At 49.6% G+C, this 72,089-nt stretch overlaps 1 long non-coding RNA gene across 1 annotated transcript; it reads left to right on the forward strand.

Moving 5' to 3' along the window:
- Window positions 1–12,454: 12,454 nt before the first annotated feature.
- Window positions 12,455–24,742, forward strand: LOC311530038. The gene is made up of 3 exons (XR_014713901.1): window positions 12,455–12,534; window positions 21,611–21,713; window positions 24,328–24,742. It is a non-coding gene; the product is annotated as an uncharacterized lncRNA (long non-coding RNA).
- Window positions 24,743–72,089: the final 47,347 nt, after the last annotated feature.

A 72,089-nucleotide genomic window follows, 5' to 3' on the forward strand; every position in this document is an offset into this window, starting at 1 on the left:
TGGCTTACACTAGCCGTACCAAGTCCGAGGTGCTGTGGAAGCTATAGGAAAATAAAGCTAAGGGAGACAGATTCCTTCCAGCCCAGAGGCAGGCCCAAAGCTTCCTGCCTTTCAGAGGAAGCTCACTACTACACCTTGCCGGGCTGCAGGGACAAATACAGTTCCATGAGACTCGAGTCCCCCGGGCACAATCTCATTGTCTGTAACAGGAAATGCCACACATAGGGCTTTCCCACCCACACACTGGATCTTCTTAAAAACCCAAAACAGCAAAAGCTATTTTTAGACTTTGTGCAAACAGCAAAGTGAATAGAAAAAGCTCAGAGTGGCTCCCTCAGCACTGAGGAGAGATGTCTCAAATGGGCACATCAGTGTGTGGGAAGAAGGCCTTATTTTCAGGGGTTCAGTACCAGAGCCCTGGTGTGTGATCCTCAGGCAGACATTCTTCTCCAAAGCCCTCAATAATCTTTTAGCGACAGGCTGACCAGTCGTGGCAGATAGTGCAGGGCTGCAAGTGTGAGCACATCTGCCAATGTGCCTGAGATAACTAGGCATAGGCACCGATTCTGTGGGTGCTCCAGATCTGCGCCACCCGGGGTTGAAGTTGAAGCCTGAGCAACTTAGCTTTGTGGGGCCTGCTGTGGCATGGGGCCCCAGGCAATTGCCCTGCTTTCTACCCCCTAACTCTGGCCCTAGATTTTATATACAGAAAGCCAGTTGTGGCAGCACCGGCGGGCCGTGGAGTTTTTATATCATATCATGGGGGGGACTCAGAAAGAAAAAGGTTGAGAACCCCTGGCCTAGAGAATACTTAGTCCTGCCTTCCGTGCAGGGGACTGGACTAGATGTGACCTCTTGACGTCCTGTTCAGCCCTACGAGCCTATGAGGCGATGTACATACACACCCCTCCCTTGTGTAGGAGCTAGTTGGCCGCATGAGTGTCTCTGCAGAGAGAGCTCACAGGCCTGGAAGCAGCTTCTGGGCTATGTCTCAGTGGGAGCAGCACACGATCCCAGCTTTCAGTGCTGGTATCACAGTCCTGCCAAGAGAGAGCCAGCTCGGTAAGCCTAGCAGAGTCCTTCTTTACCAGGAACAATCCCAGGTCTCAATACTGCCTGTGCAGAGCCCCGCTGCCTTCAGGAGGGCTCCACACAGGCAGCTTTGCCTTTGCAGGGCTGGGGCCGGGTTTGTAGGATGGAGTAGTTTAGAAACTCAAGCTGCATTTTGTTTTTCAAGCACTAACAAAACTATCCTGCCTTCCTTAGCATGTTTAGCTAAACAAGAGCCCATGCTGATGCAAATAGAAGCCCTGATCCTGCAAATATTTACTAAGCTTAATTTTCTGCATATGCATATGATGCATTGAAGTCAATGACACTACATACCTGTGTCTGTTTGAGCTCATCCTTTAGTTTTTGTAGGACTGAGGCCAGAGTTTGGGCCTCCAGGGGAGCTAGCTGTGGACTATGTTTCAAATGATGCTACAACCAGCAGCCTGTGCAATGTTGTGCAGGGTCAGAGAAATGGCCTGTGAAAAGCTGTGAACCCTCAGTTACTGGAACAGGAAAGCTGGGAGCCTTTCCTCATCTGTGAGCTGGCTGTGTGTGTCCTCTCTCCACTGGCAGGCAGCAGTATGCACTGCCCAAAGCAATACACTCTTCCTAATTATTTTCTGAGTGCTTGACTTTGCAGACTTTATGCTCCTTTAGTTTTTGGTTTGTTTGGGGGGGGGTTTTTTGTATGTAATTTCATATTTTTTTAAAAAACGAAACAAACAGACGTTTTAGCATGTGAAACCATATTGAGTCCCATGTGCTTCATCAGTAGGTTTGGAAACCTTAGAGCCGCTGCACAGATCTCTGTCACATGAGCTCACAGTAACTGACAGCAGTAGTAGGTTGTCATCCTTTATGTGAGCCAGTCACTAAAATAAGATGAGGCACACACGTTGCTGGTGAGTTATTTGCTGGAAGCAGAGAAATGTGGAGACTCAGGACTCCTCGGTCCTATTCCCGGCTCTGAGGGGAGTGCATGGACCACTTCTCTAGCCCCCAAGAGTACCTCTTTTTGTCCTGGTGCCTCTAGCATGTACTTGTCAAGTCCCAGTCTCTTCTCCTTCCCCCTCAGCAGCTCATCCTTGTCCTGGTGCCCCCCCCAAGCTCTTCCCCCCCAGCCCCACTCCCGACCCCCTGAGCCCTTTGTCCCTGTCTCCTCCATCACCACCTCCCCAGGCCCAGCTCCCACTCTTTTGCATTCCACTCAGGCAGCTTCCTCCTTCTCCCCCATGCTGCCTGGGCCAGCAGGAGAGCATTGAGAACACAGGAGCCAGAGTCTCCCTGCTCTCAGTTCCAGTGGCTGGTGCTACAGTGGCTCATGGACGCCAGGAGTAGCAACTGCAAGAAAAGTCCTGCTCACCCCCATGCAGTGCAGGGATAGAGGATGCTCAGTACAGACAATCTTTGGAGCATTATCTGCCAATGTCTAACGTCTCTCTTGAGCATGTGCGACAGCAGGACCCCCCCCTACCAAATTTCCAGTCCCTGCTCCAAAGCAAGGAGACACTAGGACACCTCAGTGAGACCGTTTTAAAAAATTTAACATGGGCAAAACCAATATGTTTTTCCTTAGTCTTGTCCTAAAAAACAGCTGACCCATTTTTGCTGAAACCAAACCAACCAAACAAGGCGTCAGCAGCAGCCTGAAGCACAAATGCAACATGTAAGGTTTTAGCCCAAACAGCTATGAGCAACTGAAAACAAGGTCTTCTAATGGAAAATGTCTGGTAACCCTAACTACAGGCATCAATCCCTGTGCACACTATGGCAAATTGCCAGCACTACTATGATGGGTCTCACGCTTTCTATTCTTGGGTGGGGGTTCAGGGCACCATTTCTTGCCCCTGAACTGGGGTATTAACTGCCCCACTAGTGTCCTAGAGGAGGGGAGTGGAGAGGGAGGGACCCAGGCCCACCCTCTACTCTGGGTCCCAGCCCAAGGACCCTAGGGATAGCGGTAAACCACTAGAACTAGCAGTCCTTCCCCTGGGCTACTTCCCTCTCCTGCCCTTCAACTTGTGGGGCTTCCTGCCCTCCCTCTGCACAAACCAGATGTCCCTTTACCTAGGATCTTGGTCTTCTTAGCCCACCACAGCACTGCTCCAAACTCTTCTCTGCTTCCCTCCAAACTGCTCTCTGCTCCAACACCAATCCACTCTGCTTCAACTCCTCCTCTTGTCTGATTGAAGCAGGTGTTTTTTATCATGTGATTGGCTTTGGGTGCTTTAATTAATTTATAGCAAACTTTCTTCCCTCTCCAGGGAATAAGACTCCCTTCTTACACTCTCCTGTTGCCCTCTGGCCTGGGCTTTCCTTGCTTTTTGCCCCTGCTTTAGTTCCCCCCTCAACTGGGCCAGACACTTTTTCTTCATTTTTTTTTTTGCTGTTTTTTTTTCTTTGCTGCCGTTCGAGTGCTGGTCGGCTGCCAGCTTGCCTGCCAGGCCCCCCCCATGCCTGCCCTCGGATGCTGCTATTGCTTCAGCTGCAACCCCCAGAGAAGGGGGGGAGGACTGCCGACCTGCTTCCCCAGAGGAGGGGAATGGACGCCCCCAGACCCGACCGTTTCGCTGTTTGTTTGTGGACCCTCGATTAATTGTCTTCTTATCTTTGCTTGGCATTTTTGGATTGCTCCACAAAGACCGGGAGAGAAGACAGCTGACAGAGACATCGCCCGGGGAAGCTACAAATCATCGTGGAGGGGGCCGTAAGACTGAGTAACTTTTGAACTGTATTCTCGTGTTGGGGGAGTTTGACTGCGTCTTAATTGTGTTTGTAGGGACACAGGGGGTGTGGCACGAAGCTGCCCCCGATCCATCGGTGCCCCCCCAACACTACCACAACCGTCACGGCCCCCCCCCGCCATCCGTCCCTGCTGGCAACCTGCCATCTGCCTCTAGCCTCAACTGCTTGCTTTGAATTCCATCATCCGGACCAGACACAACAGCCGACCAAACGAGACTCTTTGGATAAACACGCACAGGTCCACGTTCCCCCCCACTGCCCCCGGACTGCCCACCCCACAGTTTGCCCCTACTACCTGACCCCAACTCCTGTTTCCTTCCCCTGTCCAGTCCGACCCATTTGCCCCTGTTGCAGCCCAACAGGGAGAAGTGGTTAATCTGCTTCCCCCTCCCCCCTCCTCCTTCTGGTGTCTCCCCGTCTCTCCCTGCTCACGATGGCAGGGAATGAGAGGGGTGAGGCCCCTCTAACAACCTCAGTTGTCCCTCCCCCACCTACACCCCTGCCCAACCCCCAAGCCCCCCTCCCCACCACTGCTGCCAAAACACCTGCCACCGCCACCGCTGGGGCATCGGCAGCCGGAGGCACTGGGGCGACTATTACCGCTGCTATGCCCACCGCCCCCCCAGATTCTAGGAAACCCCCCCCCGGTTAGCCAGAAAGGCCAGGGTGCGAAGAAGGGGAAGGGCCCCACCACAACCACCAAGCCCTCCATGGCAGAGGCTGCCCCCACCGCTGTGGCCTCATCATTGACCATGGCATCCCTCCCCGCTGTTCCCTCCACCAGCTCTGCAAATGTTCCTCCCATGGCCCCCAGGACATATGCCTGGGCGGTGGAAGCCCCCCCCGCACCTGCCGCCTCGTCATCTCGCCCACCCACCGCCTCCGCTACCATCAATAGCGGCCGAGGCCCCTTTCCCACCACGACCAGGAAGTATGGCGTCCATTGCCTCCTGGTGCCCGCCTCGCCCCACGTGGAAACATACGTGCAGGCGTTGGTGAGGGTGGTAGGACCCACGGCTATTGTGGCAGCCTCCAAAATGTACGGGAAGGTTGTCTTTTTCTTAGCATCGGAGGCTGCCACCCAGGAGGCGGTGGAGAAGGGCCTGGCGATGGGGGGGGGAGTGTTTGTCCCCCTGGAGCCACTAGAAGACCTGGGTGTCCGCTTAGTCCTGACCTCCGTCCCTCCTTTTCTACCCAATGCTGCCCTGTTACTCGCTCTCTCCACCCTGGGGAAACCCGTTTCTGTCGTCAACCCTCTCCCATTGGGCTGCAAGGACCCCACCCTCTGTCACATCCTTTTGTTCCGCCGGCAAGTGCAGCTTCTACCGCCGCCACCAGTGGGTGACGGAGAGGCATTCAAGGGGTCCTTCCGAGTCCCCTACCAGGGAGCCCGCTATCGGGTCTTTTACTCCACGGGAGAAGCCCGGTGCTACCTCTGCCGATCAGCGGGGCATGTCCGAAGAGACTGCCCCTTGGCTCGGCGGGGAGGGGCACCCGAGACCCCCGAGACCCGGCAGGACATCGGCTCTGTCATTGCCGGCGCCCCTGGCCACCCAACATCTGAAACCAGCTCTCCTCCTGCTCGATCCACCGCTGCTCCCGTCCTGGCCCAAGAGACACCTCCCCTACAACGCCCAGACGAGCAAGGGAGTCCCACCCTTGCTGTTAACAATCCAGCAGAGCCTATGGAGTAGGGTGCAGCAAAGATATTACCGGGCATAGGAGAGGGCCCGTCCCTCATGTTGCCTCACCGTTACCCCCCCAAGCCTCTGAACCATCGCCTCTGCCCCCCGACATGACCCCTGCTAACCAGCCCCCAGACGATGCTATGGAGGGCTGGACCCTAGTCCAGGGGAAGCGAGGCAAGCGGAAGGCTCGAGCTCCGCTGCACCCATCCGATGCGGAGGCCCCCCGGAAGACCAGGAAGGGAGGCACTGACACTGAGCCTTCCGCTACGGCCACGAGAGAGATCCAGCCGCCGGTGTCGGGAGGGGAAGACAGAATAGCACTGGAAGGTAGACTCTCCCCTCCACGGGAGACCCTCCCCTCCGAGACCCCTGAGGAAGCCCCTTCTGCCCGAATATCACCCAAACCCCCCGCGAACCCCAAAGTGACCGTCGTAGCGGGCACCAGAGGGGAGCCCCCCAGGGTGACAGAAGACGACCTCTCCTCCATGTATGAGGAGATCGAGGCCCTAGGTTTGACCCCGGTCACCCAGGGAGAGAATGACCTACTGCCGGCTGGCCTCGATCTGGGCAACCTTACCCCAGTCCCCCTTTCCCCATGCTCCCTCCCCCTAACCGCCTTCCCGGGCGAGCACCCTGCAGAAGGTGGTCCACCACCTGAGGCCATGGCTGCCAAATCCACCACAGAGCCTGCGCCTAGCATCACTGGGAGCCCCCTCCCCACCCCCTTAACCCTCGAATCTGTTCGGGAGGCACCACCTCTCAGCTGCTTGCCTCCCAAAGCCCAGAGCCTCGCCTCTGCCCCCACCCCCACCCCTGTCCCTGCCCAATCCACCTCCTCCTGCAATGCTATTGCCGCCCCTGGGGTTATTTCTTTCCTGTTTTTTGCGGATCCCCCCCAAGGAGCAGCCTTTGCATTTTCCTGCCATGACCCATTAGGAGCTGCAATTTTCGCTCCGCCATCCTCTTCTACCCCAAGGCTTGAGACGGACCTAATAACGTTAGCCTGTCAGATGCCCCATCGGTGGTCTGCACCCTGCCTGCCCGCCTCAGTGGACCACGACGCTGCACCAAGAGCCCCACCAGGGAATAACCCGGAAATCGCAATCCCACCCCCCCATGAGCTGTGAAAAGCGTTGCGACAGTTTTTAGAAGACATCCGTGGCTCCCGCAGCAGGGTACAGCTAGCTCTCCAGCTATGGGGGGACTTTGATCACATCCTCCAGGCCACAAGGGCCCTTATAAAAGAGGGTAAAGGGAAAGGAAAGCACGGTGCCGTGGCCTACGGGCGGGCCCGCAGCTTCCGTGACGATTTACTCACTTACAGGATGGGTCACGGATTGTTGCGCGACCCGCCGGGGGCTGCGAACACCCCCGCCAACAAGGAACCCCCACCCCTCCAGCCCTCCGCATAACGCCCCTCATTATTGCAACTTTGAACACCAGGGGCTGTAGGATGGCTCTCCGCAGGTCCCAGGTGCTCTGTTACCTTTCAGAAGGGGGGTACTCTGTGGTTTTCCTGCAGGAGACCCATATGGATCCGACCGCCGAGGACAGCTGGCGGCTGGAGTGGAGGGACGGGGTCTACTTCAGCCACTTCATGATTCGACAAGCTGGAGTGGCGACCCTGTTCTCTCCCAACCTATGGCCCGAGGTGCTAGGGGTCACTGAGGCCGTGCCGGGCCACCTGCTGCATTTCTGAGTCTGTATGGAGGGGCTCATGGTCAACCTCGTCAACATCTATGGCCCGGCAACGAGCCCGAAGCGGCCGCAATTCTATCAGCGGGTGTCCAACTTCCTCAGCACCCTAGATTCTCACGAGTGCTTAGTCCTGGGAGGTGACTTTAACACCACCCTCGAGGAACAGGACCGCTCAGGGGCCGAGCTGAGCCCGGCCGCTGCGAACATTCTCCGAGAAATAGTCGAACATCACTCCCTAGTAGACGTCTGGCGTGACCACCACCCAGATGACACTTCCACATTCACCCCTGTCCGGGTGGAGGCCCATTGGTCACACCGCTCTCGGTTGGACCGCATTTATTTATCCCGTTTCCATCTTTCACAGGCCCACTCCTCCAACATTCGGCCGGCCCCATTTTCCAACCATCATCTAGCCACCATAACGGCCTCTCTCCTTGCAGAGAGGCCGGGGCCGGCCTATTGGCACTTTAACAACAGCCTGCTGGAGGACGAGAGCTTCGTGACGTCCTTCCGGGAGTTTTGGCTGGCCTGGCGAGAGCAGCGGCGTGCCTTTCCCTCGGCACGACGATGGTGGGATCTCGGGAAGGTGCGCGCCAAGCTCTTCTGCCGTGACTACACCCGGGGCACCAGCCGACGGAGAACTGCGGTGATAGAGCAGTTGGAACGGGAGGTCTTAGGGATGGAGAGGCGCCTGGCCGCCAACCCCGAGGACCCGTTCCTCTGCGGAGCGTGCCGGGAGAAGCGGGAGGAGCTCCGGGCCCTCGAGGACCATCAGGCCCGAGGTGCCTTTGTTCGATCCTGCATCCGCCTCCTTCGGGAGATGGACCGCGGCTCCCGTTTCTTCTACGCCCTGGAGAAAACGAGGGGGGCCAAGAAACACGTCACCTGCCTTCTAGCAGAAGACGGCGCCCCCCTCACGGATCCGGAGGAGATGTGTGGGAGGGCCCGTGACTTCTACACAAGCCTTTTCTCCCCAGATCCGACCGATCCTGGCGCTTGCAGGGTGCTCTGGGAGGAACTCCCCACGATCAGCGTGGGCGACCGAGACCGACTAGAGCTGCCTCTCACCCTAGCCGAGTTCTTGGAAGCCCTCCGTTGCATGCCCACCAATAAATCTCCGGGCATGGACGGGCTGACCGTGGAGTTCTACTGCGCATTCTAGGATGTCCTTGGCCCAGACCTAGCCACTGTCTGGGCTGAGTCTTTGCAGGGCGGGGTCCTCCCTCTTTCGTGCAGGCGAGCAGTGCTCGCCTTGTTGCTGAAGAAGGGGGACCTCCGCGATTTACAAAACTGGCATCCCGTCTCGCTCCTTAGCACGGACTACAAAATCGTAGCAAAAGCAATCTCGCTGTGGCTAGGGTCCGTAATGGCGGACGTGATCCACCCAGACCAGATCTATACTGTCCCGGGTCGCAGCATTTTTGACAACCTATTTCTAGTCCGAGATCTTTTGGAACTCGGGCGTAGAGACGGTCTGTCGTTTGCCCTCCTGGCTCTTGATCAGGAGAAGGCATTCGATAGAGTGGACCATGGATACCTCCTAGGCACTCTGCAGGCATTTAGATTCGGACCTCAGTTTGTGAGTTTTCTCCACTTCCGCGGAGTGTCTGGTTAGGCTCCACTGGACCCTGACCGAACCGGTCAGCTTCAGGCGAGGAGTACGGCAGGGGTGCCGCCTCTCGGGCCAGCTGTACGCTCTGGTGATCGAGCCCTTCCTCTGTCTCCTCCGCAGGAGGTTGACGGGGTTGGTGCTGCAGGAGCCAGAGCTGCGGCTGGTCCTGTCGGCGTACGTCTGATGACATCTATTCGGCAGCCTCATCCGCCTGAGTCAACTGGGTCAAGAGCTCTGGCTTGGCGGTGGGGGACTGGCGGCAGGTGAGCTCCCTCCCATCCACGCTTCAGACCATCTGGTGGAGCGCGGGTCCACTGCTCTACCTAGGCGTTTACCTTTCTGCCACGCACCCTTCTCCGTCGGAGAACTGGCAAAATTTAGAAGACGGGGTGATAGAGCGGCTCCAGAAATGGACAAGGCTGCTCCGATGTCTCTCCCTCCGAGGGAGAGCACTGATGCTTAACCAACTAGTCCTGTCCATGCTCTGGTACCGGCTCAACACCCTGGTCCCGGCCCCGGGTTTCCTGACCAACCTCCAGACATCGATTCTAGAGTTCTTTTGGTCAGGAATGCACTGGGCCCCTGTTGGGGTTCTTCATCTGCCCCTGTTGGGGTTCTTCATCTACACCTGAAGGAAGGAGGGCAGGGCCTGAAGTGTCAGGCCCTGCAGAGGCTCCTTTATGGTGCAGGTAGTTCGGCGTGGAGCATATTGGCACACGCCTTCCTGCGCCGCTTCCAAGGGCTCCGATACGACCGGCAGCTCTTTTATCTTTGTCCGAGAGGTTTTCCGCGAGACCTCTCTGGGCTGCCGGTCTTCTACCAGGACCTCCTCCGGACCTGGAAACTGTTTTCAACGGCCAGGTCCGTGGCGGCCACCGTGGGAGCAGATCTCCTCGCGGAGCCCCTGCTACACAACCCCCAGCTCCGTGTGCAGGTGGCGGAGTCCCACTCGGTGCGCCAGAGTTTGGTCCTGGTGAAGTCACAAGAGTCGGAGACCTCCTGGACTACGACTGGGGAGACTGGCTGGATCCCCTGATGCTCACTCAGCGCATGGGGCTCTCCAGACCTCGTACCCCCGGCGCGTACTTCAGGAGGTGAAGGCTGCCTTGACGCCCGCTGCTCAGGCTTATCTCAACCGAGCCCTGTGCAAGGGCGCACCCCGCCCACCCTCTACCCCAGGCCTGCCGGACCTTTCAATTGGGCCCCTACCCCATAGATCCCAACAAACCCCTCACCCTTTCACTGCGAGCCGGGTGCATGAACTGCAGCCAGCCAGCTTCCAAATCGCGCCACAGAAATATCTATACACACTCACGCTTCATGCCCTTCACGCCCACACCCTAGTGTCCTGCCCCGATACAAAGTGGCGGGACCTCCTGCCGCCTTTGGAGGGTGAGCAGCCCCGGTGGGCCAGCCTGTATTCCACCTTTGTCCCGAGGCCCATCGGGGACACTAGTTGGTGGCTCCTTCACGGAGCTGTGAGCATGGGCGTGTTTTTGACACAGTTCACCCCCATCCCAGATACTTGCCCTTTTTGCAATATGAGGGAAACCCTGGCGCACGTATATTTAGAGTGTGCCAGGCTGCAGCCCCTTTTCCGGCTCCTCACGAATATTTTATTACGCTTTTGGCTACACTTTTCCCCTCACCTTTTTATCTACACACTCCCCATCCGTGGCCCCACAAAATCGCAAGATCCCCTGGTTAACCTCCTCCTAGCCCTAGCTAAAACAGCCATTTATAAAACCAGAGAGGGGAGGTTGGCTAATGAAGCGTCCTGCGATTGTAGGGCCGTTTTCCGAGCTTCAGTACATTCACGTATCCGGGCGGAATTCCTCTGGGCGGCGTCCACCCACTCCCTTGATGCCTTCGAGGAGCGGTGGGCGCTGTCCGAGGTTCTCTGCTCAGTGATCCCGTCCAGTTCCCTCCATCGGACCCTTTGATTGAGGGGAAGAGCGAGAGACCCCAGCCCCAGCCGTTGCTGCTGTGGATACCATCATCACTGTCACCTAGGAGGGGTCCTATCACACATGGTGTACATCCCCCCCACCCCCCAAACCGCCCACCCCGCAGCCATGCCCATCTTGTCGGGCACTCTCAGGAGAGGAATAATCAGTGACCCTGGGCATGGCACTAGGTAACTCAAGGGGGTGGAAGACCATGAGTGTTGAGGAAGTCCCCCCGCTCTAGGCCACCAGGTAACTCAGGAGGGTGGAAGACCACGAGTGTCGAGGAAGTCCCCCCGCTCTGGGCCCAGGCTAGCCTGAACACTTCTCCCTCCTGAAGGCTGCTGTGTTATACCTTGTGTTTGCTTTTGTTTTGTTACATAGTTTTGCTTTATCCTTTTTGGTGATTCCTTGTAAGTGTTACACAAATAAAATTCTTTTCTGCTTAAAAAAAAAACCACTCTCCTGCTGCCTTCTGGCCATGCTGTATCACAACACACATATCAGGCATATTCTTTACCTGATGTAGCAGTATTTGAAGATTGCTGTAGAGAAACCTTGTAATTTACTCTCGTGTGGCCTCTTCGTGAGATGCCTGTGACAAAATGGGAGCTATTGTCATGCACCCTGCTAAGTATTTTGCATCTGTCCAAAGACAGGCTCTGTAGACTGGATCTCAATGGTCACCAGGAGAGAAGCAGAAAGAGGCCAGTGTCCCTGTTCTCCCCAGTCCGCTCGGGGACAACTTGTCAGAACTTGAGGAACCGCAATGACTGCCCTGGCCACAGCAGCCTCCCCATTCCCCCAGGGGGCTCTGCAAAGATCAGGCACCTAGCTCTGCGCTCTTTAACTGGCTTTGTGGCAACTCCCGCGATAGGCAGGTGTCATTGGGGATCACATGGTGGGTACTGGGCCTTTTCTGATTGGCTAATTAGGTGGGCCGCTTGTTTCTCAGGTTGATGCTCTGGGTTTCCCTGTGACTGAGCTGGCCAGCGATCCAGCTGGGATGCCTGTGTCCCAGGCTGAATTGAGCTCTATCTTGGAATATGAATCATGATGGCTCCTTGGGCCAGCTCTCCTTTTGGCGTGCCAGGAATAAATGCCTGGGGAAGGCGAGTGCTGCTGGCTTAGTGAATGAGGTGAAATTTGCACAGATTTCCAGATGAACTGCAGTGCAGTGAAGCCCATCTGTTTGAGTGGATAGACTGTGGGGAGACTTTAAACTCTAGCATTTTGGCATCAACAGTCAGTAGCAAAATTCGCTCATGTGAGATGCAGTTTTGAATTTCTTCCACTGGTTTGGGGAAGAAAGAAATCCTAGTTCCTTTCAGCGACTTTAAGGGCCTTGGCCTTCACTGTATAGTAACTTTAGAGAGCGTCGTTCATAACTGAATTCTTTGTAAAGCCGAATGAAGTTTACCACCCTGGGCAGCTGGGGGCTGTCAGGCTGTAGCTTTAAACAAGGTGTATTTAGCCAAAAGTGCAGATATGAAATACATGCTAAACCTTGATGGTTTGCTGATGAGTCAGCAGCTCACTAACCTTTTAGCAGAACAAACAAGACACTTCCTATAAGTCATGACTGGCAGGATGTCTTGCTGGCCCTCAGCAAAGCCTCAAGTTGTGCAGCCCACAAGCCCACACAATTGGTCTCACTAGTGAAGGAAAGCCTGACCCCTGTGCCCTAGTCCTGCCCACGTGTTCCCAGAACACCCCCACTCAGCATGGAGGGACAGGTCTGCCAACTCCGTACCACTCAGGGATTTTCCTGTGGCAGGGGAAGGCCATGATGGTAAGTTATGTCAGCTCTTTAACCCCTTAGCACCACAGGAGAAGCATTGAGGATCTGGCCCCAATACTTTAAACAGGGCAATTGCTTTATGCCAGTGACTTACATTAACTCCATGCTCTCGGTGAAGAGCTAGGACAATGGTACTGCAAAGGCAGCCCTCTCTGAATGCAGCATTCTTATGCTGTGGCTGGGATGTCAAACCAACATCGCTGAATGTCTGGTCTCGGTTCAGCTGCTGTGCAACTCCCCAGGTTTTAAGGACTGGACATGCAGGAAATGTTAAGTAGTTTTCTTGCCAGAAAATTGCATATCAGCTACAGAAAACAGAAGGGCTGTTGTTCTGACAGGGGGATGCCTCTGAAGACCTTCAGAGGCTACGGGCTCCCTCAGATGTTGTCTTCCTAAGTCAAAACTGTTTCTTAATAATAAAAGCTTTTTTTTCAGGTGCATCTCTGTCTCCATGGCTGACTCTTTGCCTGGGTTTATGCACCATGAGCAGCTAAACTCTCTCTAGATTGTGTTTTAAATGTTTTGCAAGGAGGGGGGAAGTGTTTTGTCTTCTCTTGCTTCTTTGTGATGTGTAATGGAGGCCTGAAAGGTTTCAAAAAAGTCTCTGGTGCCTTTTGTTGCAGGAGACCTGAAGTAGGAACTTTCTTAGCCCTGAAGTGATAAATGGGGGGATGCTGACTCTTTAACAAAGAGAGATTTACTCCTAGCTCTTTGTTAACAAAAGCAAATACCCCCTGCACCAGAATTTTAAACCTGGTATAGTCCTGCCTGTTCTCCCATCTTCTACAATAGGCTCCAGATTCAGGCCCTGGTATACTTCAGGGGCCCAGAATGAAAGCGCCAGGGCTTGTAGAAAGCCCCACAAACAAGGGATGGAGCAAATATTTCCCTCCCAGCTACAGAATTCTCAGGAGGGAAAGTGAGAGAGCAGGAACTGTTGGGAAATATTTCGTACAAAAGTGACCAGGTGGCAGCACCATGTTTACTTGTGGTTTGTGTCTATACTTACACTGGTCACAGGAAAAGCTTGTTCCCTTAGCAACTGCCCCTACAGGCAGCGGGAAAGCCAGCTTTCCCCTTTGTGTTTGTCCCTAGCAGGAGCTGCCTTCTGCTCCTGAGCGAAGGTTGGGCAAGTAGCTGAACCTGTTTTCTCCTCCCCTCCAAGTTGGGAGAGATTGTGAAGGGTCAGATAGGCTCCTTTTGCTGCAACTGTATTTAAAGGATCATGTGAAGAGGGAATTGGCTTGGAGAAGCTGGAAAAATGGCAGTTTCTGCCCTGATCTCAGGTCTAAGGAGGCCCATTACAGTGCAGTGCAGGCCAGAGGGATGACAGTTCACTGGCCCATGGTTCAAACTGCCATTATAGCCATTCCAGGGGGCATGGGGGAGTGACCCCATCTACAGAAACATTTGCCAAGGGGACACCAACCCCTCTAAACTTCCCCTGACATGGAAAAAACAACCAGCCAAACCAGAGCAGAGCAGCAGGTCACCTTCAGGCCTCTTAGCGACTAGGGACAGAAAGCCCAGGATGAAGAGTGACTCCGATGGAAAAATACATTGCTTGCCCAGAGCCATGAACATGAAGTCAGGACACCAAGGCTGATGAAAGCCAACGGGGCACCCTGTAGGGACACCTGCTTGTTTCCTGTGGAGGCTTGGAAAACTCTACTGCAGTGGTCCCCAAACTCTGGGGTACACCTCCTAGGGGGGCGCGGAGGAACGTTTAGGGGCGTGCAGCAGGGCCCAGGCCAGCTCCCATGTGGGGCAGGGAGGGAGCGTCACCCAGGCCCACTCGGCCTCCAGCCCAGCTCAGACGCCAGTCCCAGCTCCACTCTGGCCCTGCTCCTAACCCAGATGCAGCTTCGCCCTCATTCCCTCTCTGCCCCCGGTCCCAGCTCCGCTCTGCCTCATTCCCTCTCCGCCCCCAGCCCAGCTCCGCCTCATTCCCTCTCCGCCCCCAGCCCAGCTCCACCCTCATTCCCTCTCTGCCCCCAGCCCAGCTCCACCCTCATTCCCTCTCCGCCCCCGGTCCCAGCTCCACCCTCATTCCCTCTCCGCCCCCGGTCCCAGCTCCGCCTCATTCCCTCTCCGCCCCCAGCCCAGCTCCGCCTCATTCCCTCTCTGCCCCCAGCCCAGCTCTGCCTCATTCCCTCTCCGCCCCCGGCCCAGCTCCACCCTCATTCCCTCTCCGCCCCCAGCCCAGCTCCACCCTCATTCCCTCTCTGCCCCCAGCCCAGCTCTGCCTCATTCCCTCTCTGCCCCCAGCCCAGCTCCACCCTCATTCCCTCTCCGCCCCCAGCCCAGCTCCACCCTCATTCCCTCTCTGCCCCCAGCCCAGCTCCACCCTCATTCCCTCTCTGCCCCCAGCCCAGCTCCACCCTCATTCCCTCTCCGCCCCCGGTCCCAGCTCTGCCTCATTCCCTCTCCGCCCCCAGCCCAGCTCTGCCTCATTCCCTCTCTGCCCCCGGCCCAGCTCCACCCTCATTCCCTCTCCGCCCCCAGCCCAGCTCCACCCTCATTCCCTCTCCGCCCCCAGCCCAGCTCCACCCTCATTCCCTCTCCGCCCCCAGCCCAGCTCCGCCTCATTCCCTCTCCGCCCCCAGCCCAGCTCCACCCTCATTCCCTCTCCGCCCCCAGCCCAGCTCCACCCTCATTCCCTCTCCGCCCCCAGCCCAGCTCCACCCTCATTCCCTCTCCGCCCCCAGCCCAGCTCCGCCTCATTCCCTCTCCGCCCCCAGCCCAGCTCCGCCTCATTCCCTCTCCGCCCCCAGCCCAGCTCCACCCTCATTCCCTCTCCGCCCCCAGCCCAGCTCCGCCTCATTCCCTCTCCGCCCCCAGCCCAGCTCCGCCTCATTCCCTCTCTGCCCCCAGCCCAGCTCCACCCTCATTCCCTCTCCGCCCCCGGCCCAGCTCCACCCTCATTCCCTCTCCGCCCCCAGCCCAGCTCTGCCTCATTCCCTCTCCGCCCCCAGCCCAGCTCCACCCTCATTCCCTCTCTGCCCCCAGCCCAGCTCCGCCTCATTCCCTCTCCGCCCCCAGCCCAGCTCCACCCTCATTCCCTCTCCGCCCCCGGTCCCAGCTCCACCCTCATTCCCTCTCCGCCCCCGGTCCCAGCTCCGCCTCATTCCCTCTCCGCCCCCAGCCCAGCTCCACCCTCATTCCCTCTCCGCCCCCGGTCCCAGCTCCACCCTCATTCCCTCTCCGCCCCCGGTCCCAGCTCCGCCTCATTCCCTCTCTGCCCCCAGCCCAGCTCTGCCTCATTCCCTCTCTGCCCCCGGTCCCAGCTCCACCCTCATTCCCTCTCTGCCCCCAGCCCAGCTCCACCCTCATTCCCTCTCCGCCCCCAGCCCAGCTCCACCCTCATTCCCTCTCTGCCCCCGGTCCCAGCTCCACCCTCATTCCCTCTCTGCCCCCAGCCCAGCTCCACCCTCATTCCCTCTCCGCCCCCAGCCCAGCTCCGCCTCATTCCCTCTCTGCCCCCAGCCCAGCTCCGCCTCATTCCCTCTCCGCCCCCAGCCCAGCTCCACCCTCATTCCCTCTCCGCCCCCAGCCCAGCTCTGCCTCATTCCCTCTCCGCCCCCAGCCCAGCTCCACCCTCATTCCCTCTCCGCCCCCAGCCCAGCTCCACCCTCATTCCCTCTCCGCCCCCAGCCCAGCTCCGCCTCATTCCCTCTCCGCCCCCGGCCCAGCTCCACCCTCATTCCCTCTCCGCCCCCAGCCCAGCTCTGCCTCATTCCCTCTCCGCCCCCAGCCCAGCTCTGCCTCATTCCCTCTCTGCCCCCGGTCCCAGCTCCACCCTCATTCCCTCTCCGCCCCCAGCCCAGCTCCACCCTCATTCCCTCTCCGCCCCCGGCCCAGCTCCACCCTCATTCCCTCTCTGCCCCCGGCCCAGCTCCACCCTCATTCCCTCTCTGCCCCCAGCCCAGCTCCACCCTCATTCCCTCTCCGCCCCCAGCCCAGCTCCACCCTCATTCCCTCTCCGCCCCCAGCCCAGCTCCGCCTCATTCCCTCTCCGCCCCCAGCCCAGCTCCACCCTCATTCCCTCTCCGCCCGCAGCCCAGCTCTGCCTCATTCCCTCTCTGCCCCCAGCCCAGCTCCACCCTCATTCCCTCTCCGCCCCCAGCCCAGCTCCGCCTCATTCCCTCTCTGCCCCCGGTCCCAGCTCCACCCTCATTCCCTCTCCGCCCCCAGCCCAGCTCCACCCTCATTCCCTCTCCGCCCCCAGCCCAGCTCTGCCTCATTCCCTCTCCGCCCCCAGCCCAGCTCCGCCTCATTCCCTCTCCGCCCCCAGCCCAGCTCCACCCTCATTCCCTCTCCGCCCCCAGCCCAGCTCCGCCTCATTCCCTCTCCGCCCCCAGCCCAGCTCCGCCTCATTCCCTCTCTGCCCCCAGCCCAGCTCCACCCTCATTCCCTCTCCGCCCCCGGCCCAGCTCCACCCTCATTCCCTCTCCGCCCCCAGCCCAGCTCTGCCTCATTCCCTCTCCGCCCCCAGCCCAGCTCCACCCTCATTCCCTCTCTGCCCCCAGCCCAGCTCCGCCTCATTCCCTCTCCGCCCCCAGCCCAGCTCCACCCTCATTCCCTCTCCGCCCCCGGTCCCAGCTCCACCCTCATTCCCTCTCCGCCCCCGGTCCCAGCTCCGCCTCATTCCCTCTCCGCCCCCAGCCCAGCTCCACCCTCATTCCCTCTCCGCCCCCGGTCCCAGCTCCACCCTCATTCCCTCTCCGCCCCCGGTCCCAGCTCCGCCTCATTCCCTCTCTGCCCCCAGCCCAGCTCTGCCTCATTCCCTCTCTGCCCCCGGTCCCAGCTCCACCCTCATTCCCTCTCTGCCCCCAGCCCAGCTCCACCCTCATTCCCTCTCCGCCCCCAGCCCAGCTCCACCCTCATTCCCTCTCTGCCCCCGGTCCCAGCTCCACCCTCATTCCCTCTCTGCCCCCAGCCCAGCTCCACCCTCATTCCCTCTCCGCCCCCAGCCCAGCTCCGCCTCATTCCCTCTCTGCCCCCAGCCCAGCTCCGCCTCATTCCCTCTCCGCCCCCAGCCCAGCTCCACCCTCATTCCCTCTCCGCCCCCAGCCCAGCTCTGCCTCATTCCCTCTCCGCCCCCAGCCCAGCTCCACCCTCATTCCCTCTCCGCCCCCAGCCCAGCTCCACCCTCATTCCCTCTCCGCCCCCAGCCCAGCTCCGCCTCATTCCCTCTCCGCCCCCGGCCCAGCTCCACCCTCATTCCCTCTCCGCCCCCAGCCCAGCTCTGCCTCATTCCCTCTCCGCCCCCAGCCCAGCTCTGCCTCATTCCCTCTCTGCCCCCGGTCCCAGCTCCACCCTCATTCCCTCTCCGCCCCCAGCCCAGCTCCACCCTCATTCCCTCTCCGCCCCCGGCCCAGCTCCACCCTCATTCCCTCTCTGCCCCCGGCCCAGCTCCACCCTCATTCCCTCTCTGCCCCCAGCCCAGCTCCACCCTCATTCCCTCTCCGCCCCCGGCCCAGCTCCACCCTCATTCCCTCTCTGCCCCCAGCCCAGCTCCGCCTCATTCCCTCTCCGCCCCCAGCCCAGCTCCACCCTCATTCCCTCTCCGCCCCCAGCCCAGCTCTGCCTCATTCCCTCTCCGCCCCCAGCCCAGCTCTGCCTCATTCCCTCTCCGCCCCCAGCCCAGCTCCGCCTCATTCCCTCTCCGCCCCCAGCCCAGCTCCGCCTCATTCCCTCTCCGCCCCCAGCCCAGCTCCGCCTCATTCCCTCTCCGCCCCCAGCCCAGCTCCGCCTCATTCCCTCTCCGCCCCCAGCCCAGCTCCACCCTCATTCCCTCTCCGCCCCCAGCCCAGCTCCGCCTCATTCCCTCTCCGCCCCCAGCCCAGCTCCACCCTCATTCCCTCTCCGCCCCCAGCCCAGCTCCGCCTCATTCCCTCTCCGCCCCCAGCCCAGCTCCACCCTCATTCCCTCTCCGCCCCCAGCCCAGCTCCGCCTCATTCCCTCTCCGCCCCCAGCCCAGCTCTGCCTCTAGCCCCAGCTCCTCTGCCACCCCCAGTCCTGCCCCCAGCTCCACCTGCAGCCCACACTCCTCTGCTGAGGCTGCCTTGGTGGTGCAGTCATGGAGGGGCAGTGCGGACAGATTCCATTACTGGTAAGGGGCGGGGGGCACAACAGGAAAAGTTTGGGCACCGCTGCGCTGCAGCTTCCTGGCTTAGGAAAACAATCCAACCCTGCAGATTTCAGCAACAGCCACCTGCCATTTTGGGAAGAAAACCAGCCCAGGGGAAGAACAATGCACCCTCAGGGTTTGGGCCAGTTCTAGCATTGAGCCACCAGGGCTAACACCCAATGGCCAGGGTTTGACCTTCTGTTATGGCCACCAATGAGACCATCCCCTTCCCTCAAATACCTCCAGCACATCACACGGCCACAGGAAGAGTACGGAAGAGGAAACATCAGCTTCCTTTCCACTTCTGAATGTGAACAAAACAGGCAGGACTGGATGCACAGGGCAGGGCTTCTGGTTTGTGTGTTCTGGGGGAACAGAGGAAATGGTGAGATTCTGGAGCAAGAAGGATCCTGGCCACACACCTGAATCCTACTCAGGCTGTGGGTGAGACGCTGCTAAGTGGATTGGTGCCATGTAGTAGTTATCACATTGGCCTTCTCAAACATGGTGCTTTTAGCTATTCCTCAGGGCATGGCCAGAACTTTATCTTTGGGCATTGCCATGTTGTGTTTTGCTGGCTCCTCACTTGAGCCATGGAAAATGTGGGACTTCTGTTCCCATTATTCCACTAGCACTGGCTTTGTAGCTCCATTCTCAGCCCTGGTTCCCAACCGCAGGTCCTTGGGGGAGGTGCAGACAGGTCCCACTACAGGTAAAGGGGACATAATGGAAAAAGTTTGGGGATCACTGGTTTAAGGCCAGAAGGGAGCACCAGATCCTCTTGTCAGACCTTCTGTATGTCACAGGCCACCATCACCATCCAACACCTGCACACTCAACACAACAACCAAAATTAGTCTTGAGCTGGTTTATCAATTATTTGTCAAGAGGGACCCTAAATATATTGATCCCGGATCTTTTTGCTGCTGTTAACTCTGTGACAGAAGCATTACATATATGTAAGCAGGGTCTGAATGAGCTCTTCCCTGCCATCTAGTGATGAACTGGGCAGAAGATCTCCAGAGCAGACTGAAAGACACGTATTTTCCCTAGGTGATCAGCACCTATACCTGCTTTACCAAAGTGATCAGTTTTGGTTGTTTGGGGTTAAAATTCGCTTTACTACTGAATACAGGTTAATGAAATGTTGTTATTCTTATTATATGAATAAAGGGTAGGAGAACTGTATTTGGCATGTCCTGATTGAGGTGGGTTTGACCCTAAGCACCCCTGCATTCACACCCACACACTTTGTGAGGTATCATTTGAAAACAAATAACTCACTGGTCATTGACATTCCTGCACAATGTATGTTTGTGATGTGTACTAGGAGTTTTGGGTGTGTATTAGAATTGTGACTAAAATGTGTTTAAATCATGATAAACGGGCCTGTCCTAGATAAAGGAATGTGTTTGCTTCGCTGACCAGCGGCCTGCTCGTCAGGCAGAGACAATGCAGGTCCAGTTGTATATCAAGTGAACAAAGCTATCAAGCTAACAAGTGGGGGAGACAGCATGGCGTCTACACCCAGCAGGAGAGAGAAGCTTGGTCTAGGTTTTACTTTTCAAAGGTTTACTGGTCTATACAGATGCGGTGCTGAACCTCAAGTGATAAGCAATTGAATCAACTGACTGTATACAGCATTTCTGTATTATAAAATTGGATAGAGTTAGGTCTTTTCTGAAAGCTAACAGCACACTACTGATTAATATTGTGAAGGGTCTGTAGTAACACTATAGAAGAAAACATGGATATTATGATATTAACGATATTATGATTTAAAGTCTGTGGCCAAACAGGGAGAAACAGGTTCCCTCCCAGAGAGGAGAGAAGGCAGCTATCTACCTGTCTCCAATCAGATTAATCAAAGTGTGACCAAAAATGATGGAAGCCCCATTTACATAAAATCAGCAAGAGGATGGGAAGGCCACAGGAAGGGAAGAACAGCATGAGGTCATCCTGCTTCTTGAAACAAAGTCATTGAACTCTGAAAAATATAAGCAAAGACAGCAGCCATCTTTGGCATCCATCACTAGACAGACACAAGGGAACAGAGCTCTTGCAAGCTGAGAAAGATGGGTCCTTCAACCAAAGTGGGGATAGGAGGATAGAAGTCTCTGGGAACTGACTATAGGTGAGAAAAAACATCTTGAACAAAGCCAGTACCTTGCTAGATTAAGTTTTAAACTTTTAGATGCTTGTTTTCACTTTCGTTTGGTTGTAACCATTTCTAACTTTATTCCTTTTACTTGGCATCCCGTAACCTACTGTCCTGTTGTTAATAAATTTGCTTTATTTTACTATAAACCAGCTCAGTGCTGTGTTTGCGGGGATAGGTGTATTCACCCCAGTTAAGTGAATAATCTGTAATGTGCTTTTGTGTTTTTAGAGGACCAAACAAGCCTCATTATTTCTCTGAACTGTCCAGGAGAGGGCTGGACATTGCAGAGCTCACAGTTCTGGGAAAATCCAGGACCAGGAGTGCGTTAGGGTCACCTTGCTGGTTGTAACCAAGGCTGGTGGAAGGCAGAGTGGGGCTGTAGACAGTCTGTGGGGGTCAGAGGTACTGAACCAGGGCTGTCTAGTACATAGGCACTCAGGCCTGGTCTACACTACGAGTTGAGGTCGAATTTAGCAGCGTTACCTCGATTTAACTGTGCACCTGTCCAAACGACGAAGCCCTTTTTTTTTACTTAAAGGGCTCTTAAAATCGATTTCTTTACTCCACCCCCAACAAGGGGATTAGCGCTGAAATCGGCCTTGCTGGGTCAAATTTGGGGTAATGTGGATGCAATTCAATGGTATTGGCCTCTGGGAGCTATCCCAGAGTGCTCAGTTGTGACCGCTCTGGACAGGACTCTCAACTCAGATGCACTGGCCAAGTAGACAGGAAAAGGCACGCGAATTTTTGAATCTCATTTCCTGTTTGGCCAGCATGGCGAGCTCACCTGCACAGGTCACCATGCAGAGCTCATCATCACAGGAGACCATGCAGTCCCAGAATCGCCGAAGAGCTCCAGCACGGACCGAACGGGAGGTACGGGATCTGATCGCTGTATAGGGTGATGAATCTGTGCTGGCAGAACTCCATTCGAAAAGATGTGTAACCCTTCTGCCAATCAGAGTTGGCAGCAACAAGGGTCGGGTTCAGTATCTAGGGGTTCCATTCCAATAACACAATGCAAAACCAGCTCGAGCCCCCACCCAGTGACCTGGGACAAATATATACCACCCCGCTGGGTGCCTCTAAGAGGCAATACTTCCCCTCTCACAAGCACAGAGTCTGAGTGTAGCAAAAAGCCTTTTAATAACAGAGAGAAACAATGTGGCATTATGTTGGGGAAACACCACCAACAGGATTCATAACACAACCCATGAGCAAAAACCCACCCCAAGCAAATTGGGGCGTGTCCTTTCCCTTGGGTTCTTGAGTCCAGCAACCCCAAATCACCCAAAGTCCCAAAAGTCCAATGGCCCAGAAGTCTCTGTCCCTGGTCAGGGCAGCCCCAGAGTTCGAAAGTTTATCTGCGGAGCTTTACCTCCCAACCTGGGTGGAGATGGGCGGGGGAGAAGAGGTAAGAGGCACCTTACATGATCTGAAGCTGACCGCCCCACAGCTCCATAGGGCTTCGCTTCGCTCTGCTCCACCAGCCGGTCTACAAACTGCTCCGATCAGCATCCCACAAGCAGCTCCCGCTGTCCCATGAACTGCTCCACTAGCCAGACCATGAACTGCTCCGCTCCGCGTCCCCCAGGCAGCTCCCGCCGTCCCATGAACTGCTCCACCAGCCGGTCCAGAAGCCGCTCCAGCCGTCCCGCAAACTGCTCCACCCTAGATCTCCAGGCTCCCCCACTACTTACCACAGCGCTCAGTGATTTCAGCTCTTAGTCAGTTTTTAGCTCTTTTGTGATTTCAGCTTGTAGTAAGGGAGCCTCAGCGCTGGTGCATCTTTAGCCCAAAGTGAATTCAGCTCAGCAGCCTGTAACTAGCCTCCTAATGGAATCAACATTAGCTCTGAGATTCCACAGTGGAGAGAGGAGGAAGTGCAATTAGCACGTAAGGCCCTCACCAGGCAGCCCGTGCCACCAAGTATAAATACCTGTCCCCAGCCTCTCTCACTTCACAGAGTTTTGGAACCCATGTCCCTTGCCTAGTGAGTGCTACTTAGTTGATGGCGAATCCCTCCATCATAACAAAAGGCCACGTACAGTTCCAAGCACAGTTCCCATAATCAGGGTAATAACAATTTATTCTTGACTCTGCTTACAGATGAAATGCCAAAATATTTGAAAAAAATCTCCAATGGCATGAAGGACAGAGGCTATAACAGGGACCCGCAGCAGTGCTGTGTGAAAATTAAGGAGTTCAGGCAGGCCTACCAAAAAACCAGAGAGGCAAACGGCCGCTCCAGTTCAGAGTCCCAGACATGCTGCTTCTATGATGAGCTGCATGCCATTCTAGGGGTGCAGCCACCACTACCCCAACCCTGTGCTTTGACTCCATCCGAGGAGTGGAAAACAACACAGAAGCGGGTTTTGTGAGTGAGGAAGATGATGAGGAGGAGGAGGTTGTAGATAGCTTACAGCAAGGAAGTGGAGAAACTGGTTTCCCCAACAGCCAGGATCTGTTTATCACCCTGGACCTGGACCCAGTACCCCCTGAACCCACCCAAGGCGGGTTCCCCGACCCTGAAGGCGGAGAAGGGACCTCTCATGAGTGTACCTTTGTAAATATTATACATGGTTTAAAAGCAAGTGTGTTTAATGATTAATTTGCCCTGGCATTTGTGGCCAGTACAGCTACTGGAAAGGTCTGTTAACGTGTCCGGGGATGGAGTGGAAATTCTCCAGGGAGGTCTCCGTAAAGCTCTCCTGGATGTACTCACAAAGCCTTTGCAAAAGGTTTCTGGGGAGGGAAGCCTTATTCTGTCCTCCATGGTAGGACACTTTACCACACCAGGCCAGTAGACCATAGTTGGGAATCGTTGCAGAACAAAGCATTGCAGCATATGGTCCCAGTGTTTGCTGGCATTCAAACAACATCGGTTCTTTATCTCTCTGTGTTACCCTCAGGAGAGTGATATCATTCATGGTCACCTGGTTGAAATAGGGTGGTTTTAGTAATCAGACATTCAGAGGTGCCCGTTCCTGCTGGGCTGTTTGCCTGTGGCTGAACAGAAATCTTCCCTGCTGTTAGCCACGCAGTGTGGGGAGGGGTGAAGCCATCATCCCAGAAATTGTGTGTGTGCGTGCGGGTGGCAGGGTGGGGGGTTAGTTGGGTTTCTGCTGCACGTTAACCTGGAAAGCACAGCCCCTCCTTTTAAATTGCCAGCCCATTTTAAATGGCCAACCCAACGGCTACTTCATAAGGGAAATGAGGGCACTGCTGTTTGAAACCATTCCCACATTATGAAGGTTAAAGAAGCCAAAAGACTGTGGCTGCCTGCAAGCCAAATTCTGCTGCCTGGCCCTGCGTGAGTGATCTCTCATGCCAAACCAGCATACCCTCAATAAGAGGGAAAATGCAATCTTGTAATGAAAGCATGTGTGCTATGTAATGTTAACAGCAAGGTTTACCCTGAAAGAGTGTACCAATTGTTCTATAAAATGTGTCTTTTTAACTACCACTCTCCCTTTTTTTCCTCCACCAGCTGCATATGTTTCTCCTTCCCAGAGGCTAGCAAACATTAGAAGGCAAAAAAAACGCACTCACGATGAAATGTTCTCTGACCTCATGACCAATGCTCAGGCTGCTGGAGGATCAAACTCATATGCTCCAGTGTATGGTTGAGCTGCAGGAAAGGCAGCAGGACCACAGACCACTGCTACAGCCCCTGTGTAACCAACCACCCTCCTCCCCAAGTTCCATAGCCTCCTCACCCAGACGCCCAAGAACGCGGTGCGGGGCGCATCCGGCCACTCCACCCCAGAGGATTGCCCAAGCAACAGAAGGCTGGCATTCAATAAGTTTTAAAGTTTTAAAGTGCTGTGTGGCCTTGTCCTTCCCTCCTCCACCACCCCACCCAGTGCTTCCCTCCTCCACCACCCCTCCCGGGTTACCTTGGCAGTTATTCCCCTATTTGTGTGATGAATAAATAAAGAATGTATGAATGAGAAGCAACAATGACTTTATTGCCTCTTCAAGCAGTGATCGAAGGGGGGAGGAGAGGGTGCTTAGCTTACAGGAAAGTAGAGTGAAACCGGGGGCGGGGTGGGATTTCCGTCAAGGAGAAACAAACAGAACTTTCACACCGTAGCCTGGCCATTCCTGAAACTGGTTTTCAAAGCTTCTCTGATGCGTACCCTGCCCTCCTGTACTCTTCTAATCGCCCTGGTGTCTGGCTGCATGTAATCAGCAGCCAGGCGATTTGCCTCAACCTCCCACCCCACCATAAACGTCTCCCCCTTACTCTCACAGATATTGTGGAGCGCACAGCAAGCAGTAATAACAATGGGAATATCGGTTTCGCTGAGGTCTAACTGAGTCAGTAAACTTTGCCAGTGCGCTTTTAAACGCCCAAATCCACATTCTACCACCTTTCTGCACTTGCTCAGCCTATAGTTGAACGGCTCCTGACTACTCTCCAGGCTGCCTGTGTATGGCTTCATGAGCCATGGCACTAAGGGGTGGGCTAGGTCCCCAAGGATAACTATAGGCATTTCAACTTCCCCAGTGGTTATATTCTGGTCTGGAAAGTAAGTCCCTTGCTGCAGCTGTTGAAACAGACCAGAGTTCCTGCAGATGCGAGCATCACTTACCTTTCCTAACCATCCCACGTTGATGTTGGTGAAACGTCCCTTGTGATCCACCAGTGCTGGCAGCACCATTGAAAAGTATCCCTTTCGGTTTATGTACTCGCTGCCTTGGTGCTCTGGTGCCAAGATAGGGATATGTGCTCCGTCTATCGCCCCACCACAGTTAGGGAATCCCATTGCAGCAAAGCCATCCACTATGACCTGCACGTTTCCCAGGGTCACTACCCTTGATATCAGCAGCTCAGTGACAGCGTTGGCTACTTGCATCACAGCAGCTCCCACAGTAGATTTGCCCACTCCAAATTGATTCCCGACTGACCGGTAGCTGTTTGGCATTGCAAGCTTCCTCAGGGCTATCGTCACTAGCTTCTCAACTGTGAGGGCTGCTCTCATCTTGGTATTCCTGCTCTTCAGGGCAGGGGAAAGCAAGTCACAAAGTTCCATGAAAGTGCCCTTACACATGCGAAAGTTTCCCGGGCCCAGAATTGGTGTTCCACGCCATGAACCTGCCCAGTTGACACCATGATGTGCACATTGCAGGGGCCCGTACTTTGTGAAAAGTCTATGTCCATGTTCTCATCACTCTCGTCACTGCGCTGCAGTTGCCTCCTCCTTGCCTGGTTTAGCTTTTCTTGCAGGTTATGGTTCTACGTATCCTGCTTGATAACGTGTGCAGTGTTTATAGTGCTCATAAATGCCACGGTGATCTGAGTGGGCTCCATGTTCCCAGTGCTATGGCGTCTGTGCTGAAAAAAGGTGCAAAACGATTGTCTGCCGTTGCTCTGATGGAGGAAGGGGTGACTGACAACATGGCTTACACGGTTGGCTTACAGGAATTAAAATCAACAAAGGGGGTGGCTTTGCATCAAGGAGAAACAGAATGGCCCCCTCAAGGATAGAACTCAAAACCCTGGGTTTAGCAGGCCGTTGATTTCGCGGAGGGAGGGAGGAGAAAATGAATACAAAACAAATCTGGTCTATTTCTTGTTTTGATCCACTTCATCTATCTTTATACATCTTGCTGACAGCAGACGGTGCAGTATGACTGCTGGCCATCGTCGTTTCCTGGCTGCTGGGCAGAAGACCGTGCAGTACGACTGCCGGCAGGACTGAATCGCCATGAGATGAAACTTAAAAGGGAAATGACCTGGCTGAGTCACTCCTATGTTTGCCCAGGCACCCCTGACCGACCTCACCGAGGTTAGCTAAAAGGGCACCCTGGAGTACAGCAACGATGGCTACCAATCATACTGCAATGTCTGCTGCCAAAAGGCAATGAGCTGCTGCTGTGTAGCAATGCAGTACCATGTCTGCCAGCACCCAGGAGACATACGGTGACAGTGAGCTGAGCAGGCTCCATGCTTGCCATGGTATGGCGTCTGCATGGGTAACCCAGGAAAAAAGGCATGAAACAATTGTCTGCCTTTGCTTTCACAGAGGGAGGGAGGGAAGGGATGCCTGACGATATTTACCCAGAACCACCCGCGACAATGTTTCTGCCTCATCAGGCATTGGGATTTCTACCCAGAATTCAAATGGGCAGCAGAGACTGCGGGAACTGTGGGATAGCTACCCACAGTGCAATGCTCCAGAAGTCGACTGTTGCCTCGGTACTGTGGATGCACTCTGCCAACTAAACGCACTTAGAGCATTTGTGTGGGGACATACACTGTATAAAAACGCTTTCTACAAAACCGACTTCTATAAATTCGACCTAATTTCATAGTGTAGACATAGCAGACTGTGACCTGCAGAATTGTGGGATGGTTGTGAACATCCCACAGGGGAGCTACAGCAACAAAGCACTGTGAAGCACCCAGGATTGCAGGGCAAGTGGTAGAAAAACCCCTCACTGGTCTGGACTGCACCCTGAACTCCATGACAGGGAGTCACCCAAAATTGAGACTCACTTGCAAAGCAGGGGGTAGTGATGTCAGATCCAAGTGAAAGTCAGAGGGGTTGAAAATAGGTTTTCCTAGGTGGTGGTACGGCTCTGTTTAAATGGCCCTACAAGCCATTTGATGTGATATAAGAATGGCCATACTGGTTCAGACCAATGATCCATCTAGCCCAACATCCTGTCTTTGCCACCAGCCAGTGCTAGATCCTTTAGAGGGAATGAATAGAATAGGGCAGTTATCAAGTGATCCATCCCCTGTTGTCCAGTCCTAGCTTCTGGCAGTTGGAGGCTTAGGAATGCTCAGAGCATGGGGTTGCATCCCTGACCAGCTTGGCTAATAGCCATTGAAGGATCTGTCCTCCGTGAATTTACCTAATTCTTTTTTAATCCAGTTATACTATGGCCTTTGCAGCATTCCCTGGTCACAAGTTCTGCAGGCTGACTGAGCACTGTGTAAAGAATTACTTCCTCTTGTTTGTTTTAAACCTGCTGCCTATTAATTTCATCCGGTGATCCCTGGTTCTGATGTTGTGTGAAGGGGTAAATAACACTCCCCTGTTCACTGTCTCCGCACCCATCACGATTTTCTAGACCTCTGTCGTATCCCCCCTTAGTCCTCTCTTTTCTAAGATGAACAGCCCCAGTCTTTTAAATCCCTCTTCATTTAGAAGCTGTTCCGTACCCTTCATCACTTTTCTTGCCCTTCTCTGGACCTTTTCCAACTCTGATATATCTTTTTTGAGATGGGGTGACCAGAACTGCACGCAGTGTACAAGGTGTGGGCGCACCATGGATTTATATAGTGGTATTATGATAGTTTCTGACCCTTCCTCTCTAGTGTTTAACAACATTGCTGACTTGATTCAAATGAGTGTCCTGGTTTTTTGTCAGTGATCACTGAGCTGAGCTAATTGATAAGCTGATTGAAGGGGGCTGAACCTTAGACATGGCCTAGTGGTGAAAAGACAATGCAGACAAGAGAGCAGCAGAGAGGTTCCCCACTCATAGGCGCCAACTTCTGGTGCCAGTGGGAGCTCAACACTCCCGCTGGCCCTGCCCCAACTCCACCCCTGCTCCTCCCCCTCCTCCCCCTGCCCCGCCCCCATTCCAACCCCTTCCCCGAAGTCCCTGACCCAACTCCGCCCCCTCCCTGCCCCATTGGACTCCTTCCCCAAATCCCCGCCCCAGCCCCGCCTCTTTCCCACCTCCTCCCCTGAGCGCACTGTGTTTCTGCTCCTCCCCCCTCCCTCCCACAGCTTGTTATGCCTCAAAACAGCTGTTTTGTGGCAGCAAGCTCTGGGAAGAGAAGTGGCGACACGGCGCGCTCAGGGGAGGAGGCAGAGCCAGAGGTGAGGTGGGACGGGGGGCAGGGAGGGGAGCATGGCTGCCTGTGGGTGCAGAGCACCCACCAATTTTTCCCCGGGGGTGCTCCAACCCTGGAGCACTCTTGTAGTCGGTGCCTATGTCCCCACTAACATGTGAAATCACTTGCGCCCTGAAATCGCTAGGAACTGGGCTACATCTTGGAACCTTGGAACACAGCATTGCAGGGAGAGGCAGCAGTGATGGTGGCAGCTTAGGCCAGCGATGACAGCAGCAGAGACGCAGCGACACTGATGAGCAAAGTCCAGAGGTCTCACCCAGCCACCCTCTTCCCATGGGAGCCGGAGGTGAACCCTCCCTGAAATGCACCTCTGGACTCTGGGGACATCGCTGACCTCAGCCAAGAAACCATGAGCAGGGTACAGTGGAGGGAAAGAGGAGCAAAGTGTTAAAGAGACATTTGCCTGTTGGACTTTCACACCCTAAGGTGGGAAACCGAGAAAAAGGATGCTGGCCAAGGTACCGAGGGGGGGTGTGTGTTTTACTGGTTGGTTGTGTTCGTGCGTGTCAGTGTTTCCCCAAATTTATGCTCGGTTTTCTTCTTGAATAAAAGTTTTCTTCTATTGTACACTGCAATGCTTGAGTGGAGACATATTGCCTCTTAGAGGCACCCAGGAGTGGTGTTTAATTTTCCCAGATTACTGGATGGAGGGCTCGAGTTGGTTCTGTATTGTATTGTTAAGAGAAACACCTATAGGAACCCAGCTCTTGTCTCTGCCGAAACCACCTGGTAGACGGGTTACATATGCAAAGTAATGCACTATAGGAGGAAAAAAATAAACTATAAATATACCTTATAAGGTTCTAAATTAACTGTTTCAACTCAGGAAAGGGGCCTAGGATGCGTAAGGAATGGTATAGAGAATACTACCAAGAATATTAGAATACCTTTATATAAATCAATGGTGCAGCTCATCCAGATACTGTGTACAGTCAATGTCTCCATATCTCAAAACAAATATTACAGAATTAGAAGGGATTCAGAGAAGGGCAATGAGAATTATCAGGGGGTTGGGAAAGCTCTCCTGTGAAGAGAGACTGAAAAGATTTGAGTTGTTTGCATTACAGACAAGAGAAAGAAGAAGAGACCATGAGAAAAGTCTGTAAAATGATGAATGGTACAGATCTGGCGCCTATCTCAGCTGCGGGGCCTGATCTGGTAGGCATTTCCAGAGGCCACCTGCTGGCTAAGACTTTGCGAACAGTGACAAATGCTGCTGACCCTTCTTTTAAACTTTTGTCCAGTGGTTAGGCACTCACCAGGATGCGGGAGACTGCCTGATGGGGATTAGAGACTTAGACCTTGGGTTTCCTATATTGCAGGGGACTAGCCTAACCGCTGTACTGTAGGGTATTCTGGGAGAGGAGGGAGGGGATCTCTTTCAGTTTCTCCTCTTGAAGCTGTTTCACAATGTGTGAATAATTAAATAATCATTGGGGGAGGGACTAGAACTTGGGTCTCCTCTGAAGTTTCACTACTCAGACATGGGTAACCAAGTAAGGTTAATGTGGTGGCAATAAAACCAAAGTCATTTCCCCGCCTTTTGAACAATTAACCAGCCTGCACTTTCCACAGGGCTTCCTGGACAGAAAGCACAGGCCTAGAGAGGACTCCATCTTGTTCTCTGACCCAGACAAGTTGCGGAATGAATGACACCGCATCAAGAGATTGGGGTTTGGATGAAGGCTAGCTGGCTCAGGCTTAATCCAGCTAGGATAGGTGTTAGTAGGCGTGGGGAAGCACCCAGAAGACAGGTGATGATTATTCCCACTCCCTGATGGCAGGAATGTGTCTGGCATTTGCAAATCAAGTCTGCACCCAGGGGGGAGTGGGGGTGTGTATTAGCTCCGGGATGGTCAGGGCGAGGCAGTGGCCCAGGAGGCAGTTCTGTGTCTGTGCTCTACAGAAGAGGGCAGCCTTTCTTTCCTGATGGACACAGACTTGCTGTCTTTATCCCAGGTGCTGTCCCTTGAGACTGGATGACTGGTACACATGCTCTTCAGGGCTGTACACTGGGGTCATTTGGAAACTGAAGCTAGTGCAGAACACAGGTGCCTGCAAGGTGTCCCACAGAGAGCACATCACAGAGGGGCTCTGCACAGGGTGCCAGTAAGCTCCCAAACAGAATTCAGGGTATTTCTTTTCATCTAGCAAAGCCCTAAATGTGGGGCCTTGAGAGTCTGCCTCTGTGTATGATGTTGCTCCGGTGAGACCAATGAGGCCTTGAGCTTGAGTGCGCACATTATAAATGGGAGGGGGCGGGGGACACATACCCTTTTTTGTTGAAAAACTTCAAAAGGTCTCAGCTTTATCCTGATGCAGAATGAGAAATGTTTCAAAATGGGAAAACTGTCACAAGCCACTTTCCAGCCAGCTCTAGCTCAGACTAGAGGAGCATCTTGGATCATATGTTTTCAGTGTTTTCGTGATGAACCAAGAGTCTGTAATTAAAGCACTGATGAATTAGAACCCTAGGCTGGGCCTTGAAAGGAGGAATTCACTAATAGTTGCCATCTCTTTTCTCCTAGAGCCCAAAAGTACACACACACACACACACACACACTGGGTGTTGGTGACTGTGCAATGCACTATGCTGCTACAGCAACAGAACCTGTTTCAGCACCCACTTAGTGGCACATAAGAAGAATTCAAATTCTAAGATTTCACTTAATCTAGAATAGCAAAATCAGAATGACACCTGTGCCAGCTGGAGAACTACAGACATATCAGCTTCCCTAGCCCAGAAACAAAAACACATTGCATCCTATCTTAGAGGTGACTTACTAGCAGCCACGTACCTCCAGGACTGGCTGGCTGGTGATATATAGCTTGACCATTAATGTAATTTTATACATGTCCAGGCAAGGTCTACGACAAGGACCAAAATATTTCACGACAATAGCCCTGCCTTAGAAGAAGCTGGAGTCTGGTGATATGCTGCTGGAGGTTGTCAGCTGTATTTATGGTAGTGCATTTTAAATCATAACATAAGAATGGCTATACTTGGCAGATCAAAGGTCCATCTAGCCCAATATCCTGTCTTCTGACAGTGGCCAATGCCAGGTGCCCCAGAGAGAATGAACAGAACATGTAATCATCTAGTGATCCATCCCCTGTTACCCATTCCCAGCTTCTGGCAAACAGAGGCTAAGGACACCATCCCTGTCCATCCTGGCCAATAGCCATTGATGGACCTATCCTCCATGAATTTATTCTGTTCTTTTTTGAACCCTGTTATAGTCTTGGCCGCCACAACATCCTCTGGCAAGGAATTCCACAGGTTGATTGTGCGTTGTGTGAAAAAATACTGCCTTTTGTTTGTTTTAAACCTGCTGCCTATTAATTTCATTTGGTGACCCCTAGTTCTTGTAGTATGAGAAGGAGTAAATAACACTTCCTTATTTACTTTCTCCACACCAGTCATCATTTTGTAGACTTCTATTATATCCCCCTTAGTTGTCTCGTTTCCTAGCTGAAAAGTCCCGAACTTATTAATCTCTCCTCATATGGCAGCTGTTCCATATCCATAATCATTTTTGTTGCCCTTTTCTGAACCTTTTACAATTCCAATATATCTTTTTTGAGATGGGGCGACCACATCTACACGCAGTATTCAAGATGTGGGCGTACCACGGATTTATATAGAGGCAGTATGATATTTTCTGTCTTATTATCTATTCCTTTCTTAACAATTCCCAACATTCTGTTCGCTTTTTTGACTGCCCCACTGCACATTGAGCAAACATTTTCAGAGAACTATCCACAATGACTCCAAGATCTCTTTCTTGAGTGGTAACAGCTAATTTAGACCCTATCATTTTATATGTGTAACCCTTTTGCCTGTCAGAGTTGGCAGCAGCAAGGGCAGGGTTCAGTATCTAGGGGTTCCATTCCAATAACACAATACAAAACTGGCTCGAGCCCCCACCCAGTGACCTGGGACAAATATATACCATCCCCGCTGGGCGCCTCCAAGAGGCAATACTTCCCCTCTCGCAAGCACAGAGTCTGAGTGTAGCAAAAAACCTTTTAATAACAGAGAGGAACAATGTGGCATTATGTGGGGGAAACACCATGAACAGGATTCATAACACAACCCATGAGCAAAAACCCACCCCAAGCAAATTGGGGCGTGTCCTTTCCCTTGGGTTCTTGAGTCCAGCAACCCCAAATCACCCAAAGTCTCAAAAGTCCAATGGCCCAGAAGTCTCTGTCCCTGGTCAGGGCAGCCCCAGAGTTCGAAAGTTTATCTGCAGAGTTTTACCTCCCAACCTGGGTGGAGATTGGGGGGGTGGTGATTAAGGGGCACCTTATGTGGTCCAAAGCTGATGGCCCCACCTCTCCATGGGGCTCCGCTCTGCCAGCCGCCCCATGATCTGCTCTAGGCATCTGACAAAGTGCTCTGCTCCACCAGCCGCCGTCCCGCAAACTGCAATGCTCTGCCAGCTGGCCCACAAACTGCTCCGCTCCACAAGCTGCTCTGCTCGCTGTCCCGCAAACTGCTCCACCATATATCTTCAGGCTCCCCCACTGCTTACCACAACGCTCAGTGATTTCAGCTCTTAGTCAGTTCAGCTCTTTGGTGATTTCAGCTTGTAGTAAGGGAGCCTCAGTGCTGGTGCACCATTAGCCAAAAGTGAATTCAGCTCAGCAGCCTGTAACTAGACTCCTAACGGAATCAAAATTAGCTCTGATATTCCACAGTGGAGAGAGGAGGAAGTGCAATTAGCATGTAAGACCCTCACCAGGGGGCCCATGCCACCAAACATTAATACCTGTCCCCAGCCTCTCTCAGTTCACAGAGTTTTGGAACCCATGTCCCTTGCCTAGCGAGTGCTACTTAGTTGACGGCGAGTCCCTCCATCATAACAAAAGGCCAAGTACTGTTCCACTGTCCTTGATTCCCATAATCAGGGTAATAACAATTTATTCTTCCTGCCCCAATAACAGTGACACTGGGGATCCCACAGTAGCCAAAGTGACCATTTGGGCAGCTATGGCCTCATTCTAGGCAGGGTGGGTGTGCCTATGCAAATGAGATCGGCCCCTGAAGTTCTTTTCCACAACTTGCCACACCTCACCACCAGATGTCAGGGTGGAGCTCATCCTGACTCTGCTTACATCTGTATAGTTGGGATTATGTTTTCCAATGTGCATTACTTTGCATTTATCAACATTGAATTTCATCTGTCATTTTGTTGCCCAGTCACCCAGTTTTGAGAGATCCTTTTGTAGCTCTTTGCAGTCTGCCTGGGACTTAACTATCTTGAGTAGTTTTGTATCATCTTCAAATTTTGCCACCTCACTGTTTACACCTTTTTCCAGATCATTTTTCCAATTGCTAAGCACCTTCCTCGTGTGCAGACTGTAGGAAAGTAGGTTTGTCACAGTGCTCACAGAACCGATCTACCATCTTTTTCCATCAGTTCCAGGAGGACTTTCCCCTTCTTTTACCCTGCAACATCTCCTTCTTCAAAGAACTCGTCCAGTACAGCCATGATTTTACAAGGTCAATGGGAAAGTGATGTAGAAAACACTCTGAAGTCCCATTTGGAGAAGAATCTGGTTGGATTTGCTAAAATCGGTAGAGAGCAGAATCCATCTAAAATGGGTAGTGTTGGCCCAGAAGAATCAGGATTATCATAGAATCATGGAATCATAGAAGATTAGGGTTGGAAGAGACCTCAGGAGGTCATCTAGTCCAGTGGTTCTCAAAGCCAGTCCGCCACTTGTTCAGAGAAAGCCCCTGGTGGCCCAGACTGGTTTGTTTACCTGCTGTGGCTGTAGGTTTGGCCGATCACGGCTCCCACTGGCCGCGGTTCACCGCTCCAGGCCAATGGGGGCTGCGGGAAGCGGTGCGGGCCAAGGGATGTGCTGGCCGCCCTTCCCGCAGACCCCATTGGCCTGGAGCAGCAAACCGTGGCCAGTGGGAACCTCGATCGGCCGAACCTGCGGATGCGGCAGGTAAAGAAACCAGTCCAGCCCGCCAGGGGCTTTCCCCAAACAAGTGGCGGACCAGCTTTGAGAACCTCTGATCTAGTCCAACCCCCTGCTCAAAGCAGGACCAATCCCAACTAAATCATCCCAACCAGGACTTTGTCAAGCTGGGCTTTAAAAACCTCTAAGGATGGAGATTCCACCACTTCCCTAGTTAACCCATTCCAGTGCTTCACCACCCTCCTAGTGAAAAAGTTTTTCCTAATATCCAACCTAAACCTCCCCCACTGCAACTTGAGACCATTACTCCTTGTTCTGTCATTTGCCACCACTGAGAACAGTCTAGCTCCACCCTCTTTGGTGGTGATGCAATTACTCAAATGGGGAACAAGCTTCTGGGGAAATTAGGGCATCCATAACTCAAGAAAACTGGCCACGTTTACAAGCATACAATAACTCATTTTGGAATTGGGCCAGTATGTGATATGAATACACTATCATATTTATCTAAAAAGCATCTAATATGGTATTAATATCAACAGGTTTAACTGCACTGTACCAATACCTGCATATATTTTATACAATCACAAAGCTGGTGATGCTACTCATGTGATATTTATGTCAAAATGCAGAGAAGCAATAAAATGCATTTATCTTTTAGCTTTGACCACCCACACTGCACTCTGTCCACAATCCATCTGCACTAGGACCGCATCTAAGAACCCAACCCTCTCAGCAGCTACAAACAGGGTGTCATTTTAAAAACTGCCAGAGAAATCTTTCCTTCTCCTCCCCAGTCATTTCCACCATTGAAGAATTTCCCCTGCAATGAGGTCTGAATCAGTGACAGGTTCATGATCCCATATTTCACAAAGCATCTAGGAGCTGTATCTGAATGGACAGCCAGAAACCTTCCTTTTCGGTGGAATAAGGCCCATATTTTCAAAGTATCCTCTAATTTTGCGCTTCACCTTTCGGTGTCTCCAGTTAGGCAGCCAGGCAGCGCAGATTAGAAACCACTTCTGAATTTTTTTGTTTCTAGTTCTGGTACCATGAGAGATTTTGGACTTTAAAACTGGGCCATTTCTATGCATGGAAGAACTATTTCAGGTGATTATTAGAAGCTTCTCTACCATATTGGTTATCATTTTCCTCTCCAGCCAAGACCCGTACAATTCTATCAGTTCTCTCTGTCTTCTTATTACAGATCACCTTGGTATCTAAGCAATTACATTGATTTCCAAGAGCAAATGGTATCTACATTTTCACTCAAGCTACTACACCTTGCTTTTCTGCTCGAGGGATATGAAACATAGACCCCATTAAATGTTTATAAACTCTCAACCAGAGGATATGTTGGTGTGCCAGGGTTTACATGGGTATTGATGTTTGTTTGTCAATACCTGTATAACTAATTCATAGCCATTTGTGAGTAATGCAGCCACTCCAAGCCCATGCCAATAACACCTTTATATCATCATGCAAACTGCACCAAGTACCTGAATATCCCACTGTACTCCTAGATAACTGCCTGTGTTCTTTGCATATGTGATTACTTGTAAATATCCCTAAAAAGCACAAATGACATGTTTCAAAGCTAATCAGAAATAGTTCCTTAAACCCTAAGTGAAAAGTTTTATAAATTGTATAGAAAATGGTCAATTAGACTTTTGGATCGTCATATACGATTAAATAGAGAATGATAACCTTGTTATAGAAACTACTACAGGGCAGTTCCGCAATCTATCAGCAGCAAGGGTCTCATTCGCGATTAAATTCTATAGGCTTTTAGACATTTCTGTACAACCCTGTTGGCTTCAGCCCTTTTTAATTCAACACAACAGATATGTGGTAGCTGACTTCTCTGCATTTAAAAGAAAAGAATTGTGTGAAAAGAATTTCCCATGAGAATTTTCTGAATAAAAATAAGCAACAACCACCATAAAAATACAAACAAAAGCAAGTGAGTGGACAGGAAGTTCAGACAGCTATTACATGATGATTGTTGCTAAGCGACAACTTTCTTGGGCTCCATGTGTTGCTCTCATATGGTTATTGTTGCTAAGGAAACTACTCCCTTGATATCCATGAGCTCAGCATGTCTATTCCACTTTGCTGCTGGCTGTTGGAAAGGGAAAGTCTGTGATGGAGCATGTGAGCGTCAGAGGAAATTGGAGGCTGTGGAAGAGCAATTAGTATATTACAAACCATGTACATTTATAGGGTTTATTTGGGTTCCCTTTGTTGTACTGTGGGGACTAGGATGGCCAGTGGATAGCCTGCCTAGGATATGGGACCATTACTCATGTGCTGTGTTTTGGCATTGAAAGCTGTGTGTGTGTGTGTCTCACTCTTCTCTGTGCAGCCAGAGCAGCAAATATAGGACAAGCACACCACAATCTATTTGAGTGTGGGAGGAGCTAGTGCTGCCCAGGCCCATGATGCTGAGTGGGTGGAGCCTTGGGGTTTGGAAGGCTCAGGGAGTTGCTTGGGAGACATGTGACCTTACACACTGCTCTCTCCTAATTGCTTCTAGCTGGTTTAGTCACCAGAATATCACAGCTGGTTCTGTCATTCTCTTGCTCTTTATTTCAGCAGCACATCAGTGAAACCACAAAGAAGGCAAAGTAGCCAGTGACCCTCCAGTAAGAGAGTTCAGTGCTTTATACTGGTACTAAATGGTAAGGACACAGCAGACAGTCTGCTAAGCAACAGAAACCACTCATTGCCCCCGTGCTCCTCTCTGTCCTGGCTGGTTTCTATTGAAGAAAGTCCATCTCAAGATCTCTGTCCTGATATGTGGAGTTCTCCATGTGCCTAGCCCCAGCTGCTGGAGAGACGGCCTCTCCCACAAGCCAGCACTTCTCCTGGCAGGTTCCTCTCACCAGAAAAATCAAACTGTTGGCCTGTGAATGCAGGAGCCAGAACCTTCACGGGAGCTGGACCATGGAACTCATTCCCACCAGCACTCTGGGCTGCATGACAACACTCCACTGGTTTCCTTCAGTGGGTTCTTCAGACAACATTCTCTCTCGCACTCGCACACAGAGGTGTAGCTCTGTCGTCCACAGCTCACAGAGGAATCATAGAATCATAGAATATCAGGGTTGGAAGGGACTCCTGAAGGTCATCTAGTCCAACCCCCTGCTCGAAGCAGGACCAATTCCCAGTTAAATCATCCCAGCCAGGGCTTTGTCAAGCCTGACCTTAAAAACCTCTAAGGAAGGAGATTCTACCACCTCCCTAGGTAACGCATTCCAGTGTTTCACCACCCTCTTAGTGAAAAAGTTTTTCCTAATATCCAATCTAAACCTCCCCCACTGCAACTTGAGACCATTACTCCTCGTTCTGTCATCTGCTACCATTGAGAACAGTCTAGAGCCATCCTCTTTGGAACCCCCTTTCAGGTAGTTGAAAGCAGCTATCAAATCCCCCCTCATTCTTCTCTTCTGCAGGCTAAACAATCCCAGCTCCCTCAGCCTCTCCTCATAAGTCATGTGTTCTAGACCCCTAATCATTTTTGTTGCCCTTCGCTGGACTCCCTCCAATTTATCCACATCCTTCTTGTAGTGTGGGGCCCAAAACTGGACACAGTACTCCAGATGAGGCCTCACCAATGTCGAATAGAGGGGAACGATCACGTCCCTCGATCTGCTCGCTATGCCCCTACTTATACATCCCAAAATGCCATTGGCCTTCTTGGCAACAAGGGCACACTGCTGACTCATATCCAGCTTCTCGTCCACTGTCACCCCTAGGTCCTTTTCCGCAGAACTGCTGCCTAGCCATTCGGTCCCTAGTCTGTAGCGGTGCATTGGATTCTTCCATCCTAAGTGCAGGACCCTGCACTTATCCTTATTGAACCTCATCAGATTTCTTTTGGCCCAATCCTCCAATTTGTCTAGGTCCTTCTGTATCCTATCCCTCCCCTCCAGCGTATCTACCACTCCTCCCAGTTTAGTATCATCCGCAAATTTGCTGAGAGTGCAATCCACACCATCCTCCAGATCATTTATGAAGATATTGAACAAAACCGGCCCAGGACCGACCCTTGGGGCACTCCACTTGATACCGGCTGCCAACTAGACATGGAGCCATTGATCACTACCCGTTGAGCCCGACAATCTAGCCAGCTTTCTACCCACCTTATAGTGCATTCATCCAGCCCATACTTCCTTAACTTGCTGACAAGAATACTGTGGGAGACCGTGTCAAAAGCTTTGCTAAAGTCAAGAAACAATACATCCACTGCTTTCCCTTCATCCACAGAACCAGTAATCTCATCATAAAAGGCAATTAGATTAGTCAGGCATGACCTTCCCTTGGTGAATCCATGCTGGCTGTTCCTGATCACTTTCCTCTCATGCAAGTGCTTCAGGATTGATTCTTTGAGGACCTGCTCCATGATTTTTCCAGGGACTGAGGTGAGGCTGACTGAAGGAGTTCTCGGCTGTCATCTATCTGAGAAATGGAGGAAGAGACAGAATGATCAGACCTTAATTGCATGGGAGACACCCACTGTGCCAATGCAAACATTATGGTTAAAATTCATTTACGTTTTGGGTGTAGAATGTTGTTATCCTTATTGTGTGACAAAGGGCAACAGAACTGTACTGGATGTGCCCTGAGTAAGGAGTCCCCATAATTAAAAACTCAGTCTTGAATGCCTGGGGGGTGGAGTTGCCTACTAATGGAGGGAGAAGTGAACCTCTTATGGCAGAGGTTCTGCTCCAGGGCCCATGTGTCATTGAGTCCCCTCCATATTATAGTAGTAGAGCTAGAATCTTGGTGCCTCTATTCTGTTGGGAGGCGAGGGCAGCAGTAGAGCTGAGTGAACTCTAGTGAGGGTTTTTTGTCCAGTGCCCAAAGAAATGAGCTCACTGGGTTAGGTGGTGATGCCTTTGGACTGCACCAGTGCAGAGATGGTATCATGGCCAGGTTTGATGGTGCAGGGACAGTATGGGGGTGGCATGGTGAAAGATGCTGACGCAGGGGTGGCATCATGGCTAGAAGTGGTAGTGCAGTGAGAGAGCGCTTCTTAGGAGCTGCAGATGGACCTGCCCAAGTGCTTCCTGGGATCTGGGACTTCTATAACCACTGACAACAAACTGTGAGTGGGGAGCCCAGAGAGGAAAGAGGGGCACCAAGTGAGGTGTCAAAGGGACATTTTTCTGCCAGGTATTCACACCAGTACCTGGGGACACCAAAGCAAGCAACTCACAACCTATGGGCTGGGAAAGAGAGTGTTATTTCCACATTTAATTCCTGGGGGTGTCTGCCTGCAAGGTGCTGGAAGGCAGAGAAGTAGATGACTAGGACAGATCTTGGAGTGCGTCTTTTCATAGAGTGAGACGCACAGGGCTGCTGGGGCTAAGATTGCTTTGGCTAGCGAGGTGACCCATCCCCAGGGTTCTCAGCCAGAGGCATTAATCAACAACCACTGTGACTGAGGGCAAGGGGTTTACCTGGAGGCAGGCCCTAGTTTCAGAGGCTGAGAGAAGTGACTGAGTACACCTGATTGCTCCCCAAGATTGCGACACTCTGCAGGTTCTTCTCCTTCCAGCTCCAGGCTATGTGATGCAGTATTTACTGGTAGGGTTGTCAGGTGCCTGTTTTTCAACCGGAAAGGCCAGTCACAAAGGGAACCTGGCAGATGTATTGACTGGACACTAGAAGTCCAGTTACGGTGGGCGTGGGTGGAGGAAGGGGTAGCCTGTCGCCTGGCCCTGAAGCGGTGGCTCCTGTGGCAGCAAGCATGTGCTGGCGTAGGCCGCAGGCAGCCCCTGTGAAGAGCATGGTTTGTAGGGCTGCAGTGTGTTGGGGGGGCTCATGGCGAGTGGGCTAAGGGGCTCCCAGCAGGCATGGAATGTTCCCCAGGAGGGAAGGAACACGAGTAATTCCACCAGCCGGCACTTCCGCTAGCCACACTCTCAGGCAGCTCCGGGGTGGGGAGGGCTCTAGTGGGCAGGGAGGGGGCTACTAGACAGGCAGCACAGAGGGAGGCGGGAAGCTGCCGTGCAGGAGGGCCGCATCCTAGCTCACCAGCAGAGCTGCCTGGCTGCTCCCATGCAGCCACAGTGCGGATGATACTAAACTGGGAGGAGCGGTAGATACGCTGGAGGGGAGGGATAGGATACAGAAGGACCTAGACAAATTGGAGGATTGGGCCAAAAGAAATCTGATGAGGTTCAATAAGGATAAGTGCAGGGTCCTGCACTTAGGACGGAAGAATTCAATGCACAGCTACAGACTAGGGATCGAATGGCTAGGCAGCAGTTCTGCGGAAAAGGACCTAGGGGTGACAGTGGACGAGAAGCTGGATATGAGTCAGCAGTGTGCCCTTGTTGCCAAGAAGGCCAATGGCATTTTGGGATGTATAAGTAGGGGCATAGCGAGTAGATCGAGGGACGTGATCGTTCCCCTCTATTCGACATTGGTGAGGCCTCATCTGGAGTACTGTGTCCAGTTTTGGGCCCCACACTTCAAGAAGGATGTGGATAAATTGGAGAGAGTCCAGCGAAGGGCAACAAAAATGATTAGGGGACTGGAACACATGAGTTATGAGGAGAGGCTGAGGGAGCTGGGATTGTTTAGCCTGCAGAAGAGAAGAATGAGGGGGGATTTGATAGCTGCTTTCAACTACCTGAAAGGGGGTTCCAAAGAGGATGGCTCTAGACTGTTCTCAATGGTAGCAGATGACAGAACGAGGAGTAATGGTCTCAAGTTGCAGTGGGGGAGGTTTAGATTGGATATTAGGAAAAACTTTTTCACTAAGAGGGTGGTGAAACACTGGAATGCGTTACCTAGGGAGGTGGTAGAATCTCCTTCCTTAGAGGTTTTTAAGGTCAGGCTTGACAAAGCCCTGGCTGGGATGATTTAACTGGGAATTGGTCCTGCTTCGAGCAGGGGGTTGGACTAGATGACCTTCTGGGGTCCCTTCCAACCCTGATATTCTATGATTCTATGCTCTTCTGACCTGCATTCGCAGGCAGCCTGCTGGAGCTGGGGTTGAGGGGGAGCAGTGAGCGACAAGAAGTTGTGGGGAGAGGAGCAAGTGGGGGGCAGGGCCGCAAGGGAAGAAGCAGAGCAGGAGTGGGGCCTGGGGAAAGAGGCGGACAGGGGGACGGGCCTCAGGGAGAAGAGGCAAGGTGGGGTGGGGCTTCAGGGGAAGAGACGGAGAAGGGGCGAGGCCTTGGGGGGAAGAGACAGGGCGCGGCGGGGAGGTGGTCCAATTTTCAGACCTGAGAAAGTTAGCTATCCTATTTACTGGTAGGGATGTGAAGGAGCCCCCTGGTGGTAGTGCAGGGAAATGAGATCCCATGCAGGTGCTTGACCAGGCAGCAGATGCTCCTCAAATGATTTAGCGCTCAGCTCCCAGGATCCCAAAGCAGGAAGAAGCACTCAAGAGAAATCCTATGTGAGCAAAGTGCAGCAATTCTCCCCGGAGAGACTGTGCTATAATGAGAGCCCAGCTTCCGCGCACTGTCGGTCACTGTGATTCAGTCTGCAGAGACTGCAGGCTGGCAGGGCTATTTCTTTAGCTGGGAGAGGGAACTGACCAGCTTTGTAGGAAATCTGCTCATTGTCTAATGCCAGGAGACCAGGTATGCTTAGGAGTGAAATGCAGGAGTCATTTGTCCCCCTTTCACATATACTGTAGCACCCATATTTGACAACGAATTAACAGTGCCGTCTGGAGCCAGCCTTTCTGAAACAGCAAAAGAGAAAATATCCTCCTGTGGGTGGTTGTTATAAAAAAGTGCTTATATGCTATTTTATATAAATGTTCAATAAGTTTGTTCTTATAACTTAGCATAAGTTACTAACTTAGCATAAGTGATTAAAGTAGTTGAAGCCTTAGGCCAAGGTCAAGCTGACCTGAGAGGAATGCTGAAGAAGCAGCTGCAAAACCAGTTGAGACTGCCAGTTATCACTGGAGATAAGGAAAAATGCAAGAAGAAGAATTAATTGTCTTCAGGAGTACATCTGGCACCCGGCAACGGACTGTCCACTCAGCAACAAAACTGTCCAATAGCGAAGGACAGAGACCCCTACTCAAATTAGGGGATTGGACTTTGGACATGGGCGAGGGCAATGTTACCAACTGTAGAAGGTATAATTGCTTGCAATTTCTGAGGGGTGGGGTCCCTCTCCTGAGGCACCCAGCTCGAGCTGTATTTCTGTTAACAAATAAAAGATGCTTGTGTAAATTGGACTCAGAGTTTAGAAGTTCATGGGATCCTAGAGTCGAATCTAGCACCTAGATTGGTGAGAGATGGGCTGATTAATTTTCTTTTACAGTGGTGTAGTAGGAAGAAGGCCTGAAACATAAACCCATGTATCAGAGACCTGGTATGAGGCATGAGGCCTGGGATAAAGTCGCCGAAACTTTGCTGATATAAAGCAAAGTTAAGTTGTGAGCAAGAGGCAGGCCCTGCTCACAGAATTTGGCAAACACAGGACTGATATTGCAAAACCACATATTTCCAAGAGGTGCTAGGCACAAAACACTCACACAAGCACATTCCAGAAGGGTGGTACCAGGACTCCCCGATAAACACATTCCCCAAAGATAACAGGAACATTTTGACCCATCTTAAGGATAAGGTCAGGATGAAAGCATGATCAATAGAGATGTTTTGATAGAAACTACAGGTACAAGGCAACGGGTGGCACCCTTCTACGTCAAGGATGATAAGTAACTTGTTTATATTGGTGTATAAAGATGTATCTGAGACAGAGTGTCTTTGTCCAGCCGAGGGAGCAGTGGAAATTCCCACAACTGACTGAGCTGTGGCCATTGTCACGGGCATCCATGTGCTAGTGTAACTGTAGACACTGATCCGGGGAACTAGGACTGTGCTTTGCTGACACTAAACCTGACCAAGTGCCTTCGCACCTTAACAGATTTTGTGGTCATTGGATGGTTCACTTGAGATTTGCAGTGCCTGCTATCTGTGCAGAGCTGGGACAGCACACAGGGAGAACACACATGCAGCCGAACATCTGACGATAGGTGTGGCCCCTTTAAGAGGCAGATGGAATGATGCAGCCCAAAGGTTCTGCGTCTTTTGGGGACTGTGGCAACTTGTCTGGAACTTGGAGAGAGGAACACAAGTTGCAGGGGGGAAGAGTCTGAAGAAGCAGCAGGAAGTCAGTCTGTGTGCACATGGCAAGAATGGTAACTGCAGTTGCAGCTCCTCCATAAAGAGCCAGTATAGTTTTAGAAACATGGCATCTTCTCATGGTATTACCCAGTACATGAAATATAGTGACAGTAGTGAGTCTGGTGAGAGGTACAGCAAGAGAGTCTAATTAAACAGGCCAGCAAAGCAACACTTAGAAACAGAGCAAACAGACAGAGCTGGATTTCCAGACAGAAGACCTTGCCCAAGCATGAAAGCCATGGAAATCAGAATTGAGACTGTGTACAGAGCTAACCATGGGGGATAACAATGAGAAAATGAAGCTAAAGAAGGCCAATGGCATTTCGGGATGTATACGTAGAGGCATTGCCAGCAGATTGAGGGACGTGATTGTTCCCCTCTATTCAACATTGGTGAGGCCTCATCTGGAGTACAGTGTCCAGTTTTGGGCCCCACACTACAAGAAGGATGTGAAAAAATTGGAAAGAGTCCAGCGGAGGGCAATAAAAATGATTAGGGGACTGGCACACATGACTTATGAGGACAGGCTGAGTGAACTGGGATTGCTTAGTTTGCGGAAGAGAAGAATGAGGGGGGATTTGATAGCTGCTTTCAACTACCTGAAAGGGGGTTCCAAAGAGGATGGATCTAGACTGTTCTCAGTGGTAGCTGATGACAGAACAAGGAGTAATGGTCTCAAGTTGCAGTGGGGGAGGTTTAGGTTGGATAGTAGGAAAAACTTTCTCACTAGGAGGGTGGTGAAACACTGGAATGCGTTACCTAGGGAGGTGGTGGAATCTCCTTCCTTAGATATTTTTAAGGTCAGGCTTGACAAAGCCCTGGCTGGGATGATTTAGTTGGGGTTGGTCCTGCTTTGAGCAGGGGGTTGGACTAGATGACCTCCTGAGGTCCCTTCCAACCCTGATATTCTATGATAAAGCTTTTTTACTATCTCATTGGGAGGGTTATGTTGGGGGGCGGGGAGGAAGGACAAGAAGTGAGTGAGACACTGCTGCCAAGAATAATGCCTGGAACAACTGAAAAAGGTGTTGATGAGTTCTGTGACCCCAGACAGAATGAGACTCTCGAGGGAGAATGGGTTTTTTACCTGAAACTAAGAAGCAGAAGAGGGAATAGATATTTACATTACAGAGCCGAGAGCTCTGTCCTCCTCATGTAATGTCAGAGATATTAAAGATTCCCTAACTAAACATAGGATCATTGGTGGAACACATGGTTCCAGCTTATAGGTTCCAGCTGGATTGCAGAGCCAGCTGCAAAGTAATCCCAGCAACACTGCTAAGCAGCAATATTAGACTAGAGAAATGTAACCAAACGCTAGTGATGAGCAAGAAAACCACGTTGAGGCCAGTGGGCAAATGTAGGCTGTCAATAAGAAACCCATGAAACAAGAGACATTATCGCCTGGAGTTTCTAGTAGTTGACACACAGGAGAGCACTGCTGGGCATCAGAGCAGTACACGTCATGGATTTGATCTTAGTAAAATACCAAAATATCCTTACGTGAGAGAGGCGGGAGAACAGTCACCATGGGCCCTACCCAGCATTCTAACAGGATATAAGGACATACTTCAAGGAGAGGGACACCTAGAAGGCACTCTGAAGTTAGAAGCAGACCCCATGTGGAGCCCATGACACCGCTGAAACTCAGAGTTCCTATAGCCCTGAGAAGGAACTGACAAGCCTGCAAAGAAGAGGCATCATTACACTTGTTAAAACAAGCACAGTGTGGATCAGCAGCCTATTACTGGTGAGAAAAACTTCAGATAAACTAAGGATCTGCATTGACCCCAAGCCTCTGAACAGATCATTGACAAGAAGTCACTACCCATTTACCAGCAATGGAGGACACTCTACCTGATCTATCCAGGACAAAAGTGTTCACTATCTATGATGTCATGAATGAGTTCTGGCACTTTGAGCTACATGAGCCTTCCAGGCACCTGAGAACCTTTTGGTAGGTACCACTGGGTACAAATGTCTACAGGCACCACCCCAGTCCCAGAGGTGTTCCAAAGTAAATTAAACTAAGCAATAGGGGGACTTCCAGGCATCAAGACTGTAGCAGATGACATTCTTACTATAGGAGGAGATGTCAAGGAAGAGGCCATGAAGGACCCTGATACCAAGCTGTGACAATTCCTAAACAGGTGCCAGGAGAAGAATATTGGGTGCAATGCTGACAAGCTGAAGCTGAGGAGAACTGAGGTCCCCTACACTGCACAGCTGTTGACTTCTGAGGGACTCTGGCTGGACCCTGAGAAAATGAGAGCCATTAAGGAAGTGCCCAGACCAAAGGCTATGAAGGAAGTCCAACGATCCAGTCAACTATCCAGATTCTGCACACACCTATCGGATGCCTGTAAGCCCTTACAACAGTGCACAATGATAACACTTTATTCCTCATGTTCACAATCCTGAGCACATCCTAGCCCTAGACCAGCCCAAAGGCCAAGGCAACAACATCAGATGAAGAGCTATTTTTGCTCCGCTGCTGCCCTGAACAGGAGCCAGAAACCCTGCATGTCTGGTGCGGAGATTGTTTTCCATGAGTCCTCCAGCTCAGCTCTGCTGTCCCTGTTTCCAGTCGTTTCTGGTAAAGATTGGAGTGGGCACAAAAATGACCAAGGGACAGTATCTGACAACTGCTGCTGAAGGAGGCATTACCCTTGGTGATTTGTAGGAGCACTAGGGGAGACCAGGTGCATTTGAGGATGTTGTCCTTTTATGACAGATATTGAGCTGCTGAAACTGAGAGTTATATTGCATGCAAGAAAGCTAGGGGCTCAATCCTGCTCCCACTGAAATTAATGGGAGTATTCAGATGGACTTCAATGGAAGCAGGATTGGGCCCAATGCTACTACAGTTATGTAGTTAAGTTGGATAATCACATACAAGTCCAGAGATTCAGAGTTGCAGGTTTGCACAGTAACCTTAGGTCTGTCCCACCTTGTGCTTATGCATCATGATAGTGTTGTCTGCCTGACTTTTGCCCAGTTGAATTCTCAGAATTACTTGCTCCATGACAGTACTTTGCCTCTCACACCATGACTACTTTGGTCTTTGGTAGCCCCTTGTGAGGGACATTGTGAAAGGCCTTTTGAAAGTCCAAATGACTGTCACATGCTTCTTCTTTGTCCACTGTTTTATTGACATGTGGAAAGAATTCTGATAGATTAGTGAGGTGCAATTTTCCTGTGCAGACATCAGGCTGGTTAGACCCAGTCATATAATCTTCTACGCCCTTGTCTACACTACAGCGTTTTTTCAACAAAAGTTATGCTGATGATCAAAAAGTGCTATAATATCATAGCTATTGTGTGTTCACACTATGCTCCTTCAGTTGGCAGTACACATCCACACTTGGCACTCTATCATCAACAGTGAGAGCAGTGCACTGTGGGTACCTATCCCAGGGTGCTACTTGCCATCTTCTGCAGCTAGGACTTGTGGGAAGGCGGAGTGGATTACAGCACATCATGTGTACTGGCTCAACATCCAATGATGCATTATTTTCTGTCCCAGCATTCCATGGGCTTCCAATCGCATTTCACGGCATTTTTCAAAAGCCTCTGTTTACTGTGTACCTGTCATCTCCGTCTGAAAGAATGGATTCTGCACTGCTGTCTAGTGTTGTGGTAACTGTTACTAAAAAATTACAAATGGTAATGCAGTTAATCATGACCTACTAATTCTGAACAGAAGTCAGAATTGCCTGACCTGCTGTGTGCCATGTAAAGAAGCAACCAACACTAGATTACCTTTGGCATTCACAGAGCAGCTGCACATTTTGGACCATCACTTTTGGGCTCAGGAAACAAGCTTTCCACATCCTAAAGTTCTGCAGCCAGTGCTCATCATCCCAGACCTGATGTGGTGGGATCTCATCGTTATGTAGGTCTGGGATGATGAGCACTGGCTGCAGAACTTTAGGATGTGGAAAGCCACCTTCCTGGAACTGATTGTGGAGCTCATCCCAGCCCTGTGGGGCAAGGACACCAAAATGAGAGCTGCCTTCTCGGTAGAGAAGCGTGTGGCTGTGAGGAAGCTGGCAACCCCAGACGGCTACCGGTAAGTTTTGAATCAGTTTGGCATTGGGAAGTTGACCATGGGGGCTGCGTTAACACAAGTGTGCAGGGCCATTAATCGCATCCTGCTATGAAGGACCGTGAATCTTGGGAATGTACCTGAAATAGTGGATAACTTTGCGGAAATGGGCTTTCCTAACTGCAGAGGGGAGATAGATGGCACTTATTCTAATTTTGGCATCGGACCATTTTGTGATGGAGTACATCAATAGAAAGGGCTACTTCTCCATGGTATTGCCGGCGCTTGTTGATCACCATAGGTATTTCACTGACATTAACATAGGGTGGTCCAGGCAGGTGCATGACACACACATCTTCAGGATTTCAGCAGTTGACAAGAACGTGTGAGGAACAGTACGGGGGGGGAAATAAGCATGGGGAAATGGTTTTACTTTGTGTAATGACACATCCATTCCCAGTCTTTATTCAAGCCTAATTTAATGGTGTCTAGTTTGCAAATTAATTCCAATTCAGCAGTCTCTCATTGGAGTCTGTTTCTGAAGGTTTTTGTTGTTGTAATATTGCGACTTTTAGGTCTGTAATCAAGTGACCAGAGAGATTGAAGTGTTCTCCGACTGGTTTTTGAATGTTATAATTCTTGACATCTGATTTGTGTCCATTTATTCTTTTATGTAGAGATTGTCCGGTTTTGTAGTTGTAAAAATGCTTGATAGAGATCTTGTAGGTGTTTGTCTCTGTCTGAGGGGTTGGAGCAAATGTGGTTTGTATCGTAGAGCTTGGCTGTAGACAATGGATCTTGTGGTGTGGTGTGTACGAAAGCTGGAGGCATGTAGGGAAGTATAGCGGTCAGTAGGTTTCCAGTATAGGGTGGTGTTTATGTGACCATTGCTAATTAGCACTGTAGTGTCTAGGAAGTTGATCTCTTGTGTGGATTGGTCCAGGCTGAGGTTGATGGTGGGATGGACATTGTTGAAATCATGGTGGAATTCCTCAAGAGCTTCTTTTCCATGGGTCCAGATGATGAAGATGTCATCAATGTAGCACAAGCAGAGTAGGGGCATTAGGGGACGAGAGCTGAGGAAGCGTTGTTCTAAGTCCGCCATAAAAATGTTGGCATACTGTGGGGCCATGCAGGTACCCATAGCAGTGTCGCTGACTTGAAGGTATACGTTGTCCCCAAATTTGAATTAGTTATGGGTGAGGACAAAGTCACAAAGTTCAGCCACCAGGTTTGCCATGACATTATCTGGGATACTGTTCCTGATGGCTTGTAGTTCATCTTTGTGCAGAATGTTGGTGTAGAGGGCTTCTACATCCATAGTGGCTAGGATGGTGTTTTCAGGAAGATCACCGATGGATTCTAGTGTCCTCAGGAAGTCAGTGGTGTCTCGAAGATAACTAGGAGTGCTGGTAGCGTAGGGCCTGAGGAGGGAGTCTACATAGCCAGACAATCCTGCTGTCAGGATGCCAATGCCTGAGATGATGGGGCGTCCAGGATTTCCAGGTTTATGGATCTTGGGTAGCAGATAGAATACCCTTGGTCGGTGTTCTAGGGGTGTGTCTGTTCGGATTTGTTCTTGTGCTTTTTCAGGAAGTTTCTTGAGCAGATGGTGTAGTTTCTTTTGGTAACCCTCAGTGGGATCAGAGGGTAATGGCTTGTAGAATGTGGTGTTGAAGAGCTGCCTAGCAGCCTTTTGTTCATATTCCGACCTATTCATGATGACGACAGCACCTCCTTTGACAGCCTTTTTTATTATGATGTCAGAGTTGTTTCTGAGGCTGTGGATGGCACTGTGTTCTGCATGGCTGAGGTTATGGGGCAAGTGATGCATCACTGTGTTCTGCACGGCTGAGGTTATGGGTCAAGTGATGCATCACTTGTCCCATAACCTCAGCCGTGCAGAACACAGTGCCATCCACAGGCCCATTGCTTCTTATCCTATCCTCAGAGGTTAAGAAAAACAATTTTTCTTCCTCCTCCTTGTAACAACCTTTTACATACTTGAAAACTGTTATCATGTCCCCTTTCAGCCTTCTTTTTCCCCGACTAAACAAACCCAATTTTTTCAATCTTCCCTCATAGATCATGTTTTCTAGACCTTTAATAATTTTTGTTGCTCTTCTCTGGGCTCTCTCCAATTTGTGCACAACCTTCCTGAAATGTGGCACCCAGAACTGGACACAACATTCCAGTTGAGGCCTAATCAGAGTGGAGTAGAGCGGAAGAATTACTTCTCGTGTCTTGCTTACAACAACACTCCTGCAAATACATCCCAGAATGATGTTCGCTTTTTTTGCAACAGCATTACACTGTTGACTCATATTTAGTTTGTGATCCACTGTGACCCCCAGATCCCTTTCCGCAGTACTCCTTCCTAGGCAGTCATTTCCCATTTTGTGTGTGTGCAACTGAATGTCCTTCCTAAATGGAGTACTTTGCATTTGTCCTTATTGAATTTCACCCTATTTACTTCAGACCATTTCTCCAGTTTGTCCAGATCATTTTGAATTTTAATTTTATCCTCCAAAGCACTTGCAACCCCTCCTGTCCGCAAAATTTATAAGTGATAATCAGTGGGACATGGTAATACCAGTGTACAAAATATATAGGAATGACAGATCAGGTCATGCTAGGGGGTGGGAGGGAGGACGGGGCATTATATGTGAAAGAAAGAGTAAAGTCAAATATAGTAAAATTCTTAAATGAATCAAACTGTGCCATAGAAAAATTCCGTGCTTCAACAATGAGAGTATAGCAGTAGCAATATACTACTGACCACCTTACCAGGATGGTGATAGTGATTGTGAAATACTAAGGGACATTACAGAGGCTACAACAATAGAAAACTGAACAATAATGAAGGATTTCAACTGTCTCCAAAGTGACTGGGTACATGTCAGCTCAAGATGGGATGCAAAGATAAAATTTCTAGACACCATTAATGACGGCTTCCTGGAGCAGCTAGTCCTGGAACCCACAAGGGGAGAACAATTCTTAATTTAGTTCTTAGTAGCAGACAGAAACAAATCCAAGAGTTAAATATAGCAGAACCACTTGGTAATAGCAACCTTAATGTAATTAAATTTAACATTGTAGGTGAAAAGGGGAGGAAATACCAAAGAATCCCACCACAGTAGCATTCAACTTGAAAATGGATAACTACACAAAAATTAGGAAGTTAGTTATATTGAAATTAAAATGAACAGTTAAGTTAAAATGAACTTTCACAAGAGTGAAATGCATGCAAGGTGCATGGAAACTTTTTAAAAAAATATAATGGAGGCTCAAACTAAATGTATGCCCCAAATAAAGAAAACAGTAAGAGGACAAAAAAGGTCATCATGGCTAAACAACACGGTAAAAGAGGCAGTGAGAAGCAAAAAGACATCCTTTAAAAATTGGAATCAAATCCTAGTGAGGAAACTAGGAAGGAACAATAACTCTGGCAAGTCAAATGTTAAAGTGTAATTAGGCAGGCCAAAAAAAGGATTTGAAGAGCAACCAGCAAAAAAGGTACAAAAACTAACAGCAAAAAAGTTTGTAAGTACACCAGAAGCAAGCAACCTGCCAAACAATCAACGGGGTCAAAGGAGTAAAAGGTGCTAAAGACACACTCAAGGAAGACAAGACTGTTGCAGAGAAGATAATGAATTCTTTGCATTGGTCTTTACTGAAGAGGGGTGACAGAGATTCCCACACCTGAGCCATTCTTTTTAGGTGACAAAACTAAGGAACTGTCCCAGACTGAGGTGTCGCTAGAGGAGGTTTTGGAACACATCAATAAATTAAACAGTAATAAGTCACCAGGACCAGATGGTATTCATCCAAGAGTTCTGAAGGAACTCAAATATGAAATGGCAGAACTATTAACTGTGGTACGTAACCTATCATTTAAATCAACCTCTGTACCAGATAACTGGAGGATAGCTAATGATACACCAATTTTTTAAAATGGCTCCAGAAGCAATCCTGGCAATTACAGGCCAATAAGCCTCACTTCAGTTGCAGGCAAACTGCTTGAAACTATAGTAAAGAACAGAATTATCAGGCACATAGATGAACACCATTTGTTTGGGAAGAGACAACATGGTTTTTGTAAAAGGAAATCATGCCTCACCAATCTATTAGAATTCTTTGAGGGGGTCAACAAAAATGTGGTCAAGGGGGATCCAGTGTATCTGGACTTTCAGAAAGCCTTTCACAAGATCTCTCACCAAAGGCTCTTAAGCAAAGTAAGCAGTCATGGGATAAGAGAGAAGGTCTTCTCACAGATCAGTAGCTGGTTAAAAGAATGGAAACAAAGGGTAGGAATAAATGGTCTGTTTGGTAAATAGTGGTGTCCTGCCGTGGTCTGTACTGGGACCAACACTGTTCAACATATTCATAAAGGATCTGGAAAAAGGGGTAAAAAGTGAGGTGGCAAAATTTGCAGATGATACAAAATTGCGCAGAGAGTTAAGTCCCAAGCAGACTGCGAAGAGTTACAAAGGGAACTCACAAAACTGGATAACTGGGCAAAAAAATGGCAGATGAAATTCAGTGTTGCTAAATGCAAACTAATGCACACTGGAAAACATAATCCCAACTATACATGCAAAATGATGGTTTCTAAATTAGCTGTTACCACTCAAGAAAGATCTTGGAGTCATTGTGGATAGTTCTCTTAAAATGTTTGCTCAATGTGCAGCGGCAGTCAAAAAAACTAACAGAATGTTAGAAACCACTAGGAAAGGGATAGATAATAAAACAGTAAATATAGTAATTCCAAAAAGAAAAGGAGGACTTGTGGCACCTTAGAGACTAACCAATTTATTTGAGCATAAGCTTTCGTGAGCTACAGCTCACTTCATCGGATGCATACTGTGGAAAGTACAGAAGATGTTTGTTTTTATACATGCAAATCATGAAAAAATGGGTGTTTATCACTACAAAAGGTTTTCTCTCCCCCCACCCCACTCTCCTACTGGTGATAGCTTATGTAAAGTGATCACTCTCCTTACAATGTGTATGATAATCAAGGTGGGCCATTTCCAGCACAAATCCAGGTTTTCTCCCCTCCCCCCACCCCCGCATCCCCCGCCAAACAAACCCACTCTCCTGTTGGTAATAGCTTATCTAAAGTGATCACTCTCCTTACAATGTGTATGATAATCAAGGTGGGCCATTTCCAGCACAAATCCAGGTTTTCTTCCCCCCCCCCGCCCCCACCCCCCACACACAAACCCACTCTCCTGTTGGTAATAGCTTATCTAAAGTGATCGCTCTGGTAATAGCTTATCTAAAGAGATCCTACTGACCGCTATTCCTACCTACATGCCTCCAGCTTTCACCCTGACCACACCACACGATCCATTGTCTACAGCCAAGCTCTGCGATACAACTGCATTTGCTCCAACCCCTCAGACAGAGACAAACACCTACAAGATCTCTATCAAGCATTCTTACAACTACAATACCCACCTGCGGAAGTGAAGAAACAGATTGACAGAGCCAGAAGAGTTCCCAGAAATCACCTACTACAGAACAGGCCTAACAAAGAAAATAACAGAACGCTGCTAGCCGTCACCTTCAGCCCCCAACTAAAACCTCTCCAACGCATTATCAAGGATCTACAACCTATCCTGAAGGATTACCCAACACTCTCACAAATCTTGGGAGACAGGCCAGTCCTTGCCTACAGACAGCCCCCCAACCTGAAGCGAATACTCACCAGCAACCACATACCACACAACAGAACCACTAACCCAGGAACCTATCCTTGCAACAAAGCCCGTTGCCAACTGTGCCCACATATCTATTCAGGGGACACCATCACAGGGCCTAATCACATCAGCCACACTATCAGAGGCTCGTTCATCTGCACATCCACCAATGTGATATATGCCATCATGTGCCAGCAATGCCCCTTTGCCATGTACATTGGGCAAACTGGACAGTCTCTACGTAAAAGAATAAATGGACACAAATCAGATGTCAAGAATTATAACATTCAAAAACCAGTCACAGAACACTTCAATCTCTCTGGTCACATGATTACAGACATGAAAGTTGCGATATTACAACAGAGAAACTTCAAATCCAGACTCCAGCAAGAGACTGCTGAATTGGAATTCATTTGCAAATTGGATACAATTAACTTAGGCTTGAATAGAGGACTGGGAGTGGCTAAGTCATTATGCAAGGTAACCTATTTCCCCTTGTTTTCCTAACCCCCCCCCCTTCAGATGTTCTTGTTAAACCCTGGATTTGTGCTGGAAATGGCCCACCTTGAGTATCATACACATTGTAAGGAGAGTGATCACTTTACATAAGCTATCACCAGCAGGAGAGTGGGGTGGGGGGAGAGAAAACCTTTTGTAGTGATAAACACCCATTTTTTCATGATTTGTGTGTATAAAAACAAACATCTTCTGTATTTTGCACAGTATGCATCTGATGAAGTGAGCTGTAGCTCACGAAAGCTTATGCTCAAATAAATTGGTTAGTCTCTAAGGTGCCACAAGTACTCCTTTTCTTTTTGCGAATACAGACTAACACGGCTGTTACTCTGAAATAGTAATTCCACTGTATAAATCCATGGTACACCGGCACCCACATCTTGAATACGGCATGCGGTTCCAGTCACCCCAACTCAAAAAAGATATATTAGAATTGGAAAAAGTACAGAGAAGGGCAACAAAAATGACTAGGGGTCAGCTTCCATGTGAGGTTCCATGAACAGCTTCCATGTGAGGAGAGATTAGAAAGACTGGGACTGTTCAGCATGGAAAAGAGATGACTAAGAGGAGATACGATAAGAATCTATAAAATCATGAACAGTGCGGAGAATGTGAACAGGGGAGTGTTATTTACCCTTTCACACAACACAAGAACCAGGGATCACCCAAGGAAATTAATAGGCAGCGGATTTAAAACAAACATAAGGAAGTATTTCTTCACATAATGCACAGTCACCCCTGTGGAACTAGTTGCCAAGGGATGTTGTGAAGCCCAAAAGTATAATGGGGTTCAAAAAACAATGAGATAAGTTCACGGAGGATGGGTCCATCAATGACTATTAGCCAAGATGATCAGCGATGCAACCCCTTGCTCTTGGTGTCCCTAAACCTGTGCGTGCCACAAGCCAGGACTGGATGACTGCAGATGGATCACCCAAAAAATGCCCTGCTCTATTCATTCCCTTTGTATCATCTGGCACCAACCACTGCTGGACGGCAGAATACTGGGTAGATGGAACATTGGTCTGACCCCGTACAGCCGTTCTTATGTTAACTTTATATATTTCTAGTTTTTTAAATCAAAATGGAATAGAAGTTTTAATCAAAAAGAAAGGAGTGCCACAGAAAAGTATCTGGGGTTTATAGTGGATCACAAGCTAAATATGAGTCAACTGTGTAATACTGATGCCAAAAGAGCAAACATCATTCTGGGATGTATTAGCAGGAGTGTTGTAAGCAAGACACGAGAAGTAATTCTTCCGCTCTACTCCGCCCTGATTAGGCCTCACTTGTTGTACTTTGTCCAGTTCTGGGCACCACACTTTTGGGAATGATGTGGACAAATAGAAGAAAGTCTAGAGGCCTTTTACATGATTAAAGATCTAGAAAACAGGACCTATATGGTCTTGACAAAATTGGGTAGTTTAGTTTAGAGAAGAAAAGACTGAGTGGGGACATAATAAGTCTTCAAGTATATACAAGTTTGGAGGAGGGAGATAACTTGTTCTCCTTATCCACTGAGGATAGGACAAAAAGCAGTGGGCTTAAATTGCAGCAGAGGTTTAGGTTGGACATTAGGAAAACCTTCCTAACAGTCAGGGTGGTTAAGCACTGGAACAAATTGCCTAGGTAGGTTGTAGAATCGCTGTCATTGGAGGGTTTTTTAGAGCAGGTTAGACAAACACCTGTCAGGGGTGGTCTAGATAATACTCAGTCCTTTCTCAGTGCAGAGGGCTGGTCTAGATGACCTATCAGGGTCTCTTCCTGTCCTACATTTCTGTGATTCTATGTCATTCAGTACCAAGTCAAATGCCTTACAGAAGTCTATTACATCAACACTATTACCTTTATTGACCAAATGTGTAATCTCATTAAAAAAAAATATCAAGTTAGTTTCACAGGATCTAATTTCCATAAACCCAATGTATTCTGGAAGGGTTTTTTTATCTCCTATTTCTGAAGCAGCAGGGATGGCCATGGCTGGAGCTGGGACATTGGACAGGGTGGGCCAGGGCTCTGAGGCAGCACTGAGCATTCTCTCTCTCTGGTGCTTGGCTGACTGGTTTTTGCTCACATGCTCAGGGTCTAAATGATTTCCATATATGGGGTCAGGAAGGAACTTTCCCCCAGATCAGATAGGCAGTGACCTTGGCTTTTTTGATGACATCTGCAGCGTGTGGGTGTCAGCTTTATTTGGGTAGATCTCCCTTAATCATTTCCCTGTCATAACGGGGACGCTGAGCACTGATTAACCTCGATTCCTACTATTCTCTCCCTGTGGCACATAATAGGCCAGTCTCCTGTGGGCTGTGACACTCTGGTCTCATTTGGGTTGTTGGGTTTAGCATGCGGGTACTGGGTAGTGCTGGTGGTCTGTGCTATACAGGGGGTCATACTAGATGTTCTAGTGGTTCATTCTGGACTTAAACTCTATGATTCTATATTAATTGGCATTAACCTTATTACCCCCCTTTAATTCTTTTTTAATCAAGTCCTGTATGAGCCACTCCATTACTTGGCTGAGATTGATGTCAGATTGGCAGGTGTATAATTACCCGGGTCATCCCTTTTATCCTTTTTAAATATTGGCACACTATTAACTTTTTTCCAGTCTTCTGGAACTTTCCCAGTTTTCCAAGACTTATTGAAAATCAGCATTAATGGTCCAGTTAGCACCTCAGCCAGCTCTTTTACCACTCTTGTATGGAAATTATCTGGACTTGCAGATTTTAAAATGTCTAACTTTAGTTTCTGCTGTTTAACATCCTCCAGAGACACTAGTGGAATGGAACAAGTGTTATCATATGCTATAAATACATCATCTGTTTTCCCCCTAGTACAGAACAGAAATATTTATTGAACACTTCTGCCTTTTTTGAGTTATTATTGATAATTTTACCATTTCCATCTAGTAATGGACCAATACAATTGTCAGGATTCTTGTTGTTCCTAATATACTTATAAAACTCCTTCTTATTGTCCTAAACTTTGCTGGACATAGAAGTCTCCTTGTGTCCCTTTTGCTTCCCTTATCAATTTTCTACAATTCCTAGCTTCTGAATTATATTGATTACTATCAATTTCCCCTGTCTTTCATTTCTTATAATATTGGTTTTTATATTGTTATAGCTGCCTTCAGTTCTCTAAACCAGGTCAGTTTTTAACCAATACAGCCTTCTTATTCAATTGTAGGATTGTGGCTTTGGGGGCATCTAGTAAGGTGTTTTTAAATTTTTCTCTATTATCATTCACATTTTTCTGATTAAATTCTTCCTCCCAGCTGATTTGGCTCATAATTGGACATTGACCCTATTGAAGCAACAAGTATATAAATTACTGGCCTGGACTTTATTCTCCTTGCATATTATAAATGTGACCAAATTGTGATCACTTGTACCTAATCTACCATTATTTTTTATTTGTGTGATCAGTTCCTCTTTATCTGTTAGGACAACATCTAATATAGAGTTCCCCCACGTTGGATGCAACACTTGGTGAGTTAGGAAACTATCATCTATAATATTCTGAAATTCCAGTGATGTTTTAGTACTGATGGCATGAAACCTCCAGTATATGTCATTAAAATTGAGCCCCCCATGATCACACAGCTTTTTCCCTACATATTATATATATGTACAAAAGGAGCTGGTCACCCTGTTCCCAGTGGGATTTGGGATCTGTAGCAGACACCAACTAAAACCCCATCTTGTGCTTTGTTTGTTAAGACATTCATCCATAAGCACTGAAGATCATTTTCTTATGAGTTATCAGTGACTCAGAAACAGTTAATGTCATTTTTGACTTAGAGTGCTACTCCACCTCCCCTTTTGCCCACTCAATCCTTCCTAAATAGGTTATAACCATTGATTTTAACATTCCTGTCATGGGAATCATCCCACCAGGTTTCAGTAATGCCAACGGTACATTGTACTCTAATGATTTTTCAGCAAAAAGAATCAAAGTAGTGATATTTTAAAATATAACATTCTATCCATTTGATTTGGCTTTGTAAAAATTATAGCTATTGTAACTTCCAAATAGTATTTTTCTTGGTCAGCTACTAATGAACATATTCTTTAAATTAGTAAATTACTTGTTAATATGCTCCTTAAAACCGAGACATGTTGTATTGAGGAAAAAAACATGTATCCTTGTATATTGTAAGCACCTAAAGAATCATAGCGTTATGGGGGAATAGCCAATATGGATTTGTCAAGAACAAATCAGGCCAAACCAACCTAATTTCCTTCTTTGACAAGGTTACTGGCCTAGTGGATAATGTGATAATGTGATATATGTTGATTTTAGTAGGGTTTTTGACACAGTCCTACATGACATTCTAGTAAGCAAACTAGGGAAATGTGGTCTAAATGAAAGTACTATAAGGTGGGTTCACAACTGGTTGAAAAAATGTACTGATAAATTATCAATGGTTTGCTGTCAAAGTGGGAGGACGTATGTAGTGGGGTCCTGCAGGGGTCTATCCTGGGTCCGGTACAATTCTGTGGAGGTTATTAAGAACAGGTCGGACAAACTTCTGTCAGGAATTGTCTAGGTATACATACATGGTTCTGCCTCAGAGAAGGGGGATGGACTATATGATCTCTCAAGATCTCTTTCAGCCTTATATTTATGATTCTGTTATTCTTTATGGTGGTCGTCTGATGGCAGTCTTGGCAGTTCTGTTTATCTGAATGTATAGGAGTTAGACCTTGAAGAAATGTGGGGCTGAGCATAGCGGTAACAAAGTCTATGCTCCCCAAGTCTCCCTCTGAACAAGATTCATTTGCTTAGATAGAGAGCCCTTTCCTGCAGTTTATAAATATATACAATATAAACAATACAGCACATGGTACCAAGGCCCAATAGCTAGATTACCCTGTGATATTTGTAATTATTAACTGATTTTTCATCTTTTCCTATCTTATTTTGCAGTGGTGTCTGATAACTGCACCGAAACCCAACCCTCCTAAAAAACGTTATTTTGCTGTGGTAAATTGTTGATCTGAGAACCGGCATGGCTCTGAAATGTATAGCAGATGCTGTGGAGCAAGCCATAATTTCCTGTGCTGTAGCAAAGCACCGCATTCCACCGGGAGCTGGGATTCTGCAAAGAAAGCTGCACAGTGAGTGACACCCTAGGAATTCTTCAGCCATGGGTGGTCTGCGAGTTTCCAACATCATAGCGGCGTGAGGCTTACTGCATTGCTTAGGCAGCACAATGGGCTCTTACCTCTGTCAGGACAGAGGAGTTTACTAGATCACAGGAAGTCTCTTTTCACGTGTTAGTTTCATAATGAGCCTTGACTTGCAAGGCTGGAAGTCTTGGATTAAAACCAGAGATCCTGCTAGTCACTGTATTTTCTCTTTAATGGAATCTAGACAACATTGCATAGGAAATTAGAACAGAAACCACGTGAGGAGGCATAATGTAGAACTGGGATCCTTCCACTTCCAGGGGAATGAGACGTTGCAGGAACAAGCCCTCCACTCATGGCTGGAATTCTCAATTTTTTAAAATAAGTTCAGTGATGTCGAAAGGCTTTGGATTGTCAGCTCTGGAGCCTGGAGTCCTCGATTTATCCAAGAGCAGCATGGCCAATGCTGAGCAAGGTTCGTCCACGTAGACCCTTTCTAACGTATCTCACGCCTGACTAAGAGGCGACTACCCAGGACTTCAGTCTTCATGGGCTATTCACTCCTGCTGAGGCTGCTAACCACCAGGCAGCGAGTGGCTACTGGGACTGTGGGATCTATGTTCAATTTTAGAAAATTGTTCACTAGGAAATGGGCTGATTCCCACCAGACTCACTGCATCAGGCCACTGGCCATCACCAGATAACAGTGCTACCTACCCAGCTCAGTTCAGGCCGGGGACCAAGAGGAGAAAGACCAATTTCCTATTCTAGTCCTCTGGAGCCAGTGATTCGCTCCAAAAGGTTGGCTTTATTGTCAGCCACTAGGTGTCTACCCTCTAAAAACTTCCAAGAAATGTGGGCAGCTAATTTCAGTGCCTGAGCTGGAAATATAATCTGGCCATTGCATTGTTCAGTGGCCTTGCTTGCACAATTCCTATGTACTCTTGTAACTCTATATAAATAATAAGGCATCAAATTATCTTGCATGTTTATACAAAGTAAAGGAGTAGAGACTAAAGGCTGGAGTTCCAGCTTCAGAGAGCAACTCTGCAGAATAATTAATCCTTTTAATCAAACCTCAATAGCTGTGACATTCCAAGAGACACACTTGTGATACCCACTTTCCTACCCAAAGGGCCTATCCAGATTACTGATTGCTATTAAAATTAGGCCCCAGGGGATTAGGAAGGATTACGTTGTTATTGTGGTGGGTTATTGAATTAACTAACAAGCAAAGCACTTACATTTATACACAGTCAGCTGGAGATGCAGCAATAGTCCCAGCTGTTCTGCCCTGCAGAGACTGCTCCGTGGTGGTGGGTCTGGCACAGGGTTTTGGGCACATTCCCATGGGGTTGGGCCATGAGAGGCTAGTGGCTGCATTGCTAAATCAATGTAACATTCAAAGTAAGTAACTGGCAAAGACGCGTTGGAGTGATCTCCTGTCTGCTTTTCCTGCTAGTAACTATGGGAATGGAAATATTCCCATGTGGAAGGATACTGGTCAGCTCTCTCCAGGACCATCCTTTGGGCCAATGTGTATAGTATTGACAATGCAAAATGCCATTTGTGTTTTGCCAGAACAGATAGCTATTCACACACATAACACTTAGCTGTGGAACAGTGATGGCTGCTAGACACATAACATATCTGACACAAAAGCAAGGAAATGCCACCTAATAGTACAAAGATCGGCAACCTTTGGCACGCGCCCCATCAGAGAAATCCGCTGGCAGGCCGGGACAGTTTATTTACCTGCAAGCGTCCGCAGGTTAGAGCAATCGCAGCTCCCACTGGCTGCAGTTTGCCGCTCCAGGCCAATGGGGGCTGCAGGAAGGATGGCCGGCACATCCCTCGGCCCACGCCACTTCCTGCAGCCCCCATTGGCCTGGAACGGGGGAAGGGATAGCTCAGTGGTTTGAGTATTGGCCTGCTAAACCCAGTTGTGAGTTCAATCCTTGAGGGGGCCATTTAGGGATCTGGGGCAAAAATTGGGGATTGGTCCTGCTTTGAGCAGGGGGTTGGACTAGATGACCTCCTGATATTCTGTGATTGGCCTAACCTGCAGACGCTGCAGGTAAACAAACCATCCCGGCCCACCAGCGGATTTCCCTGATGGGCCATGTGGCAAAGGTTGCTTATCCCTGTAATAGCATATACCCTCTCCTCCTCCCCCCGCAGACATGCACCTGATCACTGCCACAGCCACCCTACCCCCACAGAACACTCACCAGGACCTCCTTCTAGAGATGCCAGGCTTCCAGCAGCCCTGGTACCAAACTACCCCCAACACCACTACATATCCACAGCCAGTAGTATTGGGAGGGGGAGTTTGTTGGGAGAGGTGTGTAGGGTGGGGTTGGGGGGTTTCCTGGCATGTTTGGAGGGGATAGTTTGGGGAAGAGCATGTGTGTGGGACATTCTGAAATCTCAAAACATTTCATAGAATGGGAAAACATTTCCCATTGACCGCCACCATCTGCTGTGTCTCACTGTGCCTTGCCTGCAAGCACTCCCCTTCAAGACGCGATGGGGATGAACGGGCTTGCCCAGAAATGGCTCCTCTCAGGCCGAGCTCACTGTCCAGGGGGTCAGAATTGGCCCTCGCCTGTCTAGTTGCTTTGTTTTCATCAGTCCTGTCCCTCAACTTATTCAACTTCAGCCTGAAGCTATGGAGGGAGCCTGACACATCGCAGGCAGCACTGCTGGCCGAGGGCCATAGCAGCCTAGGTTCTCCCTAACATCACACCAACTGCCCTTCTTCTCCTCTCTCAAAGCCGCTGGGATCAGCACCCGGGCAGAGCCACTGGCCCCGGGCATGACCGAGATGATGAGGATGGGAAAAGCTGCATGTAGCACAAACACAGTGGCCTGCCCACCCGGGAGTGGGTACCTGTGAGCACGGCCGCCTACCCCTAGGTGCTGGAACTAGAGGCGCGGGGAGGGCTGCAGCACCCCCTGGCTTGACGGGGTTTCCATTATATACAGGGTTTACAGATTGGTTCAATGGCTCTCAGCACCCCCCCCCACCATACAAATTGTTCCAGCACCCTGTGCCTGCCCAATCAGGTGCAAGTGGGTACCTGCGAGTGCACTGCTGTGGCAGACTGTCTCCCTCCAGGTTTATTCAGAGCCTTGTCTGGATAGTCATGTCCCTCCACGTTCCGGCCCAGACTGCCTGAAGCACCACCTCTCCCCCTGCAACCCCTGTCTTTTGCCACAGCAACAATGCAGCTGCTGCTGCCACATCATCACAGTCATGGGGATCTCAGCCTGCCTGTGGGAACCCCTCTGATTGGCTGCCTTCCCCGCTGCCCTGCCTCCTGGGGAAAAGCAGCGAATCCCAGCTTCTGCAGGACATAGGCAGAGCTCTCCTCACTCCCCCACCATGATCGGAGTGGGGTTTGGTGTAGGGGATTCATATTAATAGATTCATAGATTCCAAGGACAGAGGGGACCATTGTGATCATCTAGTCTGACCCCTGTCTCACAGAGGCCAGAGATCTTCCCAAAATAATCCTGGAGTAGATCTGTTAGACAAACACCCAATCTTGAGTTAAAAATTGTCGGTGACAGAGAATCCACCAGGACCCTTGGTAATTTGTTCCAGTGGTTAGTTACTCTGACTGTTAAAAACGTACACCTTATTTCCAATCTGAATGTATCTAGCTTCAACTTCCAGCCACTGGATCGTGTTAGACCTTTCTCTGCTGGATTGAAGAGTCCAGTATAAAATATTTGTTCCCCATGTAGGTACTTGTAGATTGTAACCAAGTCATGCCTTAACCTTCTCTTTGTTAAACTAAATAGATATTGCTCCTTGAGTCTATCACTCTAAGGCAGGTTTTCTAAGCCTATAATAATTCTTATTGGTCTTCTCTGAACCCTCCCCAATGTATCAACATCCTTCTTGAATTGTAGACACAGTATTCCAGCAGTAGTCACCTCAGTTCCAAGTATATAGGTAAAATAATCTCTCTACTCATACTCGAGATTCTCCTGTTTGTGCATCCCAGAGTCACATTAGCTCTTTTGGCCACTGTGCCTCACTAGGAGCTCATTTTCAGTTGATTACCCCCCTACCCCAAATCTTTTCAGAGTCACTGCTTCCCAGGATAGAGTCCCCCATTCTGTAAGTATGGCCTACATTATTAATTCCTAGATATATGCATTTACATTTAGCTATATTAAAATGATTGTTTGCTTGCACCCAGTTTACCAAGCGAGCCAGATCTGAATCAGTGACCACTGATTTATCATCATTTACCATGCACCCAGTTTTTGTGTCATCTGCAATCCTTATCAATGGCGATTTTATGTTTTCTTCCAGGGCATCAATAAAAATGTTAACAAGTGTAGGGCCAAGAATTGATCCCTGCAGGCCCACACTGCAAACTCAGCTGTTAGATGATGATTCCCTGTTTACAATTCCATTCTGAGACCTATCAGTTAGCCCGCTTTTAATCCTGTTAATGTGTGTCGCAGGCTTTGCTGGAGTCCTAGGCATAACTAACAGTGTGAACCAAAGGCTGTGAACCAGACTAGGCCTGGATTTGGCAGAACAACACCACGCTAGGTAATGGCTAATACCAAGTAAGCACATTCCTGACTGGAGAGGATGGTACAAACACACACAGATCTCTCAAGTAACTATGTGAACACATTCCTAAGAGATGGGACAGGGACACACCGACCCCTCGTAAAGCTAAGGAGGGGACAACAGGATAATGGATAAGGATGTTTTGTTTGAACTAGCAGGTACAAGGATAAGGGTGGTAATGAACAGCATCTGGAGTGGGATATGGAACTGGTTTGTATCAGTGTATAAAAGGAGAAGTCACAGAAGGGGCAACTTTGTACTCACCGTGGGGACAGTATCCTGGGATGCTGACTGAGCAGGTACCGTTGTTGCGGGCATACATGTGTTAGTGTACCTGTGTTGTATCAATAAAATAAAAACCAGCAGGATCTTATTAAAGGGAAAAAGGCAAAATACCACATTTATTGTGAATACAGAAAGAATCCTAGTAAGCAGTTAGTTATAGCTATAACTTTCCATTCAATCTCATATTTATTCACACATTCATTCACACACACACACACACACACACACAGGTTCTGCAAGGTTGTTATCATAGTTACCAGCCTTAGAGTTGCTCATGCCAAGCCACTGGCCAGGTGGCTTGGACATGAGGAGGGAGCAGGACCTTGTCAGATGCTCATCTGATGCTCCTGGAAGTTGGTTTGCAGAATCAGACCCCAAAGTTCTCACTTTTTAGAGTCTATTTTTATAGGAATTTCTTCCTATGCCAGTCTATGGGAATTGCTTCATCATGCTGTTGCTGAGTCAATCAGCAGATAGCACATTCCTGACGGCTCCCTGCTGCTAGATGTTATCTTGTTCTTTGGTTCTCCCATTCTTGAGGCTGTTGGGTGGATTCCAGTCTGCCCTCCGGGGGGTCCTCTGGTTATTTCCACTTGACGCCTTCTTCAGCCAATGGACACTGGATTCTTAGGCTGGCGCCTCCCTGATCATTCAGTTATTATCCACACCAAGCATCCATCCACATACATCCTCTATCTCTATTTTAATCACAATTGTTAATACAACAAAAGGGCGGGGAGTCTCTGGGTGCTGTTTCTGTTGTTCGAGTATTGCTTTGAGTCTCTCTCTCTGTGAATTGCTTTGAGAACAGACTCTGTCTTAGAATGTACTAACCCAATTAGCAGCTTGCAAGTTTCACACAGAGAGGGAGAGAAACAGTACCAAAACCCAAGAGACCTCTTAATCAGTAATACCCTGGAATTTAAACTATGGGGAATCAAACTCATTTGTGATTTTAATACAGAACTTCTTTAATATGATCCAACACCTGGAGCTCTTATGGGGGTGCTAGTACCATGGTTCATTGACAATAAACCTGGCCGAGCGCCTTCACCACCGAACCGAGCCTGGGGTCTTCCTTAGGAACATCAAGGCCTGGGGAATGCACACGCTGCACTGTCTGCTGGTGCAGCTAACACCGGAGCGCCCACAACAGCAACACCCCGCAGCACTAACATGTGCCAGGCTGAAAAAAAAGCTAGAACGATATAAAATTATCAAAGCGGCGTGTCTTACCCAGTCAAACGCCTTACAGAAGTCTGAGGATATTACATGGATCCTATTGCTTTTATCAATTACAGTTGTTAACCCATCAAAAAAAGATATCAAGTTAGTTTGACAAGCTCTATTTTCCATAAACTCATGTTGATTTGCCTTACTCTCCTTTAAGTCTTTATTCATTGAGTCCCATACCAGCTGTTCCATTATCTTGCCCGGGATCAATGTCAAGCTGACAGGCCTATAATTAGCCTGGTCGCCCCATTTACCCTTTTTTAAAAATTGGGTGACAGAATACACCCCTGTGTTCACACCCTACACACTACTGTAATAATCTTTGTACAAGGCATGCCTTGTCAGGTATCATTTGGAAACTCATAACTTGCTGATCAGTAATATCATGGTGACATTTATATAGCAACATTATGTGTAAAATGGTGCAATTCCCCTGTATAATGTTTTTAGCCCGTATTCTAAACCCGCATTGCCCTGCCTAGGCATAAGCTGTCAAAAAGGACTGTCTTGAACAAAGGAGGGTATGCTTGTCTTAATTTGCATTTAAGCAGTAAACAAAGTCTTCAAGCAGAAAGGGGGCAGAAGGAAAATGAAGGAAGCTCAAATAGTTAAAAAAGACCCAGCAGGGAACATCCTTCCACACAGACTCTTTGTCTCCTGGTTCTCAGCTGAAGGCGCTTTCCAAAAGAGGGGCTGAAACTATAAAAAGAAGGGGCACACACCCCAAGACACCCACCTCTCTCTTCCTGCCTGTCTCTGACATCACACCTAAGAAGACAAAGGAAAACAGCCATTGGACTCTGGGGGAGGGGATCCTGACCTGAAGAGATTGGTCAGTGGTGCAGTTGGAAGCATGTGGTGAGAAATTTTGCTTTGAATCCAATATAGTTTGTGAAGCTAGACTAGAAAGCATTTTTATCTTTATTTTCTTGTAATCATTTGACTTTTATGCCTCGTTGCTTGTATTCACTTAAAATCTCTCTCTTTATAGTTAATAAACTTGTTTTATTTTTTATCTAATCTAGTGTGTTTAAATTAAAGTGTTCGGGTAACTCTATTTAAGACAAAAAGCTAGTGTATATTATTCCCTTAAAGGAATAATGGACAAGATATTTGTACTGTCCAAGAGAGGGCTGGGCAGTACAGGACATACATTTCTGGGGGAAAGCTGGGACTGGGAGTGTGTTGGGGTCACCACACAGTATAACTAAGGCTGGTGAGAGCCAGGGTGTGACTGGCAGGCTGCAGTAACACAAACAAATCAGAGAGTGACTTGCATGTTGGCAAGCTGTTTGTGGGCAAGTCCAGGTTGGGAGCTACAACAGTAAAGCATTACAATGCACCCCAGGTTGCAGGGCAGGGGTGACAGAGCTCCCCACTGGTCTGCACTGCACATTGGTGTGTCACACCTGAGTCATCCCTTTTAAAAATGGACACAACATTAGCTTTCTTCCAGTCTTCTGGAACTTCCCCCATACCCCACGACCTATTGAAAATCAATATTAATGGTCCAGTAAGATCCTCAGCCTGCTCTTGGATGCAAGTTATCTGGACCTGCTGATTTAAAAATGACTAACTTTAGTACTTTCTATTTAAAATTCTCCAGAGATAGTAGTGGAATGGAAAGAGTGTTGTCATCCCCGTATGATGAGACTATATCATCTGGTTTTTTTCCCCAAATAGAGAACAGAACTATTTATTGAACACTTCTTCCTTTTTGGCATTCTTTATCTCCCCTTTAAACCAGGTTGGTTTTTTAAACCAGCACAGCCTTCTTCCTCAATAGTGGGATTATGGCTGTTTGGGACATCTAGTAAGATGTTCTTAAATATTTCCTTATTACCATTCATATTTTTCTGATTAAATTCTTCCTCTCAGCTGATTTGGCTCATAATTGTTTTCATCTTTGGAAATTCACCTTATTAAATCACAAGGTATGTAAATTACAAGTCTAAACTTTATTCTTATTTCAGTCATGTTTTAGTTGTGGCAACATTGGACCTCCACCATCTATCACTCAAAAGTCCCCCATCATTACACAGCTATTTTTCCCTACGTGTTGTGCAGAAGGAGCCAGGCATCCTGTTCCCCAGTGTGATTTCGGGGTCTATAGCAGACACCAACTAATACCCCCATCTTTATCTGTTAGGACATTGATCCATAACTATTTCAAGATCATTTTCTTCTGCGTATCAGTGGCTCAGAAGCAAGTAATGGCATTTTTGATACAGAGGACCCCCCCCCACCTTTCTCCTACTCAGTCCTTCCTAAATAGGTTATAGTCACTTATCTTTAACATTCCAGTCATGTGAATCATCCCATTAGGTTTCAGTAATACCAACTAGATAAAATTTATGCTCATAAATGAGTAGCTCCAGGTCCTCTTGTTTGTTACCCAGGCTCCTAGTATTGGTGCATAGGCATTTCAATAATTTAATCTCTTCATGTTCTTTGGTTCCTTGATTAATTTTGTTCTCAACATGTTGATTTTGTGGTGAGTGCTCATATCTTCCCTCTTTTTACCCTCCCCTTTTGCTATTAGTTTAACCCTCTCCTGGCTACTCTACCCATCCTGACCCGGAAGAGATTGGTCCCCATTTTACTGAGATGGAGGCCGTCCAAACTGTACAGCCTCCTCTCCCCATAGAATTTGGACCTATGTTCCACAAAACCCAAACCCTCCACCGTACATCACTTACCAAGCCAGCAATTCATTTCCAGACTCTTCTGCCTTCTGTCTTCCTTTGCTCATGGGACAGGAAGGATCACAGAGACGATCGCTTGGACACTCTTCTTCTTCAGCATGCTTCCGAGTTCCCTATCATCATCCACCATCTGTGAGTACCCCACAATTCAATGAGATTAGTGCTGTATGAACCATCAGCTGGCCCATTGACTTCAGAAGCACATCCAATCTTAGAGTGACATCTGCCTGTCCCTCACAGAACAGTTCTTTTGAGTCTTCTGAGTATTGAATCTCCAACCAGCATTGTCTGTCTACCTTGGATGGCAGGAGGTACAGACAGAAGGAGGAGAAATTGTTCAACATCTTCATTAATGATCTGGAAGATGGCATGGATTGCACCTCAGCAAGTTTGCAGATGACACCAAACTGGGAGCAGAGGTAGATATGCTGGAGGGTAGGGATAGGATACAGAGGGACCTAGACAAATTGGAGGATTGGGCCAAAAGAAATCTGATGAGGTTCAACAAGGACAAGTGCAGATTCCTGCACTTAGGATGGAAGAACTCCATGCACCGCTACAGACTAGAGACCAAATGGCTAGGCAGCAGTTCTGCAGAAAAGGACCTAAGGGTTACAGTGGATGAGAGGCTGGATATGAGTCAACAGTGTGCCCTTGTTGCCAAGAAGGCCAATGGCATTTAGGGGTGTATAAGTAGGGGCATTGCCAGAAGATAGAGAGACATGATCGTTCCCCTCTATTCGACATTGGTGAGGCCTCATCTGGAGTCTGTGTCCAGTTCTGGGCCCCACACTACAAGAAGGATGTGGAAAAATTGAAAAGAGTCCAGCGTAGGGCAACAAAAATTATTAGGGGACTGGAACACATGACTTATGAGGAGAGGCTGAGGGAACTGGGATTGTTTAGTCTGCAGAAGAGAAGACTGAGCGGGGGATTTGATAGCTGCTTTCAACAACCTGAAAGGGGGTTCCAAAGAGGATGGATCTAGATTGTTCTCAGTGTAGCAGATGACAGAACAAGGAGTAATAGTCTCAAGTTGCAGTGGGGGAGGTTTAGGTTGGATATTAGGAAAAACTTTTTCACTAGGAGGGTGGTGAAGCACTGGAATGCGTTACCTAGGGAGGTGGTGGACTCTCCTTCCTTTGAGGTTTTTAAGGTCAGGCTTGACAAAGCCCTGGCTGAAATGATTTAGTTGGGGATTGGTCCTGCTTTGAGCAGGGGGCTGGACTAGATGACCTCCTGAGGTCCCTTCCAACCCTGATATTCTATGATTCTATGACAGAACCCAGGAGCTCAGGGTGGCTCCATCCCCTCCTGCTTTCTCCCCTCCTGTGAGCAATGGATCACCCTGTTCCCTGCCCCCTCCCATCCTGTGAGCAATGGGTCAGTCTGCCCCCCTCCCCTCCTGCGAGCAATGGGTCAGTCTGCCCCCCTGCCCCCTCCCCTCCTGCGAGCAATGGGTCAGTCTGCACTCTGCCCCCTTTCCCCCGGTGAGCAATGGTAAGTCTGGTCCCTGCGCCCTTCCCTGCTGTGAGCAATGGGTCCGTCTGCTCCCTGTCCCCCACCCCCCACCCCAAGACCAGGTATGGGACGGGGCCATGGGGATCCCACTGCAGCCCCACCAGCCTGAGCGGAGTGAAGGGCCCTTGGAGCTGCAAGAGGAGCAGTGGGGGGACAGGACGTACGTGAGGAACAGAACTGATGAGGGCTGGCAGGGCACAGAGCTAGCTGATCATGAGGCTGGGGTGAAGCAGGCAGCTCTGTGCTCATGGGCAGCAGTGGGTCCATAGCAGGGGCTGTTGGGTGCCAACTTGTGGGTTTTGCTCTGCTGGGCATGGCTCTGACGTATAACAGTTGATGCACATGGGCTGCTGAGGAAAGCCCCACAGCAGCTAGCCAGTCTGTGAGGCAGGCCGCACCCAAGGAGAGGCTCACACCCCCACAGGCCTGGCTGCATTCATGGCTAGAGGAGCCACAGCCAGAGGCCAGGTCCGTGGCAGACAGGAAGGATGTGGGGAGAGGCTGCCCCTCTGCCATTGGGATGTTGAGGGGGGATGTGCCCTGCGGTGCCAAGCCTGAAGGTAGGAGCAGCAGAGGGCCCTGTGAGCACACCAGCCACTGAGTCTGGGTGAGCAGCAATCGAAGGGCAGGGCAGTCCCTGCAGCAGCTCAGCATGAGCACGACCGGGCTGTGAGCATTGGTACAGCCGCTCAGAGGGCTAGGCAGGGAATGCCGGTGCTGTCCCCGTCAGGCCGTCGAGCAGCAGCCAGTACCCAAAGGGGACACAGAGGAAGGGAGGAAGCAGCATGGGCAGGATCTGTAGTGCTAATGGAGGACAGCCGCTCGGTGCCCTGGTCTAGGTGATGAAGGATTTCTGCTGCTCGTCATGATGTTTGTGGCAGCAGGTGCAGGCCTGTATCAGCAGGGAATGCTGAGCGGACAGACTTCCCCAAACGGCACCATGGTGGTGAGGGGCAGGGCCGGGCCCCAGGCAGCTGCCAGCTGAACGTGAGTCGTGCAAACAGCAACTCCCAGCGGAGATGAGTGTGGCACAGCCCTGGCCAGCCAGAGGCTGTGCAGAGGATACTGGCATGGGCCTCTTGCTGTCTGGCCTCATCAACAGAAGCCAAATGTGCCCTGTCGATGGAGCAGAAATGGGATCCCAGACAAGAGGGAGAAAAGGCAAATGGGGTCACCATCCCCCTGGGCCTGAAACACCCAGGGCCAGGCCTTCTGGGGAGCAGCTCTATTGGCTAAGGAAAGCTGGGTGTAAGAGAGACCTGCAACTCAACACCTGCACTGGCCTTTGCATTTCCCAGGGCTTGGAGTCTCTCCTGACCATCTCTGGCTATCCTGCTCTGCCCAAGACACTTTGCATCCAGCCAGGATTTTAATTAGTTGTGTACTGTTCCATTTAACTTACACCATTTCCTTGGCACGTATAGAAGGTGCAATAGTAACGTGATGTGAGTTTTGCTCACGCCATGGGAAGATACTGACAACTGCTGTGGATGGATGAGGAATTAGATCCTGGCCCAGAGACCTGCAGAGCAGGAAAGGAGACACACCCTCGACTCTTATGGAGCACTGTAGTTCTGATTTCATCTCCGTTTCTCCTCCAGGACCATTGGTGTGTAAAGATGCCCATGGAAGACAGGCAAACCAGACCACTGCGCAAAGGGGAGGCGTGTACTGAAAAGCTGACCTGAGTCACTGAAATTCCAGTTTTGCAGTAAGCAGAGTTGGAATGAGCTCTCCCTGGACATTTAGTACGAATTAGGGGAAAAGACTTTAGGAGCAGACTGTATTCGCAAGGGCACATCTACTCTGCCTAGGTGTTCAGCAGGCAGAGCTGCTTTGCTTAAGTGATCAATTTTGACTGGTTTGGGGTAACAAATCACTTTAGTATTGAATGCAGGAGAAATGAAATGTTGTTGTCCTTATTGTTTGAGTAAAGGGCAGAGAACTTAGCCTGTACTTAGCCTGTCCTGACTGAGAGGGTCACCCTAAACTGAGCCCTCTTAGAAGTGCCCAGGGGTGGTGTTTAGTTTTCCCAGTCACTGGGTCGGGGCTTTAGCTGGTTCTCTTTTGACTTGTTAAGAGGAACCCCTAGATATTGAACCGGACCCTTGTTGCTGTTGCCTCCATCTGGCAAAAAGGTTACAATTACTTTGGCAGTTTCCTTCCCCTTTCATCAGTGATCTGAGAGCTCACCCTCCCCATTCTGTCTCACTTAGCCACAAGGACTAGAAGACGCTCCTCACAACCAAGCCGCGTCACTGCAGCATGGCATGCTTCTGCTTCCCTACGTTTACCTGAAGAGCTAAGTACCATCAGCTCAGCAGGAAGACAAAGCAGCAGGAAGGAAACAGCAGGTGGGCAGTAGCCAAGGTAGAAAATTGCCTAGGACAACTCTCTAGACAGTCTAAAGGGGGACACATGGTTGCATGAGGCCAATACTGCTCAAGCCCTCCCACTGCATGTTCCCTGTGTATTTGTATAGGGGCAGGGCTGGATTTAGGGGCAAGCAACCACCTGG

The sequence above is a fragment of the Lepidochelys olivacea genome, assembly GCF_965140295.1.
Source record: "Lepidochelys olivacea isolate rLepOli2 genome assembly, chromosome: 13".
Lineage (NCBI taxonomy): Eukaryota > Metazoa > Chordata > Testudines > Cheloniidae > Lepidochelys > Lepidochelys olivacea.